The sequence below is a fragment of the Tinamus guttatus genome, unplaced genomic scaffold (assembly GCF_059628265.1).
Source record: "Tinamus guttatus ecotype Peru unplaced genomic scaffold, ASM5962826v1 Tinamus_guttatus_pri_ptg000371l, whole genome shotgun sequence".
NCBI lineage: Eukaryota > Metazoa > Chordata > Aves > Tinamiformes > Tinamidae > Tinamus > Tinamus guttatus.
Window position 1 is genome coordinate 363807 of NW_028288905.1, and position 51483 is coordinate 415289.

General features: G+C 39.3%; 1 protein-coding gene across 1 annotated transcript; it reads right to left on the bottom strand.

Annotated features, from left to right (window-relative positions):
- Positions 1 to 5720: 5720 nt before the first annotated feature.
- On the bottom strand, positions 5721 to 50321 carry LOC148593578 (potassium voltage-gated channel subfamily KQT member 5-like; the record flags this gene model as incomplete). The annotated part of the gene is made up of 11 exons (XM_088530402.1): positions 5721 to 6737; positions 7150 to 7276; positions 8487 to 8618; positions 15475 to 15583; positions 26767 to 26987; positions 34841 to 34867; positions 37096 to 37190; positions 40691 to 40786; positions 42457 to 42567; positions 49609 to 49734; positions 50146 to 50321. Coding segments are annotated over 11 exons (2162 nt in total), but the record flags the coding sequence as incomplete, so codon positions are not given.
- Positions 50322 to 51483: the final 1162 nt, after the last annotated feature.

Genomic DNA, 51483 nt, shown 5'->3' on the forward strand with positions numbered 1-51483 from the left:
GCCGTGATATTTTTTACATAAAAATTAATGTTTCAGTGCGTGTGTTGTTTGAGGGTAACTGGGAAGGTGTGAGGGAAACTGGGACGGCACGATGGAAAGCAGGAAGGGTTTTGAGGAAAGGCTGGCGTTTGCACCCACTTCTGGCACAGTATGGGAGTTTTAGGGAAACAAAAACAAAAATATAAAAAATCATGTGGAGTTTAAGGGCGAAGCAACGTGACCTGTGAACGGTGTCGAAATCAAAGTTCTTGAAGAGTAAGTGGCGCTTACCCGTCTGCAGGCAGCTGCGGGTGCCTTGTGGCAGGACAGGCTTGGAGTGGCCTTGAGCATCGTGCCAAAACCAATCCAACCTGTGCACAGGATCATCTTGCTCTGGTTTTGAAGCCTCCAAAGAGCCACTGAATTCATGAGAGAAGCAAGGTCTCTATATTAAATGCTTTGCAGTCAAATCCTAAAACTTCAGTGGGACTAGGACTCTACAAAGTGAACAAAGAATGCTGCTGTTTTGGTGCAGTAATATTGTGAGCCAGTGAGGAGGATGGTGCTGGCCTCTTTTCACTGGTGGCCGCCGACAGAACTAGAGGAAATGGCCACAAACTAAAACACCAAAAGTTCCACATGAACTTAAGGAAAAAATTCTTACCAGTGAGGGTGACAGAGCACTGGAACAGGCTGCCCAGAGAGGTTGTGGAGTCTCCTTCTCTGGAGATCTTCAAAACCCATTTGGACGCAGTCCTGTGCCACGTGCTCTAGGTGACCCTGCGTGTGCAGGGGGGTTGGACTAGATGACCTCTAGAGGTCCCTTCCAACCTTAAGCATTCTATGGTTCTATGAAAAGACTTCATCTAGAGCTCAGGTAATACTGAGGTGGTTGATTCTCTTAGGAGAAAAGAAGCAGTCTTTTAGAAGTAGCCTGAGTAGTGTCACATAGCCCCCTGATTTTCTATCCTGTATAAATTCCTGTTTATCAGGAATGCTAATAATATCTTCCAAAATAATCTTTGTAGAGGCAATGAAACCTCTGAAATTAAAGCACCTGAAGTTGAAGTAAACTCTGCTGTATAGAGTCATTAAAAACTCAAAAACCAAATCTATCAGACTGGTTTGTGTGCATTTTAATCTAATAAATTTCCTTTGTGATATTTTGGTCCAAGCAATAAAATATTTACAAAACGGCAAAAGAAGAAAATGAGCAAGCTTTAAACGCTTTTGCCTTGTATATGTTCACACCATGCAATTTTTAAACATAGAGAAAAAACAGTAAGCATAGTAGGTACTTTTCAAATCATTTTTATTAACAACAATATGGATCCAACTTGTCAAGAAGTTACAATTAACATTGTAATGTATAGGCTAATGCCATTGCAGTGTCAGTGGAAGCAGCCTTCATACTTTCTGAACCTGTTACGAAACTGGCTTTTTAACATTCAAAGCAGTCTAAAATGCTTCCAAGTAGCGGATGATATTGGATATGTCTGGAATTGTCCTATGTGTTGCTGAATGAATGGCCACATTTGCATCCAATTAATGAACAGGAAAATATTACATGCTTCCACTGACGCTGCAGTGGACAATTCTGATTTCAAAAAACATTTAACCTTTTTAGACAGTGACAGCACTTTGTGTGATGTTGTAATCCATTCAAATTGAGTCGATTAACACACTTGAAAAAAAATGTGAAGCAAAAATACCTGGGACAAATTCTCTTCTGACCTGTATCTCATTCAAACCTAATGAAACCAAAAGGATTGCATGACATATGAGTCAGGATAAAGTTGGCCCAGAGAGGCAAGTTCATTCCTAGTATAGGTGGGTTCAGTTCCTATATGGTTAATGGAGCTGAGCCTGATTACACAATGAAGGCTGAACTTCACCCAAATGTGGAGTCCATTCACTGAAGTCAGTGAAGTCATCCTACGAGGAAATTAGCCTCAGGTGTTTAAACATTTTTTTTTCCCCAATCCTTTGCTCTCACATTGGCTTTTCATGGTTATTCCTCTTTTCTGATTGTTCTTTTATTTTCTCTGTGCTTTTTTTAAAAAAGTCCCTTCTTCCCTTTTTACCTTAGTATTTTGTGCGTTATTTTTATACAGTCAATGTGACATGGGTAAATTCAGCTAAATATTAAGTTTCCTCAGGAAATAATTGGAATATTACCATTTTCACTTTAAACAGATGCCCAAGAAAATCAGGATTTGAATCTGAGCTCTCGATTCAAGCAATATTCTTACTGCAGTCGGTAGAATTTTTGTTTGAGTAAGGAGTGCAGGTTCCAATACAGAGATACTACTGTACACCAGGTGTTCTTTAGCAATTCAGTATGATTTGACTTATCACAGAAGAGCAGCTGAATTACTCATCACCATACTATCATGAGAGCAGTCATTTTGTAGGATTATTTCAAAAACATACATAACAAATGTGGGCACTGTGAATAAAAGTGTATGATCTTTGCAATCTTGAATCCTAGGCTAAAACACTATATTCATATTTAAATAAAAAGTATAGATCGTATAAGCCAGGAGCAAATACAAATTTTTCCACAAATAATGATCATCAAAACTATTCTTTTCAGTTCTCTCTTCGATCAGGTACAAGAAACATGCTGATCAGAAAACAGTTATTTGGGTAAGGCTTAATTCCTGAAGCTCTTACTTAAGTTGAATTTTCTCGTCAACAGTCCTTCTGTAGAGTGTAAATAACAGCAAAACGTTGTCTTCTGTCCCTACTCATCAAAATTCCTATTAGCTCTCATGAGCTTGAGTTTATTAAGCAGCTCCAGACAAGACTTGAAAAGCCAGACAGGTCCTTCTTTTGTGAAACCAATGAATGACTGACAGTCATGACACTGTAGTTAGGGAGCATGGAAAACAGGAAACTCTTGAGGAAATACGAGCAAAGCTCATAAAAAATCCAAACAATTCTTCCTCTCCAGAATTGAATATATTCACTATTCTTTCTATTTTCTATCAATAAAATGTTAACAGATTCCTATATAATAAGACTTGCAGCTACAAAAATAATAATGGTGAGCATAAAACAAAAAAAAATTAGGATCTTAAATCATAACACGAAGAGATACGATCTTCTGGATTTTGTAAAGACACTAACATTTTCATACATAATTTATAGAATTCTTTTTCTTTTGTGCACAAAATTGTATTAAATAAATTAACTTAAAATTAGAAGGACTCAAGCATGTCATTTAAGGCAAAAATACCAAGTTCAGTGAGATAAATCATCAGCAAAACCCAAAGCCCAGCTTCTGGTACAGTCAGAGCCAATACGAAGGTCTCCCATTGACTCCTTCCAGGCTCAATGGGGTGCAATGATCTGCTCGTGCACATGAGGGTTTGGAGTCCAATTCGTGATGCCTTTGTTTTTCTACCTAATGAGAGAGCGGAGGTGAGTTTCATTAATGACACATAGGTACCATGTGCCTCAACTCTTGCTCCTTAACTGAACCTACGTGCAACTTTGCATTTAGGCCAGCAAGAGGCTTCATACGAGAGGAAAGAAAGGCACCAAGAACTGTTGGGGAAAAGAAAGAGAAGACCTGAAGCTTTAAGTTTTCAAATTTTGTATAGTATTTTAAATGTACAGATTTGTCTGGATAAACCACAGGCATTCAGTATGTTACAGCTAAATCAACTGAGATGTGGAAGAAAACCAAAACCCCCTATTTACCCACACAAAATGACTGTTGCAATCAGCCTTTAGCATGACCAGCCCGCACATTATAAACAGCAAAGGCTGAATGTGGTAAATTATATGGCAAATTAGTGGTGAGGAAATTGTGCTTTAAGGTGTCTTTCGGAACTGAACGGGCGAGCTCTGCTCCGGCGTGAGCCACGGAGCGCGGCGCACCGTCCGTGGCCCCCCGCAACCACGTGCGAGACACTCGGCAGTTTGCATCTACTTCCACACAGTAAGGTTATCATGTAACATCCAGCAATACTTCAGTAAAAGAGACACGGGAGCAGAAATTACAGTGGTTTCTGAGCAAACAAAGTCCTTCATGTTACAATCTATAGCATTTAGCCATGATTAAGACTGGAGTGATGTTTTTGATGAACACCGTAGGTTCCCAGCGGGTGTGGGCCTCGAGGAAACGCTGCCCTGAGTGAGCTGGCACTGGCACCCCCGCACGCTCGGTGCTCCTGTCGCTACAGGGAAGCTGAGCCCAAGTCACGTTGCCTACAACAAGCCTGTGGCGCAGGTGGGCCGTGAATTTGGGGCAGAAACCAACAGAAACCTTGTGTAGTTGTGAAGAGCGAACGCCTCCCCTGGGCGCTCGGAGTGGCGAAGCCTTGCTGGGTTGGGGCAGGTAGGCAGGGACACGGCGCCCGCATCTCAGCACAGGGGAGAGGGAGGCAGCGCAAGAGAGAGGGCGCGTGAAGCAGCAACGCGCAGTCTGGCGCAGGCTTTGAATTTTAAAACTTTGGGTGTTCTGAGGAGGGAGTCTGTAGGTCCTTTCTCGGAAAGTTCGTAAGAAATGACTACAGTTGGTTTACAGTGTTGAGCTGTAAGAGTGTGAACACTTTTCTTTCCTCCTCCTCCTTTATTAAAAACAAAACAAAACACACAACTGCCTTCAGTTTGTTCACTTAAGATGCGTTTTTCTCTACCACTATTTCCTTTTCTGAATGCCTATATGACTCTTTTGGAATAGCACTTGGTATCTGTGACTGTCAGGCTGCAATTTAAAAGATCTTTTTCCATCTTTATCTCCTTTATTTTATTAATATTTTATTATTTATCATTTTCCTTCCTGCCTATCTAGATCCATTTTTTTTTCCTTCACTGATTGTGTTATTTTTCTCTCTTTTCTGTCCTATCCTCTTTCCCACCGCATTTCAGAGGAATTGCATTGAAGTTCCTCGTTTTCCCTCCTTTTCCCATACTTATGAAGTGCTGCCATGGAACCAGGTTGTGACAGTGAGGAAACTGCCAAAATTTCCACAGAAGGAAAGACTGCTTCTACAATAAAGGCAGTTCCTGCTCCTCACCCTGTCATGCTGTGGCCAAAATATTTCAGACACACACGGTAACTCCTCAACAGGACTGGAAGAGGAAGAGATTCTCACGAATTTCTAGTGCAGTTGCCTGAATGAACCACTTCTGAGGCCAACCCCAATCTTTAGAATATGAGCTTTTCATTGCAAAAGAATGATCTCATTTTAAAGCACAACCTGAAAGCAGTGTGTCGAGTACTTCTGCCACAACACTAAATCACCAAAAAGTAGACAAATACTAACATTCTGTTTTTTTAGAGTTAAAATAATAATGTGTATATCTTGCAACTGGCAGCCATTTCTAGTCCCATATTACTGGTTTCCTTGGTACCTTGCTAGCAGCTGTAGGTATTTTTTTTGTTGTAAACATAAACTATCATCTAAATCAGGACATATATATATATTTTTAATTAGTTCAGAAGCAAAGTGCTTTAAAACTTAGGATTTTTACTTCTGCCCTGTAGAAACGGCACTAGGTCTAAATGCTCAGAATTTTGCTTTTTGATACATCCTGCAGCATTAGCTTTGTTGCTAACTCGTTATTTAAACCTACTGTACCACAAGAAAGGTACTTCTGTACTGTAGGTATAAATTTGAATTGTAGCCATCACTTAAACATGCATTTTCATGCAACTAGAAGATATGGGCTCATTCGACTGCCTTTTGGATTCATCCTGATTTTTGTGACTTTCTCTTATTAAAAAGGCTTTCAAAATAGTTCATGCTGTGATATGTATGCCTAGAGGAATTACCCAGCCAATGAAGAAAGCCCACAAGCTGCTATTTGAGTTTGACATGGAGCAGACTGAGTGCCTCTGTACCATCCCCTGGCTTGCAAATGTTTTGAGATGATCTTGATATTCCAGTCCTTAGAGAGTCAGTAGAGAGAGTTGTTTCCACTAATGGGCGAGAGATGGCTTCAGTAGTCTCTGATCCTGCCTCTGTTTCCAACTCTTCATCAGTTATAAATAATTTTGACTCCCTCCATTTGGAGTATATGTCTTGGCTACCTCTCGAACTACTGGAGTCACTACCAGCAATCTGTACATTCAGTTCTTCTGAGGACTGTATAAGATTTTGTACAGATAAAGATTTTCCTAAATCCATTTGCGCCACAGGTTTAACTGAGAGCAAAGGTTCTCCTGCTGCATCAAAACTTTTTCTCCACGTGAGATCTTTTGCTGCGCTGGGCTGTGCAACTTGTCCATTGTCCTTTGATGCAACAAGGCAAGCGGTGACATCGGAAATATTTTCCTGCGTGGTTACAGGGATTATATGAACGGGCTCAGGCCTACTGATATGCTTCATTGATGAAAAAGGTGGTATCTGTAATGTTGTGGGAGTTGCTGGCTTAGATGCCTGGGTTATTTGGTTCGAGGAATTACTAACCGTTGCAGGTCCATCATTTGGCACTTGCGTCGCTTGACTATGCATAGCTGGACTAAAAGCATAGTAAGCCTGAGTGCTAAATTCATTTGGTGTCAGGATAAGCTGTAGGCCACGAGGCAGATTGGCACTGGCTGATCTGGATACACATCCACTAATTTGTGCAGAATTAGACAAATCCTTGCTGTCTGCTGGGCTTTGATAATCAGAAGTCTGCTCACAGTCAAAAGCTGGCATTTGAAGTGAAGCCAAAGTCAGTGCTGAAGCAGATCCTTTTCGTAAAACTTGTTGATAAATATCTAACAGGCAGTCCAGTTTTGATTCAATGGATTGAACCTATGGGTGGAGAGGAAAAGGTTAATGTTAGTGAAAAATGCTAATTCAAAATATTTGGAAAAAAAAAAAAGAAAACGTAAAAAGGCAAAGAGAAAATATAACTCCTGATGCAAAGTTAGATGAAGAATCTGATGAAGAATCTGATGATGCTTTTCCTACAGAGAGAAACTAATAACTTTTGAAAAATAATGCTTTGAAAATTTTGGAGCTGTAGATTTTTCATAAGCTAAAACTGGGAAAAATAATAACCTATGATTTTTCCTTTTTTCCTTTTTTTACATAAAACAGAGTAAAATAATTTGTATATGTTTTATTTCAACATGTAAATAGTGCAGAATATCATAAAACAATTACCCATTCAATATCAGAAACTGTCAATAAAATACAGCAGAACAAGACAAAAGTCAATTACCTGCTTCTCCACCTTGACTACACGCCCCAACATGCTAAGGTCATCAGTTATCTCATTCTCTGCAGTATTCTTTTCTCTGCTTCTTTTATCTGCTGTGATTTGCCCTTTTCCAAGAATTTGGTCGACGCTGTAAGAGAATTAGAGGCTGTTAAAATTCCTGAAAACTGATACTATGGAGGTGTTCACTAGGTATATACATTAAAAATTAGAATTGTAACATGTCAGAGGAGCACCCAAGAAGGAGTAAAACTTAATTTTATTAAAAATTAATTAGAAAATTAAAAAGAAAATAGGGAATTATTTTTGAGCATAAAATTAAAAAGAGAATGGGGAGTGATTTTTGAGCATTCAGAGATTATCAAGCAGGAAATGATGTGAAAATAAAGTTTTAAACAAATAAATGAGGTAATAAGTCCACATTTGGGTGGAATTTTTAAATCAAAAGCTAGTAAGTTTTAGTCTGAAAATACTTCTGGGTGTTCCGGTTACCATTCATTATAGCTCCAGTAGGCAATTGTGTTTAAAGGATTTATCTTGGATTCTCTGCTTCTAGATTTTAAAACATAGATATTAAAAAAAGGCATAAAAACAGTTTATTGAACAAGTCATGCTGAGACAGTACAAAGTTCCCCTGTGTTTGGGATCCTGTTTTATCCTATTTGGGGGTCCCTATTTTGTTCCCACTTGTGTCCGTCGGCAGCCACAGAGGTCTCCTGGGCCTGGTCACTGGACCAGGCATTGGGCATCCTGCAGGGACATTGGGCATCCCACATCTTGGAGCAGAGACTGGCTCTGCTGACGGGACATAAAGACCTGGCACGACTGAAGTTATATCAATATGGCCCATTTTAAATTAATGAAATGAAACAAGAAGTTTTTTTTTTTTTTTTTTTTTTTTTAAGAAAAAACTTTAAAGGAGGTAAAGCCAGGGCTAGATTTACTGAGGGCAGAGAGGTGGTGGCCTCAGTGTTATCTGATGCTGGGCAGCTATCAGACAGACAAGGAAGCTATCAATGTTGGCCTCAGCCTGTTGGCAACTTCCTGGCTTCCTTTTCTTCTTTATGGATGAATTTCATAGCTAAAGGATTACATTTTCTATAGGGTTATGTTTACACTTTCATTTTCTGGGGACAACTTAGATGCTGCTTTTTTTTTTTTTTCTTGATTTCACCCACAATTTAATTTCTGGATCAGTTAGGTTCATAGAAAGAGAGTCTTGATTGAAGAATGGATGGGAATTTAACACAGGAATGTTAAATGTTACCAATATTCATCATGCAGTGAATGATGCAGCAGGATGCTTGTGCAGAGCAGATCAAAGATGATTCTTTCCTTACCGTGACTGAAGGCTTTTTATTCTGCATAACATATCTAGATGACCTGCTGAGTACTGTTCAATGACATCTTTGACATCGTATGGACGAAGTGTTTCCTTAAACTTTCTCTTCGCAACATGAAATTTCATAATTCTGTAGGAAAAAAGCATTTCCCATATTAACCTTCCAAACAAGTGTGAAACAATGCAATAGATTTAAATGTCAACATATCAACAGCTGATTTCTTTTAACAGTGAGGATATTTTCCTCAGACCAGGAATGACTTATGCAAGCAAAATATTCCTTTTACAAAATTTGCTTTTGTAAGCACAAATGCATTGCTGTTATCCCTTCAGAGTCTTATGTAAGAGACATGATTTTGAAGAATGCAGAGCATCTTCAATTTATCACTGTACATCTACCTTGCTTTTTTATGCCCAGTGCCTGCTTTGGAAGGTATTGAGATGCAGAGTTAACTAAAGCCTGTGGTTAGCCCTGGTGACCTGAGTGAGACTATCCATATCCTTTAAGCTACAATTGTGTTTAAGCTACTTTCTAAGTCAAAGCATGGCCATCAGGTCCTTTCTCCTGTCATTTGCAAGCTTGGATTGAATGCTCCTTTTCTTTCTTGCTGATTTGCTTCCTTTGAAAGCTGTGTGTTTGGTTAGTAAATGCCCTTTGTATTTTCCCTATTTGGTTTCTTCATTCTGAATGAATATGAAAAAGCCTCACAAGTTGTTTACAGACCTTCCCATAAAGATAAATGTGTGCATATAAAAATGAAGATTTGTTATTTTAAGGAAAATTTGCATTGTATCTATTTAATAGTTTTGTGTGCAGTTTTTATCTCTTAATTCTGTTTTCAGCAATCAGAGTCATATCCATACGCTTTAAAAAGATAGGTAGATCCCTCTAGCAAATCAGTTACATGGACATAAATACCATTCTTTTTTCTGGTGTTCTTTTAAAACTCCTCACTTTCTATTCTGTATAGTTTTCGAATTTATGTACCTAATCCATTTTCATTTTTTTTTAAATTAATATTTAAGCTTATGTTTTCTTTTAAATTTATTTATTTTCCTGATTTAAGATTAAATTTTCAGTCTAGGAAGTTTTCTTGTGTATCCCATATTGGGTGTGTCTGTGGGAATGACTGTTTAGTGGAATTGCTGATTTTCTTTCTTGAATTTTACTGCAAAGTAGTAGGACTAATATAATAGTAAATGCACAAATATTAAGAATGCTTTTGTGTGAGACTTGTACACATTTTTAGCAATATGTGGAAATGTAAAGTTCATTGATAAACTTTTTTTTTTAGAATTTAAGCTTGCTATTAAATCAAGCTTGATACTAAATAAGTCAATTAAATTAAATTTGTGGTCACAAATCTTGAAGGCAAATGACAGTGATCTCATTTTCCAAGCCTGTAACACCTGTGACTCTTATTCATTTAAATGAAAATTGGAGGACATTTGACACCTTGAAAGAGCAAGTATGGAGGCCATTCTTGTTTCTGTTACAGAACTTGTGTCAGTAAATTGCTACCCTGCTCCACATCTGAAAGTTTATTAGGTTGTGTATTTATTGGCTGCAAGACAACGAATGACAGGGAAAACCCTCATCCATGTTTCTCACCCTATGATAAATGTAGTTCAGCAGTGTTTACTGAAATGTCAGGAAAGAAACACACTTTATATAGTTAGGACATTTTGATAATAGTTACGTAGAGTCAGCTTAATAATATATTCTGATCATCTACTGAATTCTGTATTATATAAGAATGTTCTTCCAAATAATATCGGTCTTTTGCCATAGTGTATAGGTTGTTAATCTTTCCCATTCTGATAACTTTCAGTGTAAAATACAAATGCTTATCACTGGTATAGAGCTTGAAATATGATTTTGATTACAGAAGTAAAAATGGAAAAGACCTGCTAGGAATATTCCATCGCCTTGACAGTTCAGGATCTATCTCCTTGAAGTTTTAAATATGCTAAATGATACATTTTCCCCTTTTCCTTTCTGAGGCGTTTCCATAGGCTAATAGCTTTGGTATCTTTTGTAATCTGAAGGTCTCTGAAGGTGTGATCTGGATTTTTTCCTTTTAGCTGTCAAATGCTGCCAAGATATTCTGTCCATAGTAGTCTAGTAGCACACAGAATCTCCTGGGAATCTCTTTCTTTATTCAGGTTATGAAGAATATGAAGAATAAAGGAATGTAGTTGACATACAAGAATGTATTGTTCTTTAATTATTATTTCATCTATTTTGGTGGTCACAATTTGTTTATTCCATGCTCTTGACAAAAATAGGAAGCTCAATTAGAAAAGTGGAGCCAGAGAATTAGTAGCGAATTAGTAGTGAATTTCCCAAAACCAGGTGCTTTTACAGTACATGGGACACTTATAAAACTAATAAAAAGCCGATAAAAACTATTTCTTATCAACAGCCACAGAAACTTCTTAATCAGTGTGCACAGAAATCCTGATTTTTGTTTGGCAGCTTTCTAATAATTTTTGTTTGGCAGCTTTCTAATAGGTTTTTGGTGTCAGGCAGTATGTTCATAGTGTTCAGAAGACTAATTCAGGGCTGAAAGGAGTCTGCCTTTATCAGCACGGTGCAAATCCACTTCTGCTTCAGGTGTTAGCTCGTATCATGCCATCTTAATGAACTGCAGCGGGGTTTGGAACAGGCTCTGGTCGCTTGCTTCCTTTTGCTTCAAATCTAAAGAGCTTTACATAAACTGTGCAATAATGAAGGGTTAAAGAAGACTGGCATTATAAAAGCCTGGAAGCTACTGAAAATATAAAATCTCAATTCTTGCAGCAATGGAACTCAGCACATGCTTGTAGATAATATGTTTTGTTTATTCTTCAGAGTTATTTGGTCTCAAAGGCTCAATCTTCTTTCTGTATCTTGAATTACCTGTGCAGCTGAGCTTAATAGGTCTCAACAACCATCATGAAAGATTATTAGCACTATATAGAGAATGCGTGAAAAATGAGCACGAAGTTATCCCTATCTCAAATACCTGAAACAGTAGTAGCGCTTAACACAACGAGTAAGTGCAGAGCCAGGCCCGTCTTTTCTAGTCACACCACTAGGGGGCAAGAAAGACCCATCACAAACTCAACGGAGCAGCTACTCAACTCGCTAAGACGAAGGCAAAGGAAGTTCTTTGCACCAAGGGTAGAGACGCTGGTCAACATTGTCTTCTCTCCCAGGCCTCTCCTGGGTTATGAGCCCAACTCATAGCCTAGGAGGCAAAGCCATACGGTTCTCCCAAGCACGGTGCTCTAGTAGCCAAAGACACATCTAACAGCCCCATCGAAACACTAAAGATGATCTCGACGGGGAAATGCCCAATATATTGTGATTTAAAACAAGTAGAGGGTTCTGAAACAGCACCATAAAACAAATTCATGCTGTCCGCTGAGAGGAAAAATGTGTTTTATAGCATAGCAAAAGCAGATTTCAAAGAAAGCAAAACCAGACATAAATAGTAAATTCTATTTTCCTTCTTTGGCTATGAAATATGTATGACTATCTTACTGTATAACTTATCAGCTCAGGAATTCTGAGGTGTCGTTATACTTAGCTACATTATTATTATTTCTTATTAACAACAAATGAAAATATATCTATGCAATAACTAGAGTTCAGGATGGGAAAGACTCCTCAGGTCAGCAAGTTCATCTTACTGCCACTGCAGTTATTCCCTATTGCATGTTTATTTACGCTTCTCAAATTTAATTTTATATTCTGTAAGTAATGAAATAATTCCATCCTTTTCATTGTGGGGAATATTACAAAATTCAGTGTCTCTTGCTATCAAAAATGATCACAGATAATATATGGAAACAAGGCACCATTCTTTTTAGTCTCTTTTATATACCTTCATAATTGCAAACAGAGATAGCTGAAAAAATGTGATATTTTTGTTGGGCTTCAGGAACTCTGACTGCAGGATATGAAGAGCTTTGTGTTCACAACAGGACTAGGGATTGCTGGCTAGTACTACAAAGGCTGCTGACACAAAGGCTCAATATACCACAAGCTTTTGGCATATTTGTCATGTTTTTTGCTCTTGCTATATTGCTAGCAAGGGTTTTGCAAAAAGCTTTTTGATACCAATCTAAGTTAGTACCAAATATTAACTGGACTCTTCTGCTGCAGGAGAGGTTGGGAACTCCACTCTTACAAAGTGCCAATGTTTTAAGAAAATTGCAACATTTGCAGGAAAGACTATTTTCTCCATTTCCTATTTTGATCACTTCAGAATGAAAGTGTTTTAAAGGCAGGTGTTTGTTTATAATCAAAAGGCTGTTCTAAACAATAAGTAGCCCTAGGAAAAAAATAAATAAGGTCAAAATTAAAGTGCCTCACTAAAATTATTGAAATGACACATTACAACTGACTCAATTTTTGTCTTGTGATATTTCAAGGCTGCCCGATCTGGGAGAAATGGGCATATCCTGAGCTTTTTTTTAGAGAAAAAGGAGTGCCTTCTCATTCCTAAATTGAGAGAGGCCTTGGCATGAATTAATTTTGCTAAGTTCATTTCCTCCCAAACAAAAGGAAAATCTGTATTATTACAGAACAGCTTGGACTCCATTCTGAGTAGGAAAAAATAATTAGTCTCCCTTAGTGCAGTTCCTGAGGTGATGGAACCAAAATGGATTCAACTGTGTGTGTTTTTCACATGTTTTGGTGACCTGTCGAGCTGTTCATGTACCTTCTGTCTCCTGTACACCCGCATGCAAAGACAAGCAGCCTCAACCCTCCCCCAATTCCTTTGCAATGCAAAGTCCTCGCTAAAAACAAACTTCAAAACGAGGAACATGGGACAAAGTTTCCATATAGACAGATGTTATCATCCTGAAATTCTACAGTTACTATATAGTGTCCCAGATCCTTCTTCAGATGCTTGCATAGATCTTAGTGTGGTCAGGTAACAGACACTCTGAATAACAAGAAAGAGGAGTATCATCTAACTCATGAACCAAATTATCTTTCCCTTAAATTTGAGAGATAAAGGTATAACTTTTAATAGGTTTTTTTGGAAATACTGCATATTACTGCTTTTCAGACCTTGAACAAAGACACTTTTCTGAAGCAGGATGTGTATGTGGCTCACAATCCAGTAAAGCACCCCATTACATTTGGAGGGAGAGGGAGACATTCACTGAAAATCGATAACAGGAGGTGATGCAAGACTCATACTCTCAACCTCAGTGATGAAAGGGATTGATCTTTGCTAAATCATGTGGATAGGGGGAAATTTGGAGATAATATAAAAAGTTTACTCTTATCAGTTAAATAGTGCATGTCCAGCACAAAGATTGTTGCAAAATTTGTCTTATTAGCACATTTCTATGCAGGACTCTGGGGAGGAAAATTAGCGATGAGAACCTTCCAATTCAGTGACTTATGCTCATAATTACCAAGAGCTCCAACAAGAGACTAAGGCAGCATCGTACTTCGAATGATCTAGTAGTGCCTTTGGAAAGAGGTCAGTGAATTTAGTTAGTATTTAAAAGTCAAGTAGGAGGCCTTAAAGAACTTGGACAGCATGAAGAATGAGATGACTATCGGTGTCACTTGCTAATATAGTGGCAAGGTGACCTTGGAGCCAAGAGTCAAGCAGTCTGTTTAAAATTGCAACATCACAGACAAGGATCTTTGGTATCAGAGCCAACTGATTAGGCTGATGTTCCTAATTTGCGCATTTTCCATTTGGAGGGAGAGGTCTACCTCGTGGATGGGTGTCCCATGTGTAGAAGGATTTCTTTCCGCTGTTGAAGCACCGTTAGCAAGTTCTCAGTGGTGACGTTTGAGTGGTCAGTGGCAATGGCTGCGCATACGGACCTAACATTTGACATGTCCTCCGGGTTCGTTTCCAGGCAGATTGGAAAGGTGGTTGGAATGGACAATGGTCTGTGAAGCTGTTCTGCCTGGTGCAAAACTTTAGAAACAGCCTTACTATCCGACTTCATTAGCAATCAGTGGAAAAAGGGGAAGGAAATACAAGTAGCCTGTAGTCATCACCATATGCAATTATTTGATAATGAGCTACAGTTCCTTCTTCCCAATGTGCTGAGAGAACTAACGCAGGAGCCTCCCTTCAGGAAAGCACCATCTTTCCCACGGATTTCTGCCCAAATCCCTCGTGGCAGCTGCCTGCCTACAAGGAGTGCTGGGTCACTGGTGCAACTGTGATACCAGTCCGGTGAGGTGACCCCAGTAGCAACATCAGGCTTTGCTGTCAGCAGGGAGGCAGTGACACAGCTCCCTTTGCTTCTTGATTTATACTTTTACTGTGGGACTTTTGCCTGTCAAGATTTGCACTTCAAAATATTCAGGAAGATTAGGAACCTTGGCAGTCTCTGGAGAGTGAATACTAAGTTTAACCTTTCGACAGAGGGTAATTTCGTAAGTTTCAATGCAGTTTGCTACTTTCTTGAAAGAGAAAGAAACTATAAGTTTTAAAATTTGGGGTTTATATTTAGCTTGACAGATAGTGGTAGGTAAGGCTTTACACAACTGGAAGAATAGAGCTATCCTGCAGAAAAAAGGTGCGTCATAACAAAAGTCACATGACACTTTCAGAAATATGGAAATGAACTAAAAAGGCAAACTTATTAACTAACAGGAAATAACTTTTCCAGGCAAGGCAGTACACCTTCACTAAAACTAATCCATCAAAATGGATTACAGTACTTTGCATTACAGGAAATATACTGGATGTCAGGATTCATTGTTTTCCTTCTCATTTGAGTCAAATTATACAGCATTTTTTAGACCTTGAAACATGATTAACAGGACTGTTAAAGTATTTCACTCTTAATAAAAACACTGAGGAAAAGGAAGGATAAACTACCTATACTACCAAACCTACTAGTGTTGTAACAAAGCCATATAAGAAGCTCACTATGTTATTAACTGGCATTAATTAATATGATAATTGCAGAAATCTCAGATGTTTATTCACTTAGCATTTTTCACTCACCTGATTGCTCGGATGACAGTTTTAAGAGCAGGGGTCAGATCTTCTACTGACACATCGCACTGGCACCCTTTATCATCATAAACATCATCTGTTCCCAGTGTCGTGTCAGCTGCAAAATACAAGAGCAGACCAAACAAGAAGCATTTAAAAAACTTTTCCTGGTATATTTTTTTCTAACTGAGCAGTGATTCTGGAAAAAAACACAAATCAAAGTAAGAGCTTGATGGTTTGTACGATGCATTTGTCTGTGTTTGCACTTGTGTCATGAAAGGCCTGGAGAGCAGAACCATGTGCCAAGCAGACTGATAAAAGGTAGAAGTGAGGAAAAGCCCTGTTATTCTCCAGCTTGACTGAACGGTGCAGTACCAGTGTGCGCCTGCATGGCCTTCAACTTTGTTTTCATCTCAATGACTGTTTTAAGAGAAAGAGCTCAGCTAATGTATATGGTGGCAGAATCAAAGGGCATTGACGTTGTTTTTTTTTTTTAATCACCATGAATGAACATGACATTTAAGACAAAGCAAAAATCCATTTCATTTACTGTGGAGGCAGTGGAATGATCCAACATTTTAATACAGGTAGAATAAATGAAATATCTTTTTGGCAGAGTCAATAGTGAATGACATTCATCATGGATCAACTGCCACCTCTTAAATTTCTGAGCCATGTAAATATTGCAGCTTGCCTTTGAAATAGGATCTTAAGCCAAGTCTCAGAATCTATTTGCCTGAAAGAAATTGATCCTCTTGCCTTTCCTAACTTTGCAGCGCTCCCATTTACAAATTTACTAGAGGTCCCAGCAGTGTCCTGGTCCCTCAACAAATGCAGCACACAGGGATGGGTGTACAACCTGAATGGCTCGCAAGCCTCCTCTGCCCCGGGGAACGCAGTGGGAGGATGACAACACTACATACCAGTAATACTATGACAACACTACATGCCATGTTCGTCTTGAAGGAGTGGGAAGTACAGCAAGGCTGTCTTCAGGGAAAAAGAAACTAAAGAAACTGCTTTTTTTTTCTTTCTCTAACCAGCCTCCCTTCTACTGCATAAAGCCCAGGTGCCCCGATGGAGTCACTCTGACTCGTAGGAGGTGTATTTCAACTTGTAAGTGCCTCAGGAAAAGCTTGTAAAACAAAAAAGCAACACATGAAACAGAGTAAAAAAGATGGGAATCTGTAACACACAGTAACAGGGGAGATTTCTTCCCAGTCTTGAGTTTCTCCCTACATTAATGCTATTATTTAAAACATAAGCCAGAAACACTGCAAGCAAACCATCTTAGGGGAGCTTTATTATATGTAAATGTGAGGCAAAATCACACAGAAATGTTTTGGGATACATTTTTTGTAAGTTTCATTTTCAAAAAGATTGTAAATGATGAAGAAAAACATTCTTTATCAGTTAAAATGGCCTCAAATTTCATATTTTTTAATCGAAAAAGACTTAGCTTAGAATAAACAAGATTGTACTACGGTACGTGCTCAGGAATAGGTATGGCTGTATCGCAATATTTGGCCATAACAATTTATTTTGATGAGATATGACTTGTAAAGTCATGGCCTCAAATGTTAGCAGTCTTTAAAATTTAAAGGTCATCAGTTTGCATACCATTTTTGGATGGGAACTGAAAAACAAAGTTGTGGCATTGTTTGTTTCCTTATAAGACCTCAATCACACATTGCAGAGGGCTCGCAGTTGGCACAGGTCTGACAGGAGAAGACAGCAAAGATCCTTTTATGCTTTCTGTGATCGATGAACTAAGGCTACCCCTGACACAGCTCGGCGAAAGGGCAGTTTTTACTACTGTACAGAAAACAAGAGAGGTGTCGACAGCAAGTGGCTTGGTTAAGCCTGGGTGGCAAAGGGGAGAGTGAACTGCCTCTGGTTTATACATAACCCTCTAGAAAACCTTTGCTTTTTTGACTGTTGCTGAACTGGTACATCCATGTGGAACATCTACTGTAGCTGTGAAGAGCCCAAGGTTTTACTTTTTATCTCTCTCCATCTGTCCTGCCTAACGAATGTTTGGACTGCTGCCCAAAAATGTTATTAGCTAAAATAAACTAGTGTTCTAAATTAAACTAATGTAATAAACTAATAAAAAACCCAAACTAAAATAAACTAACAATAAACTAGTGCTAAAATAAACAAAGTGTTTCACTAAACTAATTTCCCAGGCATTACCTTAGATTAACCTCTCCAGGAACCTCTTGCAGTGCTGAAACCTCCCAGCTCATTTCTAAATGCCAGACTAAAAATAGAGGTTTTTTTACACTAGCGGTAGTTTCAGCATCTCTCTTCGGTTTGATTCTACTGAGTCGTGCTGGGTTAAATTAGTCATAGGTTCTGCCAAGGTCACAAGAGCTACAACCATGTAAACCCAGTGAACCAGAAGACCCCAACCCAAAAGTTTAAAATAAACATGTTTCTAAACAATTCTCTCACTGATGCAGTTCCTGGGTCCTTTGCCAAGTACACTGCCATTAATAAAAGGGCTTCCTTAATGCTGTATATCATTGCAGAACCATTTGGAAGACAGAATGGTGCAATCTGTGTTGCCATGTTGCTTATGTGGTTAGAAAATCGGCAAAATTTTTAGACAGACATGGGAAAATTTAAGCCAGCATCAAATTGAGATACTGCCCCTAATAAATCACCTTTTTCTTTTCTTTCTAAGATTTCCACTGATATCGATTTCCCACATGAAATTCACCTCAGTGCTGAGCAGGTACTCAGAATCACGTCACATGTGCCATAAACCTCGTTTGACTCATATGGGAAACATTCGCATTGCTTTGCAGTACTGAGCCAGCTTGGGAAGAAAGTTTGGGAAACGCATAGTGAGAATTTGGGAAAAACTCCAGCCTAAACACTCCCGAAATCAAAGTTGGCGTGCTGATGAACTCCTGCAGCGGCAGTTCACTTGCGCCAAGTCCCGGGGGAGCCGTCGGCAGCAGCGGCTCTGCCCGAGCCCCCCAGCCTCCCCGGCCCCGGCTGTAGGGCCCGGAAGCCCTGGTGCTCCCGGAGCAGCTCCCGGCGCCCGCTGTGGGCAGCTCAGCTCCTCGTTCCCACAGCGAGCACCGTGTCTTGGGGAACGGTTCAGCACAGCGAGGGCTCCAGGCTCCCCTGCCGTTCCTTCCCAGCTGGCTGCTTGGCAGCTTGGGAATCCCATCTCGCGGACGGCCCGCGCGGATACTTCCCAGTTTGTCCCGGCGCGCACACATTCCTTCTGCAAACTCCACTCGCTTATGACTCTCTCCCAAATGGATCAGCTAAAAATTGCCCTGTTCTGAAACACTGTATGTCACTGACAAAAAATTTATGAGCAAAACTAAGGCACAAGGCTTGATTTATTATTTTTGAAAATATCGCAAGTCGTTTCTTAGAACTGTTTTCTGTTTAACAACATACTTTGGCTTCAGTAAAACTGTGACACTGTTCTGATCGTAGCCCCACACTTCCAGTGTTAGAAACATTGTTCAACAAATTAGAGAAGATTTTATATTCTTCTCTTTGTTTTCTGAGAACTGCCATATGCCAGCAACCATAATCTAGCACTGACTAAGTACACGTGCAGGCACCATGACCAGGCCCGCAGCAGTGCTCCTAACATAGTCAACAGTAAAATGATTCCTAATATAGACCCTTTGACTGTTTTCTTGGAAGTGCTTAGATCTTCCGCTGTCTGTATGGAAGGTAGTTTAAGCTGTGGGTCATCGTTTGGGCAATCAGAATCATTCTGCTGAGGCTAAGTACCCGTCTTTCAGACTCGGGAGACTGTCTGCCTGAAGTTGACTGTCTGCGAATAACTCTGGATTATTCATGCTACAGCACAGTACTGTTTCAGCTTGATTAAAAAAAGCACATCTGGCTGTCACCGTAATGCATGACTCAAGGTGAGGGATGAATGGGGGCCGGTTTTCACAGGTGCTGAGTTACGCCAAGCTGTAATTTATTACTACTATTCAAAATCCAGAGTTCAGAAATGAGAACTGACGTTCAAGCAATTCATAATGCAACTCGCCAGTCTGCTCCACAGTCTAATCTGAGCACAGAGCTGCTTTTGGCCATCAGAGATCACAGCGTAGGACACCCCAAGTACAGCCCGAGGGGGCAAACTCACTGCTGTGCTCACTGAGTGCATGAGTGGCCAGAAGGGAAAGAAGTGAAGGATTCAGCACAGATAACTTTTGGGCAAGTAAAAGCAGCCATGATTCAAAGATGTTGGAAGGCAGCTCATCCTAGCCTAAGCTAGAAGGCAAGCGTAAGCCTTTGAGGGAGCTTAAAAACAGGTTGGCTACAGGAGAGGTGCCAGACACCAGTGCAGCCCTAAACTCCAAACCGTCTCGCTGTAAACAGACAGACTGAGGTCTGAGGACATCTCCTGTTCAAGAAGGGATGCTGGAAGATTAATACTCCCCTTATTTTGTTATTTTAGTCCTCTTTGAAAGCAATTTACAGCACCTATTATGCTGCTCTAGGTAACGTCAGCTGTGCAGCCAGGCTAGGTGCAGGATTCCCTCAAGCTAGACATGTTTCATTTAGCTTTACACGGTGCCTGAAGTACCTTTCTTCACCCTGAGCGTTTTCAAGATTTAGGAATTTAGCCCATATTCTGGAAGAAAAGGAGATATCCTGAATGTACTTTATAGCATGCCCCCAAAATCATAATTACCAAATAATACACAAAATCTCAATTATTTATCTCCTTCAAAAATCGTTAGTATGAACATCTTCATGTTTTATGCTCATGTAATTTCCCTTTATGAAAATAAAATGTGTCCCTGCTTAGTAACTTACATTTATTACACAAAACTTCTCACCTGTTTACAAGCTTTTGCTATTTCCTGCTTGTTGAGCCATGAATCCAGGTTTCGCTAACTGCTCCTACCAACAGTTTCCTTTCACATTTTCCTCTGCTTTAAAGCAGCAACAAGCTGACTGTCTTTCAAGAAACAGTTCACATAAATCGTTTCAATCATGATTGTTCACTAAGCTTCACAGGAAAAATCCAGTGAAAAAAAGGAACCCTAATTGGGATGGAACTTAAACTCACACTTAACGATAAGGTTATCCAAAGCTCCCCCGAACAGAGAAATGCAGCAGCACATGTTTATGACGCGTCTCTGATAAGAAGTGCGAGGCTTTACTGCATGGACTCTTAAAACTCCCTCTACCTTTTACACGTCTATAAAGCATGTCAGCCTTCACCATACGTGCAGTATCTATAAAGTGTAGGACAGCACTTTATGCATGTCCTATTCCTTTTATCCTTTCCTTTCTCCTGAAAAAGGCGTATTTCCAGTTGAGGTAGAGAAAGGGATATCAGAACTAGGATATGTTACTATAGTACAGTATGGAACTTTACAAACAGAATATCATAAAGAATATCACCAACAACATTTTATATGTGAAATACAAAAACAGCTCAGATTCGGAAAAGATAGAGGATAGTCTCATTGGAAAGTTTTTTTTTATTAATTGCAACTATGTGAGTCTGTTTTTTCACATATGCAATTATTTTAAGGTCAGAAGCTTTATTTATATTAGTTATCAAATAATGCATGCAAGTTCCAATTATCTAAAATTTTAACATTCTTTGCTAATAAGTCTCAATTATCTTTAGTTACCTTTTAACTTTTTAAAAAAAATCAGTTCTGGCTTATTTTTCATTTTCATGGAACAGCTTTCATGGAACAGCTCCCACTGCTTAATTAAAAAGGAGTCCCTTTTATTCTGAGTGATGATATGGAGAACCAGGAGACTTTCTAAAAACAATTCATTATATGCACAATAATTCTGCAGTTAAAATTGCTGATCTTATTATAAATACATTAGCCAACAAGTTTAGCTGGCCATATGAGAAAAATAAGAAAAATGATGGGTTGCTCTAGCATGGTTTTTCAAGCATGCATGTATGCTTTTTGTGCATAGGTACATACACATCCCTGATACTTTACATACACTATATACAGTAAATTGCATCTGTAAAAGAAATTATGGATACATATGGCTACATATGATAAAATCTAAACTAGGGACTAATAGGTTAAATGTCATGCCTAATTGACTGTCTCTTTACCTGTCCTTACAACACATATCAGTTGATATGTTATCTGATATAAGGACTAACACAGGCCCTAAGCACTAGGAATTTTCCTGGTCCTGTTGTTTTAAGGGGCTTTTAGTAGTAGGCAGAGACATTTGGTCCCTGAAGGCCGGCTCTGCTCTTTTGTTCTCCCCTGCCAGTCCGTGGAGAAGGGGAAGGTTCCTGGGTGAGAGGGGAGGATGCCAGCATTAGCTTCGAGAGCTACACGATAGTCCTGCATTTTACAAAGCCCTGCAGGATTTCACCAACAGTTCATAAAAACGAGAGCCTTGCTAAAACATCTTGGTGCAAGTGAGTTACGTGGTGGTTGGGAAGTTTCATGAGTATCCTTTCAGAATGGCTTCAAAACTCGTGTTGTTCACTCACTACTGATGAGGGTACCTTAAACTCATGCAACTAATACCTCTGCGTGGCCCTCTGCTCTTCTCCTTCACTACAAAGGACTCCTGAGCAAGCACTCAGTTAAGTGAGCAAAGAACACACCAGGGCAGACCAGGGCAGATGGACACTAAACTACAGACTCACGTGGCCATGGAATTGGAATTGGAATTGGAATTGGAATAAACTGAAATAACTCCTCAAAACCAATGGTCTGCACTATTTACACAAAATGAAAAAATGTCTCAGAGCTTTGATCAGAATGCCAGATTATTTTTATAAGATCTTACTAATTAATTACAGTGACAACTGTAATAAATGAGAGCTGTACGATCAAGTCAAACAATCACAAGAACATAAATCTCCTGACTAGCACAAACTGATATATTGCAAATAACAGGTCTTTTTATCCCATCACAAATCTCATATCCCATACGAATCAAGCACCTTGATTTTGACATTATGCAGCTTCATTTTGAATCAGCAAATTTAAGCTAACCAGGATGTAAAAGCAATCAAACTAAGGACCTTTGCCACATCAAGTGGCCCTTGTAAGAGGTCATGATGTTTGTGCTACTGAAAGGAAAACCTGTCACTTTTGCAATACATAAATAACATGGAAGTAATTGAGGACACGGGGGCTGAAATACACAACTGCATTCTTTCCACAGTTTTTATAATATACTCTACCCTGAGGACTTTATGCAAGTACTCTGTAGGGAATGAGAGGTTAGAGTTCATGTGAGCGTACAATGTTCAGAGGCGGTGCAGAAATCAAGTATTTCCTTAGAGAGTTCTTTTTAATTAATCAAATGAAATATGTTTGTAATATCTCCCATGCTAAACACTTTTGACATTTTATTCAAAAAGCCACACAATGGCTCTAGGCTGCAATAAATGCGCAGTAACTCATGGAAAAGCTTGGAAGCAGAGGTTGGTAGAATACAAGTGTAATAGGGCGCTTTCAACCATACTGGGAACTGCATGTACAATATAACATCTATTCTTTATTTCAACTGTGACACTACAAGACTGGAACAGGATTTAAGCAGGAAAGAAAGCTGTATTCCCTAGAAAAAGAAACAAGCATAAAAATAGAAGCCCTGGACTGTAGGTGTCCACAAATGAGAGAGTTTGTGAGGTAAGTCTATGCAGCTGGATCGACAGTAGCAAATACACGAAGGCACAGACACAGGGCCTTAGGCAGCAGTGAGAGCAACACCTGTGCTGTGTGACTGTGTGCACAGCCTCCAGCGCAGGTTTGGCCTGGGCCAGCTCTGCCTCTCCCGGATGGTCCCAGCCACAGTTCATGGGATGTGCTGGGGACCAAACCCCACAGCGCACACACGATCCTATTAACAACACAGTTCCTTATCTCTCATCATTCAACAAAACCTTTGTATATGATTCTTCTATCTGATGCACACACTGTGACACGTAACAATTTACCACCCCTAAGGTCTTGGCAGATCTCGTGGTGAAGAATTCCAGTTTATCTGTTTAGCACTGATAATTCCCTTTAAAATAACAGGGCTTGGAAATTCAGCATCCTGGCATCATTGCCATTGGCTTTTGCAGGGCCTCATGTCCAACAAGAATTCTGGCAGTTGCAATCCACAGTTGAGCTGAGAGTGGACATATATTTAAAATCAGATTGCGTAAGCCTCAGTTTTCTATTTAGCTCCCCTGCAGCATTGTTAAAGCTCTCGAGAGCATCTGCAGCCGTGCCATCAAAGCTCTCTGCAGCCATCAAAGCTTTCTCAGGTTTGGATTCAATTTGCAAATGCACATATGTAGTTGAAATAATTGCTGCAGTTGCCAGGCCCATTTTGGCAATAACAATAAATGGTTTATAGGCAGTTTCAGAGCCCTGTCGCTTCCCATAAATGAAGGCATTTACGCAACAGTTTTGGTCATGCTGCTCTAAGATAACAATGCCAATATCCTTTTGGGAGATACTTGTGTGTTTTAGTCACTGCCAAGGTACCTCCTTTAATGATCTTCATCTGCAGCAGGGGAGTGTTAGGAAGCTTTTCTTAATGCCTAGCCTGAGTAACACTTTTCCACCTATTATCTGCTTTCCATAAGCTCCTGTCTGGATGGGAGAGCTCCCTTTACATGACTAACTGCTAATGTTGAGGTTTTGTAGCAGTCTCTTTCTGATTGTTTTGGTCCAGATTCCAACCATGTCCTATATCAGAACTTAGTCAAGGCTAGAAAATTGCTGCAGTGGCTCTTCTGTTGTAGATCATTCTTAGATAATTTAATCATTTTGCTTTCCTTCTGAACCCTCCGCTCACAATGTACATTTGTTACTTTGTTTTATTTTATATAGAGTGCTGTGAATCTCACCTGCACAGCAAGTAGCTAATCCTCCACCTCAGCTACCTGAAAATCACTCAGAACCCTAAATTTAATGTAATTGACTGAAAACAAAGCAAGCATATGTCTTCTCTTGTGGAAGGCAAAGCTCAGGGAGAAAGGCTTTTCATTTTTCATGAGATAACTAACAATCTCTTGGCACTTCAGATTCTTTTCTGCTAATGTGCAGAGTGAAGTATTCTTTGTGCATCTTTGAATCATTGAGAGCATTTCCAGAGTTTTACTCTGGTGGGACATCTGATGGCAGATGGCAGAACCTTCCAGGTTTCACTATTTTGCTTCCCCTCAGCCCTGTGTGCTAGGCAGGGCATCTGGACAGCTCTAAGTTCTGCCCACTCAAACTTACCCAACATAAGCCTCAAGTAACAAGGGTTCACTGCAAATTTTTTTTCCCCCCTCAAACACACTACAAAGAGATAAGAATCACCAGAAGAAGAAGCGGTTCAAGGGCACTGTTTTGAGTCCAGACCTTCATCTAGGAAAGAGTGGCTTCTACTTTGGCTGGAATATCAGTGTGCCAAAATGATTAATCCTTCAGCCTGAGAATTCCTCACGGAGGAAGACTAGAGGACCTCACAACTGAGAGATACGAATAACGTGCTGCTAATGCTTTATTTTCACCCACTGAAAAATGCATGATGTTCTAAGCTAAAGATGTATTCTCCAGGTCCTTTCCATTATGCTGTCAGTTGCAGAAGGCAAAAAATGTGAAACTGGCAACAAACATGGGAAAAAAAAAAGACTTCATCCAGGTTGATAGTGCCTGTCTTTTGCTGCAAATGTGTTGTGTGAAGTAGCAGGGAGTTTCCTCTCGGCAGTGAGCATCCTGCACATCCATTTGATGATACCACTCCTAGAAGTAGCTGGACTGGGTCCCAGAGTGGAAACTTGGCATTCGCCTACATGTTGAGGACAATGGAATCTGTTCCTCCTGCCACCGATGAGAAATTGGTCATATCTGTTGGCCCTTTTTCATAAGGGTGGACACGTGGCTGGAAACTGCTGACGTGGAAACAGTTCGCATTTGCTCTGCAAGATCTTTAGGGCTTTATGCACAGCAACGAGCTCCTTGCTGTTGTTATTACCTTTTATCTACAGAAATGCCTGAGATGCCATTTATGCCACCAAGGAGAGACTCTAGCAGGGAACATGATCTTCTCATGCAGATGGTTCCTAAAAATGACAATATGTTCAAGACGAAATCTAGGGCAACACTTACGAAATGTTACTATGACAAATGGGCTGATGAAAAAGTAAATGGACTCCTGAGAGAGGTATAGGCTGAGGGACTGGAACACATGTGAGCTGCTGAGACACTGGCAGTGTACTCAACAAATTGCTTTGCTGTTAGTTCACTTCCAGAGGCTGTGCAAGTTACAGGGGTTTAACCTATGAAGTCATTTCTGGCTTGTCTTTTGGGGAGATAGGCATTCTATCTAACTGATTACATAGGAAGCCTACATTTAGACAGCATCGCCTCAGTTACATTCACTCTGACACTCTGGTAGCTCCAGGGTCTCTGACTTCCCCTTTCCGGGCACCTGGGGTGTCCTACGCTGGTGTGAGGCAGGCACCACATACCCTGTACACTGCGATTTCCCTGGAAGACCACCCAGGCCATTTGCTCCAGAAAGGTGCAAGGGATGGTAAACCACCTGGCCCTCAGGACCTCACGAGATGCATGGCATGGTAGACCCCAGCGGCTTGCTTTAATACACACAAACTCAGGATTTGTATCTCTGAGGCTCTCCACAGGGGCTGACCTTAGCAACACTAAGGTTTGTCTTGTTGGCCCTTCAGGAAATGTTTATTCACACAGGCTTTTCCTGAAGGTGTTGTGTAAGGTTTTCTTAGATGAGGGATAGGGCATTTCAGTTCTATGGGTGTTTTGCCAACCTACATGTTGGTGACAACATATGCTATAAAAAGGAAGCAGATACCAAAATTACACTCTTGTCTGAATGTTTTTACTGACAATTGCTAGAAGTAGCATGTATGACGGCTCTCACAGAAAGGGTTTAAAGTCCCACTTCTTTATTTTGATCACCTGATTCACCCTGTAATTTGCACACACAGTCAGGGTCACTCCCTCCTTTCCTAGACTGTTCCCCCTGTTTTTTGTCAGTGGGTACCATAGGAAACAATAAAACATTCCTAAGTGGGGAAAAAGAGCGACTACAGAAATCCAAATCCCTGGGGAAATGTGGGGCAGAAGTAACATCCCAAACATCTGACACCACCTCAGCACCCTGTTCGAAGCTTTCTAACATCTCTTCCCTCTTTCATGTCCCTTTTCCACGATGTGAGATTCGTGTACGTACACGCGTACTGAATGGTTCTCATTCAAAGCCCTGGTGTTCAAGGGCATGACAACCCTGGGAACAGCTTGCAGCGTAAAATTAGGCATTAAAAATTCCTACCATCAACCACTGGTTTTGGCTGGGAACTCTTCAGCCTCAGTGAGGGCCTGAAACGGGTCCGGTCATTGAAGCTCCAGCTCTTCTGAACCTTGGTGGGGCTCCCTTCCGTAGCAATGTCAGTGCTTGGTGACCGGCGATCCCCGACCGAAGACTGCCTGTTCTTAATGCTTTGACCTCGTGGGCTGGCCATCCGGACCCGCTCTTTGAAACTTAACTTTTGACTGTGAAGAAGAGAAATATATTTTATTCCACAGTCCTGCACTCCATCTTCTTCTATCATATATTATGCAAATAATTTCTAAAAATTCTAAGCAGTATGAATCAGTTAGTTCTGCACTTTTATTTTCATGGAATTTATTTCACCTGGAAAGGAAACTGATTTGATATAATTGTTGTTTGATAGTAGTATTATCAATCACTGTCTGTCTTACAGGACAGAATAATGTTGTACTGGAAATTAAAATCAACAAATAGAAACAAATCTAAGCAAATGATTACAGAAAAATCTCTATTTTTTATGCTTTGAACTTTTATCTGGCTTATTTCCATGTTAGTTTGTCCAGCTCAGTGCATTTCTGACCATCTCTACAAATAAACAAGGAAAAAAAAGTATTTATTATTACTGCATGCCATGTAGTTTTTTTTTAAGCAGGCAGGAATATTGCTGTTTGTTAGTACTCATGCTTTTTCAAGATGTGGCACTTTCCAACATTTCATATGCAGTTAGCGAACACTCTTATTCAGAATCCCTTGTTACGGCACTTGGACATGACAAAACCAAGAGTAACAAGACATCCAAGACAGGATTGTGATCAGTATGATGACTGATTAATGGAAATGTAATGTTACACTGTGTGCTCAATAAAGTCATTACCTGAGATTAAGCTGGGAACTTGTCACCTGCAGCAGGCACTTCTTTAGAGAGTTACCACAGCCCAGCCAAGCTAATGATTGTGACTCCTTGATCAAAGGTGGCCTGTGAGCTTACAGTTGGCCAACAGTAAACTGATCATTTTCCTTCCTGTGCTCATGACCTTCCCACTTCAGCCAGCTGAATGTTGCATATGTAGAGTTTCTACTTTTTTGGTGCTTAAATTACGTTTCTTCACATCTGAAAATATATGTAGGAGTTGTTGTGGTCACCCCAACTATCCGCATATATCTGTCATTATCTAGCACTTCTTTTTTGGTTCTTGTTTTCTTCTGGCTCTTTTTGAAGCAGAAGACACAAAGGGAAAAGAAAAACTTGCTTTGGAAACAAACACACGTTTTATCTATGAGGTTAAGTTCAACTGCTTGTACAAGGGGAAGGGTTTTCCTGATCAAAGGTCGACCCTATTCTTGCAAGGGAAGAGATGGAACAGGTGATGCTTTAGGCTTACCACATGGAGTAGGATTTGGGGGGTTCTTTTAGACCACCTTTGGCAAAGACAGTCTGCCTGAAAATTATATGTCAGTCTGAAGTTAAAGCACTTTCTAGTTTCCCCACAGTCTTTGCATTTAACTTGGGAAGGTCACTCAGAGATGTTTTTCAACAGAATCAATTTTTGCAGATAATTAGCTAACGCTAAAATGCATTATTCCTTTCTTAAATGTTTAACCAACTGTGCTCTGAAAAGAGCGTGTTAATATGTAATTATATGAAATGGAATGTAATTATAAATTTCTGTGGCTGTGAAATGTTGAGATAATCAGATATCTTTTCCAGGCATAGCAGAGCAGAGCACAGCATTTCAATCTGAATACAGACATCACTGAGACTTGAAAGGATGCAGTTTGTTGCAGGCAAAGAACATGCTGCGACACTTATAATGAGCTAAGTTTCAAGAATGCTATAAAATAAGCATGACAACAGAAAGATTATTAGATAAATGTGTTTCTATATGGCATGTTGAATCACTTGAAGGAATACCTTTAGTATAATTTCTCAATCTAGCCCCCTTCCTCCCTTGCCCAGAGTAGGCAATTGTTGAAACAAACACATGATGGTGCTGGAAATGTCATCTCTTTCCATTGCAAATTGTTACCCACACCTGCAGGACTAAACCTTGTTTTGTTTTCAATGCAAAAGATCCTCAGAACCAACTGTTCGAAACAAAAGCAAGTTCTAAAATGTATCTCTCAATGAAAATTACATTTATGACTTAATTGCATTTCAGTTCTGGAATCTTTTGAATTGTTGGATTTAACGAAAATATAATCTAGGAAGTATTTATTAGCCACATTATTGCATGTTATACAGCATGAGCAACACAATCAAAATGAACTTCTTACAGGTATTATTTCTAGGCATGTGTCCTACATGCTGTATTTACTCATCTTAGGGCTGAAATTTCAGGAACAGTAATTCAAGCATGAAATCAAATTATTAACTTATTGACAAATCTTACAAGTAAAAAAAAATCTGGACAGCTCTCTTCCTCTTGGACTAATTAGCATGAAAGGAAAATCAATAAGCTAGTCATAATTCAGATTAGTATGAGTCATAATTTTTCTTTTATTATCGCAGTAACTCCAAACTAAAAATGAAAACAGAAAAATGAAAAAAGCACACGTTCTTATGTCAATTAACTTGGACTGATGTAAACAGTGTCTGCCTTTAAATGACTTGGGCACATAGTATAGGCTCATTTCATTTACAAAAACTGAGTAATACACAATGGCTACTTAACCTGAGTATCTTTAGTTCTCCAACTCAAAGCAATGAGCCAATGGTGAAAGAAACAGTAGACACTTCATCTGTACTAGAGACATTTGCAGAATTGCGATGTCGAGAATGAAAATATTAATTCAAAATGCTGACTTCACACCTGAAACCTGCTGTTTGCAGTAATGGCAGTGTAATTGCATGCCAAGGACCCATGCTGAGAGTGCTGAACCATAATGGGATGGAGGGTTTGGAAACTCTGGTTTGGCCTTTGAGTTTCTCCAAAGACACCAACTGTAGCAGTTCCCCACTCTTGGATTGCTGTTCCTACCCTGAGACCGGTGGGAAATGCTCAGGAGTGGCCTGTTTCCAAAGGCCCTGGGTCCTGCTCGACTCCCTGGCACAGGCAAAACTTGCACTGCTGGCAATGTGGGGAATTCAGGCCCAGGCCCAGGAGAAGAAAACTACTGTCCTCGGAAGCACCAGGTCACAAGACTCTTCTATACGTCCTACAGGCAGGTAACCTATCAGAAGGAATCACTGAAGCTATGCATTTTTCAGGCATCTTGACCATTTTTTTCTCGCAGTGAAAGTATAGTTCCTGGCTTCTGGTGGCCTGTTGCAATAGAAGTGGAGACCATAGACCACTTTTATGACATTTCAAATGTCTTTGGACCTTCTTTTTCACACTTGAATTATCGGCCACTGAAACTTTTGGGCCTTTTACTCTGAATTTAGTGTTGGTTGGATCAGCACTGTTCCCACTAACAATCCTTCACCTCCTGCAGGACTTAGCCAATTACATTTTTTCTCTTCCTCTCTTCTCCTTTCTTTAAAATATTTGAAGGGAATGCCTTGAGTTAATGTGAGTCTGTTAATACCCATGGGAAATTCACAAATTCCTGAAAATCACCAAACTGAACTTGAACACTGGTCCAGAAGGCAGAACCACAGAATCTGAAAAATGGATGTCTAATGCTTTCTGCAACACAGGGACTTCCAAGTCAAGCCTAATAAGACAAGAATTTGAGAGAATCACAATTGTCCCTGCTCCTCTATATATTATTTTAGATTTGTGTCTTTCTATTATAGATCTTTTCTGATTGGCATTTTTTTCTAGCTAGTTTCTATACACAGTTACTTTCAATCGCAATCTTCCTTAGTAGTGGCGCTCTCTTTGGCCCAAGTGATAAACTTCTCTTGAAGGCGGCAGGCTTGGGAATATTTTCACAACGATAATGCTGGAGCTTTGAAGCCCGTTTCAGTGGAGATCAGTTACAGCTGGAACCTCGGAGGAGGATGCTAGTGATTTCTCTCTAATCTTCTGTCTCATGAAAGATGAGCTGTAGGACCTGACCACTCGTTCTTCCTGATCAGGACATGCACCAACCATTCACTTCCCTCTGACAGCAAAGGACTTCGTATGATTTCCCCCCCTCCAAGTTTTGTCTTTTCCGTCAGTGACTGGTGAAAGAATTGTGTTTACCGACACTAGAGGTCAGTGTAGCTTCACTGCAGGAGCACTGAACGCTACTCTGTGATGGATCAAATGACTAGACTTGATTTTATTTTAATTGATAAGTGCTGATGAACATTTGTTTTTCCTGCTTGTACTTATAGCTCTGTCTATCTTGCATGGCCCGCCTTACTATAATTTTTGGTTAGCTGTGCATCTCTTTGGTTCTCCATCCCACTCCTCTGTTTCCCTATCTTCCATTACATTTGTCATCACATTCATTCTGTGCCCTGCTTCAATCTCAGACTTGCAGCACCTTCTCACCAGTTGCAATTTATGATCTGTTTTTCAGCTTTTCAATATCGGCAATCAAAAATAAATATTAATTTCCAGGAATCAATTTTCAGTAAATATGAATGTCCAAGTCAATATATGACTTCACTGAAATTAAGCTAAATAGGACTGTAAAGTCTAACGCCTGAAGTTCAAATGTTTTAAGTCTTCTCCACCAGTCTCACGCTAGAAGCATGAATCCAAGAAACATGGTGTTATATCTCATACCTTCAATGAGTAATGACATGAATTTCAAGACATAATGTTTTAATTTTCAAATAGAAAAAAAGTTATATTTTTGTGCATTTTTTATTTTTCAAAACAGTTTCTGATCTATAGAAACTATTTTGCTTCATTTTTATCATCAGTTTGTACTTTCATTGATTTTATTTTTTAATATGGAAAATTTGTAATAAACGTTAGTTGTAAATCAAGAGATTTCTCCCTTAAGATCCCTTTAAGATCTCCTTAAGATCTAGGAATTACCATTTTTGGTAAGAGAGACAATGTTTCAACAGAATTCAACTGAAGCAGATGTTGTTTTCACATGCATTTCTCTACCTTGTAAACATAGGATGCAGGCACAACTTCTAAAGCTGTGTCCAAGGGGATTCTTCTCAATAGCAACTATATGTTTTAAAAGTTGATATGGCCTAGCATGTTATATCTTAATATTCCTTGCCAATTATTAGTCATGTGACAGAGAACCCAACTACTATGGCTATAAAAATCCTCTTGGACTTGGGGAAATTGCGCTATCCAAATATTCAACCACTGTTGCAGGTCTTGTCAGGAAAGCACATTCCAAAAGTTCAAGTCTCAGGCAGAGGTGGAAGATGGGGCTGAGCAAACCATGGCGTGCTGCAATTGTGCAACTGGGTGAACTTCAGAGAACAGTAGTATTGCCATTGTATTAATGTCATTGCAGGCAACAAGCAAGGAGGGGAATTACAAGCATTGAGGGAAAAAAATAAAAAAAGAACATGAGGAGTCCTTTGAAGAAGAAAGGAACTTGAAAGCACTGAGAAGGGGAAGTCAATGAATCATGCACCTGATGTTAGTTGGCATTCTCAAACATCAAGTGAATAGGCAGGATGCTGAATACCTATGTTTCCGAGGGGTGTACATCCTGAAGAGCTTCTGTTTATTACTACAAAGCTTACTGGGAGTGAGGGGAAATAGAGGACCACGTTACTAAGCAATCTGCTACCAGGTAGGGGTTAGGTTTTCCAAATCAAGTTAGATTCTTGATCGCAGGTTGTTTCTTTTTTCATGTGGTGCATGCAAAGATAATAATTTACATTAAATCTACGTTTAGAAACAGAGATGATACAGAAGTATGTGGACAGAATTCCAGAGTATAATGTACTTGAGTGTCTCAGAGGGATGATGATACCCCTTTTTCCCCAAGTTCCTATTCTAGCAAAACTCAACCAGATTCCACCAGAGAAAGTTGCCTGAGTAGCTGATCCTTACTCAGGCCCACTATTTATTTAAAATGATAAAAGAAGCCTGCACTAGATGGCTGAAATAAGTTCTCTGCAGAAAACCAATGTGTAGAATACACAGAGCTTAAAAACGCTTGTGTTCTCAATGTGTTGTAAGATTCATCAGTCTCGAGCCGGTTCCCTGCACAGAAAGAACTTCAGCCACCATGTGTAACTGAGCAGAAATAAACAGATATAGATATAGTGAAATACAGATCAATATCTATAGATTTATAGATACAGTTAATTTAAAATATAGGATTATAAACTGCTTGCAGAGCTCTGACAGAGTCAGAGTCCAGAGCCAGCCCCGTTGCAGCAAGGAAAACACCAGAAAGGCTGCCATTAATTAGTGTGATAAATGATTAAGTAGAACACATGTGATCTTTTGAGAAACAAAAAATAGAATGTGTTGAACATATTTGTATTAAAACGAGCATGAAGCTGCAGCCTCAGCAGCACAGTGCTCTTTCTTAAATACCCAGCAACCTAATTTAGCTACCTAAAGAAAAACTGCAGGTCTCTATAAATGCTGAAGCACAAAAATTCCTGTTTGTAAACACAGAATTCATTTTAATAGGTAATAAAAATGATCTTTTACCTAAAGCAAGAAATGTCTTTTTGCACTATTACTAAAATGGAGTAAAGAGCAAAAAGCGTGTTCAGAAAGCAATCCAATGCACTGCTGGTATCAACACATCTTAATCTGGAGTGAAACAAGCAGCAGCTTAGTTAACACAGCATCCCATGCAAGTCACTCAGCATTGCAGTAAGAAAGAAGTTAAACAGTCGAGGACAGTTACCTCTAAGTACGTTGCAGAAGTTTTTGCATTTACACTTTTACCACAAAAGACCACATACACGACATGGATTTTAAATGACACAAACATACTGCAATATATCAGCATAAGAATTATAAACAGCCATAGACAAAAACACACCTTTTTAAAAAGCACTGAGTGGCCTGTAGGTCGTTTACTGTAGACCAGAATCTCAGAAAAATGTTAAAATTGTGGATTTTCTAGGAAAATGCACACTGCTGTTTCTTTTACAAAAGCATAGGTTCATCTTGACTTTATAAATGCAATTTTTAATAGGCTATTTGGTAGAAGTCACTGGAAAACAAGTCTTTAATATTGTGCTAACAGGATATTGTGTTAACAAGTTCGTTTTTATACCTACCCTAATACACGCTAATACACGGCAGTTACAGCACACAATAAATAAGATTTTCTGAAGAGTGAAATATAAATTGAAAAAAAATTACTAAATCATTGACTTATTTTAAAATCACAATCGTTATCACTAACAGGGAGCCTCCAATGTAATTTTCATAATTGGCTGGGTGTTTCTCACATCTAGCTCCTACTTCTCATAAGTACATTTGTCTCTGCAAGTGCTCACTGGTGAAGCTGGGAACACACGGCCCTTTCTCAAAGCTCTGCTCTGGAGGTGGTAACGTCAGGAGATGCACAACCACTTGCTGCCAGCTTGGGTCTCACCTTTCAAAAGGCAAAGGTGCCTTGTTACTGTTGGAGGAGTGCGGACAGCAGGTTTGACGGAGCCGTCATGCTTATACGAGGTGGGTCTTGGCTGGCAGGCTGTGGGGGTGATGTCTACGAGCTCCCACGGGACGGGCGCTGCGGACGAGCAGGTAAGCTGCTTGCCAAGCAGAGCAAAGCCCATCATCCCGAGGGACTGCTGTCCTGGGAAGAGCCAGGATGCGCCAAGGGAAAGGGGCCCTCGGTGCCTGCAAGGCCGCACGCCCCCAGGGCAGGCCGCACGCCTCCAGGGCAGGCCGCACGCCTCCAGGGCTGTCCTCACCCTGGAGCATCCCTCGTGATGCTGCATCGTTCTTCCCCAGAGCCGGAGCCTGGGCAGACTGTGCTGCTCCTCATCTGCCGTGCTGCACCGAGAGCTACGTTAACACATACAGCTAAAAAGATAAAACCTGGTTTTCCCACGAGAAAACTGAGACAAAGAAGCAAATCCCTGCAGCGCTATCCTAACAGTGTAAGCTAAATACAAGTGAGATCTGTCTTTATTATCAGTAAAGCACTACAATTCATTGAGCCTATTGTGCAGAACCATTAAAAACTCCTTAAGGAGAAAAAGATTTAGAAAATATAAGAAATAAAAGAAGCTACAAACCTGCTAGAAGCTTCCCCTTGTTCTTTTCTTCAGGTCAGGGAGTGGGAGGGAAAAACATATTTGTTATGCAGATAGTAATCACATTACTTAGTTACAGATGATGTTAGATATATGCTAAACTGTAAATGGATATGTTAAATAAAGTAGCGTACAACACACACATTACAGGGCAACCACAAAAACATTCAAGCAAGACTTGTAACTACAATGCTTTTGAAAAATAAACTTTTCAGTTGTTTTAACACATGCATAACATGCTTTGTACATACCACTGCAGACTGAGTTGGCAAAGCACTTAGGCAAAACGCATTGCTGACACATACATAACAGAAGGCTGTAGACTCTTATTAGACAAGACTCTTATTAGATTTTATTTCTAGTAAATAAAATGGTTTAATTTTAGGATATTGCAGAAATAGGCTTATTTAAATTAACAGTTAGATGCACTTTTCGAGGGACATGTTTTAGAATTTTTTAGGTGGGATACAGCTTCATTGCTTATGTAATTATTTATATAATTTCATATCAATTTATTTATACAAATGTTGCCTTCAACCTGTTTGTATATGGCAAAAGAATTGCTCACTTATTAAAATCAATATTCCATGTAACTTTTAATCTAAAAGCTCCTTTTAGTTTGAAGCATTTTGGAATTATACTTGTGGTAATGGATTACTTAAGGCTCTGTTCTTGTCAACTCTTTGAAATTCAAAGATCAGCTTTGGGTACCCAGCCAAACCTTTATTTGGCTGAGCTTTTTGGCACACGATTACCTTTTTACTGTCATGTGGATGTTCATCACCCAGTTTTGGGAGAAACCACTAATTCTCTTGAACTGTCTGCAATAACAACAGTTAGGACGCTTATCACAGCTTTCCTATAAGACTCTCATTGCATTTCTTTTTGATCTTTATCTAATACCTTTTATTCTCTGACTTGTGCCCTGTATAGGATCAATCAATTTACTACCTTCTGCTAAATCTTATTCTAGTGAATAGTAAACTAGTGAATTGTCTTGGACTACCAGTGCTCTGTGAATTTTCAACCAAACAAATACATAAATAAAAAAATACATCTATGTACTTTTCTTGTTTGTCAAACTGGGGCATCAAGTCTTTTAGGCTACCTTCCACTGGCTGTGTGTATAATGGGGGGGGTGATTCCCCCTAGGGAGATACCGAATGCCATGATCTCCTCCCTAGACTTATACATAGCTACAGTCCTCAGAATATAAAATACTAATAGAATATAAAGAAGAAGACTATAAAAATACTAATGAACTTAAGGAATGAGCTCTGTATTAATATTATAACTTTTTTTTTGGTGAGAATTTGGTACTGGGCTAACAAATATATTGATTTGAGTTGATAAAGGAGAAATCTCACGCAAATGTCTATTTGCTCAGAAGATTGTGGATCCTAACAAGTGACTAAGTGACTAGACGAAGAGATGTGCATGCCGTGGCACAAATGACTGGGGACGGAGCCTCCGAGCAAGTCCGCTTTTGGGCACGCAGGACAATTTCAGGGCAAGAGGAAGGGGCACTTTCCATTGCCCACCCCAGCCCAGATGCCCATCCAGAACATTTAGCAGGAGAGCAGCTGGTGCTGAGCCCCGGGAAGCAGGGACTGGGGAGAGGCGAGATGGGGACGTGCAGCGGGTGCGTTCGGGGCACTCTCTGGCAGGGAGTTGGGCTCCCTGAGATCAGGGACCTTCACCCCTGACCTTCAATGGGCACAAACTGGTGTTTATACAGAGTGACATGGATTTATACCAGAATTTGGCTCAGGATCAAGATTGAAGGGAGTCCGTTTTGCCCAGCAATAAGCAGTACTCCCCAGGAGATGTGTTCTTCTATAAGTCTGTTATAAATAATAATACATCTTGACTGAGAGCATGCAGGAGGAATTAGTGCAACTTCAAAATGGAGACTGTGATTATTAGTGGGTTCTGATTGCTGCTAAAGAGCTGCTGCTGTGGAACATGGATAGTAGGAAAATGTTAACCTTGACATAGGAATTTTTGTAGCAGAGAATATTTCTAATGCCTGTGTTCAGTGATATATCTCAAGATAAATGGAAATGGGTGTTTGACCCATTGTACCAGGCTCCTAGATAATACTGCCCTGATTTGTTAGTTGAAATTTTTAATGAGAGGACTTGAGAAGACAAAACAAGACAAAACAGACAAATACTAATTCTCTAAAAGCTTGAACAGACATCAAGAACAGCACCAGCTGCCATAGTTGTACCTACTTTGTAGGGCTGCAGGTATGCAAGGCCTTCAAATGAGGCTTCCAGGTAGCAATGGAAACCGATTTCTCATCAGCCGCATAACTACGCCATACACACTACGTGCAGGATATATGACAAAAAAGAAAAACAAGGCAAGAGGGAGCAGGGGATGAAACAAAAAATTGAAAAGCAGATTAGTAACCAATACAAGTTATGGCTTTCTTTTATCATTCATAGCACTGATACATGCCTGAGGGGAGGAAGAATACTTTCATAATATCGCCAGGTGGCTGTCAGGTTTGTTCGGCTGGCATCAGTAGAATAAAACCGCCAAGTAGCCTGGTATGGGGAAACAATAGAAAAGCACAAAGGAACCAAGAACATGAAGTGCCAATGCCACCACATTGAGTATGGAGAGAGCTGAGTTCGCTCAGACTGGGATGTGAGCTATCACATCGACACAGAAAATATTGCTACCAGTCGAAACCTAGCCACACTTTGGTGCATCGTAACATGGTAAAGTGAGAGGTACTGGCCATGTGAAGTGCTAAAAGATACTCAGCCCATAAAGGAGCTCAGTAAGCAATGCAGTGATTTAGGTGTGAAAATCCCATAGGGGAAACCCACACACGCGTGCAGTCTGAGGTAAAGAAAGTGTCATAATACGTTTTGTAAACAATACTGAAAATCAGACATAAAGTAGTTAGAAGAAAAGTGAAGTATTCTCTGTGGTTTGAAACTTGCTGAATGTTTGAGACTGAACTAAATGATCTCAAAGGTGAGACCAAAGCAGAACACTGAATTTAGATTTTACCATTTAGATTTATAACTGCATGTGGATAGTAAGACATATCCTCATTTCAAAAACTGGTATGGTTTCCCTGATGTCAGCATAATATATTAATATGTACTAGCTGAGCATCTGTGCTGACACCTTTTAAAGTTTCCTAGATATCTTTCCTTTCTTCATTCCTTCCTTCCCATAACACACTCTCCTCCTACAGTGAGGCTATGTAGGCATAGACATAGGCATACAGGCATAGGTATAGGCATGTATCAACCAAAACCCAACAGGTGTCAGGTGGTGATCCTGGTTAACTATTATCTCCAGGTCCTTGGCTCTGATATTTGTGGCATCAGCCTGGATGAGAGAATGGAATTCTTAGATTCGGTTCTTCTTCCTTTTTTTTTTTTTTTAACTCTAGCTGGTGATTTATATTTGTATGAAGAGAAACATAGAGTCCAGTTCCCATTTAGCATCAAATAGATGTTAAAAATGCAAAAATTACAGCAGCATGGAAAAGCCAGAGTAGTCTTAGTATTATCCCCATTCTACACTAATCCTAAACCAAATACATTTAAAAAATGTAGACTCCTCGAACTAGCATTTGCTTTAAAACTATTCAGCTGCAAACAGGCACTTCCTGTTGCTGCCATTGAACTTGCAATAAAATGAAAAAATATTACATGTATTGCCATGTTATGCTGGATGTTTCAGGGTAGAATTAAGAGTTAAGTTAATGAGTTTGGCTTCCTATATACTTAAAACCATTGCATGTCACACAGACATCCAGCTTTGAGCTTGACACCATAGGTATATCTGTAAAAATACATCTAGTCTTCAGCAGCAGATGAAGGAAGTGCCACTTACTTTATGAGCTGTTCCACTGGTTAATCATTCTCACTGTGCATTATTTTTAATATGAAACTGTTTGGTTTCGGCTTATAGCCAGAGATATTTTTTATGCTTCCATCTGCTACATTAAGTAGCCCTGCAGTTTCCAGCATTTTCTCTACAGACTTCTACGTTCAAATAATATTCACACTAAATATTTCTTACGAGCTAAACAAAACAGGAGAAGTATGTCTGTATTATACAGTTCAGTTTTAACCAGTGATTCAACAGTGTACAGTGGTAACATCAGCAGCCTCCTACTTACTGCCCTTCTGTTTCTTTAGCTAAGGGCTGTAGCAAGACTCGTCAGAGCAACATGTGAAGCTTTTCATCCTTCCCCTCTGCTTCTCCTTCTCCTCTGCTCTTCTCACCTGCGGTCAGATCCTTTCCAGAGGCACCATTACTTGGATATGTGCCTGTACTGATAGCCTGATTTCACTGTTCCTTGATGTAGTTTTGTATTTAGTATGCTAAGGATTTGGTTGGAATCCTTCCAGCCTGATCCATCCAGGCCACTCTTGGGCTCCCAAATCCCAAACTCATCTTTAACACTCTGCCAGGCCTTCTGCCATCAGCAAGTATTTCCAGCAACAACTTCACATTAATTTCAAGATCACTAATGAATATGTTGAACAACCTTTAGCCTTCACACCCTTGGGATCCCACCATGAGTGTCTTCCATTCATGATGATTCTTCCCACTAGTCACTTTTGGAGACTAGTTGGTCAGCTGCTATTAATCTATTTAGCAGGTTGTTTTATAAATATTTTGGTTGCACTGTCATATGATAATAAAATGAGCTACCTATCGAAGTGTAAATCTATTATACCTGATTTCTCTTTCCACTTAACTTTAATTTCAAGGAAGAATCAGTGTCTGAAAAGATCTGTTTTGTTAATTCTACAGTGTGCTAGATACAAAATGAATTGATTTGTATTTATTAATTATTCCAATAAATGTTAAATATTAATATTTAACAATATTAACAATTTAACCATCACTGAACAAAAATAATGGAAACATTAATTTGAGGAGTGCTTCAAAGACAGATTTGCATCTGTCCTGAACTTATAATGGAACTCTAGTATGTTTATGCTCAGCTATTTTATTTCGATTTATTTTTTCATTTTTATCAGAATGAAAAAATAGCATATGGGACACATACAAAGCACTCACTATTCCAAGAAAATAAATCAAGATGTTAGAAGACTATTTTCCTTATAAATTACATATTAACTAGCTATTGCCTATTAGGCTAACTATTAACTCTAAATTCAATTATCTAAATTCCCTTCTAATTTAACTATAACTGTAAGTTAAAGAAAATAAATGCTTCAAAGCAGCTGTTAAAACTAGCAGATATCATGCTGCTTTTACTTTTTTCTATTTGCTTTTATTTTTTTTTCTAAAATGTCGATCTGTACCATTCTGTTACTATTGCAGCTGAAACCATTTCAGACAGTCTCAGACATTTCACAATTGCTTCATTTCTACCTTCTAATTTGAATGTCATTGAAAGCAATTTTCTGTACAGGACACTTTTCATTCTCACCAAGTATATCACTCTTGGAGCACTCTCAACACTTTAGTAGTGAAAAGTAATGTAATATAGGTAAGTCAGTATGCTGTCAGTCCAGTTGTCTAGGGATGAATTCTGTATTTCCAAGTAATTCACTAACTGCAATGAGCAAGAAGGCATGTAGTTGACATCCTCTACTTGGTCCCTTGGTCATGGATAGGACTTATGAATGTCACTCAATAATGCTGTATACAGAATTAGAACCACATGGCAGTTACAAGAGAAAGAACAAAGTTATTTCATGGAACCATTCAATCCATCAAACATTATTTCCACAAAACTCTCCAACCTGAAATGATAAAACTGGCTTCAAACATGTATTTAAATCCCCACAATTATCTTTTAATTGATTTCATATTTACCTGAATTAAACTAGCAGCTGGATTCCTTCTTTTCTCAAAGTGTTTCTGACGATGCTGTTCCTGCACTTTTAATGCAAATCCTGAGCCAAGGATGCCCTGCAATACAATACACCACTTTATCATTACATAGGTATCTTTTTTGGTGTTTTTTTCAATGCATGCCCATGATCAATTGCAAAGGCTTTGTGAGGCTTTGTTTGATATGATTACTTCAGAAAACACATTTATTACATTACTTGGCGTAATGGGAGGGCTAGTACAGAGCAATACAGGAGACTCCCTACTGAAATAAGCCCATCTGTGGCTCTACCACTGGCAGCTCATCCTAACCATCACTCGGGCTTGTGCTACACAATGTGGGTGATCAGTCTTTTGCTTTTAAAAAAGTTAGAATATGCCTTGCTTAACAGATTAACATTGTTTCCTCTCACTCCCATCTACATAATCTTCCCTGTTCCTTCAACAGGGTATGAAAAAAGGCTGATGCTAGAATCTTTCCCCTTTTGGTTATTTTTTTTAAATTGAATATGTCAGATGAATTGGACTCCTGCTGAACAGAACTGAAGGCTGAGAACATTTCCCTCCTTTGGCTGCATGGAGTGTAATACTTCTACTGGATATGTCTGCATTGCAAGCAAGAATACTTTCACTTGATTCTTAGTCAGGATAAAGTATATTAGGAAAAAAAGTTCTGACTTCTCTAATACACAAAATTGTTTTTCACACATTATTCCCTGGCAGTCTTGCTAAAACTACCTTTTCTGGGCGTGGTGACTAGGTAACAAAGAAAATTAATTACAGTAGCTGCCATTAAATGTCAAGATTCACAAACAGGTAATGTATTATAATTATAATACACTGTGATATGTCAGAGATACTAAAATACTCTCTATTCTTAAGGTAAGAAAAGCATGTAGTATTCTAGATGATTCAGTACTACCAGTAAATGCTGATTTTTAAGGTTGGCTTGTCTACATGGTTAAAATCAAACGCATTATTTTACCACACATTTTATAATGGTCTATAGATAATGAATCTCAGTATTAAAACACTGATTTTCCACATGTATTATGCTGGATGTAACACAACAAAATAGAAATGTCACTTCTGATTTCATGCTTATTCAATACTCACTTAAAAAAGAAAGAAATTTAGTCTTTCACAGTTGGATACCACACTCAAAAATGAAATGTTATTTCTGGAACTTATTCATTAGATGATTCCCATTTGCATTAAAGTCTTTTTAATATTAATAAAAGTACTAAAAATAAACTGACATGGCTATTTATTAACATTCACAGAAAACAATAATTGCATTTTTGCACTCAACTATGCTAAAATTTGCTTGATTTAATGCCTTCTGCTGCTGTAAACTGATAGTCTGAACATAGTCATACCAGAAAATTTGTTAGAAATATTCCACTTTTTTCAGGACACATTCAGAAAAAGGTATCTGCTGAATTATTTCAAAATTCCAAAAGGAAAGAAGTATAATTCCACAACTGAGATGCAACTCACAAGGAAAGAAAAGAATTTCATCCTTATAAATTCAGGATTATTTACCAGTTTCGTTCTTGCAAGACTCACGATGACAGCAATGACAACAATAGCTACAGTCCTTTCATTTGGACTTCCCCGATGTTGTCACAGATAAAAAAGGCATTAAACAGTTGCTCTTCATGCAGGCAGTATTTTGTATTGTAACAACAGCAGTAGGAGCTACTAGGGTTTCTGTTAGATTTTACAAACTCTGTAAGGATACTCACAGCAGGTAGTGCAAAGAAAGAAATGCCAAGGAGAGCAAATCCTGCAGAAAGCAACCTTCCAAGCCAAGTAAGGGGCGTTTTGTCTCCATAGCCAATGGTTGTCAAGGTGATCTAAAAACAAATGAATGAACATCATGGATTACTGAAGTCTGTCAAAGATTAGCTGGAGATAAAATACATTGCATGAAATATCATTTCCACTAAGTAATTATTCACCACAACATGTGAAATTGTTTCTAAAATAAAAAATCCATAAATATATTGATATGAATTCCTTTTTTTCTGTAACGACTCAACACTATCCATGACTGAATAACACTGAGATAAATAATAGCTATGAGACAAATACCCAAATATGCAATAAATGCAATAAATAAACGTTAAGAATACCAGAGCAGAAGGTTTGCGATCTCAAAATCTAGGCAAATGAATGGAAATGAATCAGGCAGAAAAATTGTCATTTTTGGTACATATAAAAGTGTTCTAAGTATTTTCAGCAAAAACATATAATAAACTGTAGGTATTTGCACAACTATACAAGTATAATTATGCAAAGATCATACTACAAAAATATAATATGGTTGAAAGGAAGCTGAAGTTCACAGTCAAGAGAAAGTCAATGGAAGTGCCAGAAGAAGCTGCATTTTCTATGAACGTATCGTAACATTTTGAAATTGATAATTTTCTGAAACACAAAAAGACCCTAACTGAAAGCTGGAAGGAACCTTAAGAAGTTCTTGATTGCTTCCCCTTCCTTATGACAACTACGGCACTGCTGTCATGAAGACCCAAATACTCCACAGCACATAGGGCTTCTCAGGCTGTTGGACAATACTAGCTCAGATGTCTGGGTGCGTGGGTGGGTGAAAAAGAAACAGGAGGGCACTTGGATCCCTCCATCATTCCTTCTCAGGTGGAGAGTGTTAGCATACCACACATGGATTTTACAGAAACAGTGAAGCAACAACATGGATTATGGCAGAATTTGGAGGGTGCTCCAGAAAAGAAACTTGTTATGATCAACAGTTCATGGAATTGGCCACACATATGTGCTCCATAAGCATGTACTCCTAATGCTACTGGGATCATATTGCTGGTTGTGGTTATTGAGCATATCTCAAAGACACAACAAACCAAATGGCTTCAGGTTTGTTCTGACTTCCTGTCTGCATGTGGTTGGGGGTCTTCACCAACCAAGGGAATGTCCACCAAACAAGTCCTGTGCGGCCTGGCCTAAAAAGTGTGGCAGTCTCAAACTCTGCGACTGTTCCAGCAGGAGAAATTCACTTCTGTGAATTCACTTCACTTCCTTCTTGGGGAGTTCAGATCCTCATGCCTCATGCAAGCGGCATGAGCACAGACACCGAGCTGTGGGCTTCTGCAGTTCAGCTGGAAAGCCGAATGGCTCTGGGCCAGGTGCAGGCACACAATGTTAAAGATAGACAACAACGGATCAAATGCCAAGGATTCCAGGGCCTTTTATTCGTGGAGAGCTTGGTGAAAGATAATTATTTTACATAATGTACCAAATGTGGGCAAGTTCAGGCTCAGCAAATATTCTAGCAGAAGTGAATTCTTCAGAAAAATGCCTTCTTGAGACAATACTTTGCTTCCAGCTTCCTCAAAGTTCATTCCTAGGAAAGATGTCCAAAGCAATTCTATTTAAATAGGGTCAACACAGGACAAAAGAAGCAAAGTGTTTTGGAGGTAATTAGATTTCAACTATTTAGGGCTTTGTAGATAGTAAACAGTGCCTTTAATTGCTCACATTGTTGGGAACAAACTGCGGGTGGAATTTATCCACTAAAAGAGAATCGGTTGCATTAAAGCTGTAGCTGCAATTTCAAGCAGTTCATGAGTCTCAAGTTTCATGTGCTAGCCTGGAGACATCACAGCTCTTACCTGTAATAAAGGCCACCTTAGGTGGCTCCAAGGCACCTGAACCAACTAGCCTCCTTCTGCCACATCACCTGTCACACTCTCCTTGCTCTCTGCTCCCCTGCCCTATCTCTTTTTCCTGGCTTTTGCAGGACTCTTCAGAGAATCAGTGCAACCCAGTAAAGTGGTGAGAATTACCCAGGTTTTTATGCGGTTTGTTTCTGGTATTTTTGTGAATTGAACGTGCTCAGGGAGGGGTCTAACAAGCATGGGTGCCTGCACAAGGCAGTCAGATGAAATGCATTGCTGAGACTGGGCAATAAATAAGGGAGATGGGAATGCATCCCCCTTTTTTTTTTTGGCAGAAGTGAGCTCATGCAACCACACTCTTGGCATGGCAAAAAGGTTTGGTTTGGTTTTCTCTTGTTTTCAGAACAGGGTATTCTCAGCTCTTCTCATTATAGGGCAAGTGCAGAACAGTTTGAAGCTATTAAGACCCAGAGAGTAATGAAGCATTGGAATAAATGAATCCCTGAATAAAAGTTCCTCAAAACTCATTTCCAGGCCAATCATTGTGAAGCAGTTTGAAGCTCTGGAACAAACCCAATTCCTTGGCTTCCATCCAGCTCCCTATCTCTGCCAGACGCTGCAAAGTGCAAGATATCTCCTGCTTGGGTTGACAAGAAGGAAACAGAACTAAGTGTTGTCCATATATTAATGAAATTACCACCTACCAATCTTACAAAGAAATCATAGATAAAGAAATCATAGATAAATTTGAGTCTTTGGGACTTGACATCTGAAAGCAATTCAGAAACAAAAGCCGTGCAGGCCATATCTTTGGATTTTCTCCAAAAAATAACAAGTCCATGTTAAAGTCTTTCTTTTTTCCCCATTCTTTTTAGGTCCGGAAGACTTATTAGTATCAGTCTATGATTAAGACTATTAGTGGGTCCCTTCTCACCTTGAGCTATTTTATCTGAGTAGACCAAGATAGTCTTCATGTGGTCACACAGCTATCAGCACTGTGCGATATTATCTTACTCAACACTACACAGATTGATTTTTCCTTTATATTTGGTGAAGAGAGAAATGGCCAAAGCTCAAAGATAGTTGGAGGGGAATATTGGGGACCTATAGCACAACTACAGTCTTGCAAGACCAACAGCACCTAGGCATCTGCATCAGAAACACCATGTAAGGCCAATATTAAATCTGGGCATGGATGTAGAAGTGGGATAAACAGGGAAGAAATAATTAGGGGCAGGTCGTTTACCTGGAGGGAAACTGGGGTGGGAAAAGGAGGATCAAGAAACAGGAAAAGGGATAGTAAAGTGTACAAATCATCTCCTTCTGGGGGATAGCTGCTGGACAGTCATGTTTGTAATCGATACAGCCTAAATCAGGACAAAAAAACAAACCCGTTGTTCTGACCGCACGACACTCAAAACTGATTTCTAGTGCCATCTGAGATGCCCTTGGACATCTGAAAAGGGACCAGTGGCAGGAGAGACACAGCTTCCCAGTTGGTTGAAAGTCCAACTGATCTTACATGGTGATCTATGTCTGTGTTTAGGCAACTGAAGCACACTCTTATGTAGCTAAATGGATTAGAAAACTCCTGTCTTCCACATCAGATAGAAAATGCTCCATTTGGATTGTTTCTGTAAATGAGTTGTCTGGACAAATCAGCCATGAAAAGCAGTGTCCCCTAGCTAGACTCAAACATCACAAAGACAGAACTGTCCTTCTATTATAACTCCATGCAAGAACCAATAAATAAGCGAATAAGGAGATAATATAATAACGACTGAGATTATGCAACCTCCAATCAGATGAGAATCACGGGATACTCAATGTTTTTTCTTATGTAGCTGTATGTTCTGTTAAAAGCACTTAGCTTTTGAATCTTTAACTGACATTAACTAACTGAAAATATTAAGTTTGTTCCTACTATCATATTAGATGGAAAATGCATCATTAGTATTAACTCATTTGAGCTAGTAATTGTAGCAATTATTGTTGTATTATTCAGTGTAAGTTGTTTTTTTTTCATCTACAGATCAACATGGAATGCCACAGGCATTCTTTACCCAATTGTAACTACTGAATACTACTAGAAAATGGTGCAATATTAAGAAAAATCTTATCTAATATGTCAGATAGACAGGAAGGCAAACCACATTTTCAGGTAAAACTAATTAGCATGCAAACTAAATGTTCCTATAAGCACATTCAGTCCTAGCCAATCTAACAAGTCTCTGAAAATCAGGCATAGCTTGCTTATAAAATGCTTATGTCTTTGAATGGACATAAGCATACATTCTCATTTGAAAATAGTTTGCTCGCCTTATTCTGTTAAATAATTCTAGCTTCCACAGCTACATAAATTCTGCACTTGAACTCTTCATATAACACACACGTTGAGCTGTGTTGAGCAGCACTGGGGAACTCCAGCCATTAGTGTATACCCAGTAGTAACATTAACAAGATGTTGAAACTGCAAGTTGCGCGGTACAATGTGGAATCGCAAATACAGCGCAATATTCTTAGGCAAATTAGTATACTAATTCTTATACTAATTAGTATACTAATACCCCGCCTTTAGTTTCAGTCTAAAACTAGAGGCTTCAAAAACAAGAGTCAGTGAAATGACCATAGCAAGATATGGCTCTCAGATAATCTGAATTAACTGGTGAGTTACATACTGCATGTTGGGTCTGGTCTTATAAGAGCGGCATAAGTGTTTGCAAAAGCATGAAATTTAAGATGGCTATTTGTGACTGACTTCAATGCATTATTTTTTCCATAGAAATTTCACACAAATTAATCTGCATTTTGATAGATACTTTGTGATTTAAGTTAGAGCAACTTTTGCAAATAAACAAATCAATGAAACTAAGCATTGATTTCCCTTAGAATGCCATACAATCTGACCTTTTCAAAATCAGTATGTGGGTTACTCTGGCAGTGAAAACAACCATGACTAAGAAGCACGTTAAGAATTTCCCACATACTGTTTTACATATTATACAAAAATTACTATTATTAAAATGGCAAAGATAGCAGGTAAGGAAGAAAACTGATTTTCAGTGACTTTGTGCACTTAAGCACATTAAAAATATAAATGAATTCTTGTCACACACTGGGGAAAAGAAGAAGCAATATAAAAATGTACAATATACATTATTTTCAGGTTTTTGATTACAATTTGTTGTTTTTTCCTGTTGATGTCAAGAAAAGATTCCTATTTTCTCAGTTTGCACAACTTATCTGACCTATGAGTCACACATTTTCACTTCAAAGTATACAAAATACTTTAAGCACCATTTTATACAGTGATTATTTCTTCGCAGGGTTTTTCCTTAAAAAACAGCAGTCAGCAGGGAGTGGAGAAGAAAATTATCAAACAAAGATCTTGTTTCTACAGCTAGATCCGCCAAGGGAGAGGGACTTGGCTTGATGTGAGCCTGAACTGAGGTCTGAATTTCCCAAGACTTGGCCATCTCTCACTCGGACGTGTTCCCTCACTGGCAGCGGGGCCCAAACCTGCACTTAGTCAAGCTCCCCATCTTTGCAGTGCTCTCTGGGGAGGATACGGTGTTTCCTGAGACATAAAGAGGCTGAAAATGCTTGTCCTCGGGCTGCCCGTGCTGGTGCTCCCATCATCCCAAGCCACCCACTGCCCAACAGCAGCCATGCAGACCCATCGAAGTCAAACCCAGACCTCTGCTCTTTTCAGGAAAGTGAAACTCCTCTTGGATGAGTCAAAATCAACTGCCCGTTAGGATAGAGAAACCACAAAACCAATTGCAGTGGTCTAACTGAGGGCAAAACCTGCTCTGACAGCTCAAGTCAATATGGATCTCACATGCAGAGACTGTGCATGTTGGACTGTGGGATAAGAGCGTGTATTTTATTGGAGATCTGCCTTGACGGTCTAAAGAAAAAAGCTTCAGGAAAGATATTTCTGTATTTTTCTAGATGTGTAAATAAGAGATACTTGGTCTATTTTTTCTAAGCTCCCACTGAAAGCTCAAAAACTACAGTCTCATGGGAAGTCAAGTCACAAATTATTAACCCTTAGGTGAACCAATTTCAAATAAACAAACAAGTTCTAATAGTAGCAAATGACCTTGACATTTGGCAAAAATATAAACAAAACAAGGATTAAGGATTCAATTGTGAAATGTTTTTTCTGTAGTCTCTCATTCCACGGTCTGAATGTGCAAATGCTGCTCAATCCAGATGAAGTTGTCAGCAGAGGTCTGGGCAAACTTCATTTTTACATCCCCTGAAAAGGAGGGGTGGCAAAAGCTGGTTCAGCTCTCACACTTTTCCCAGGAAAACCAATGAGTGCTCTAGGTCATGTCAACATTCATGATCTCATGGGCACCATTTCACTCCCCAGACTCTGCTGGAGCTCATGGCAGTTGTTCTGCTGCGCCAGATCGGGGAAGAAAAAGCAGTTTTACATGACCTGGTAGTTGCTCCGCAACAGATTTTGTAGGGGTAGATTTCCCAAGATGCCTGAGTGACCGCCACACAGTGCAGCATGGGACAAGGGGCTAGCTCAGTACAGGGCATTTTTATTTCCATGAAAACAAAAAACTTATATATTATGACAAAAAAAAAAGGAAAGAAAATTCAAAAACTCGCACCTCGTTCTTCATTGCTCATTTAAAGCCTAGTTTATTTCAACTGACCTGCAAAAGTCGTCAGAAAACACTGCTGAATGTGAATGGGAATATTCTTGTTTTTTTATGTCCAAGGTACAGGGAGAACCAACATCACTCAGAGAGTGTATTTTGATTGCACATTTTCTTCCATTGCAAAACTGATTTAAGAATTTTCCATCATTCTTTCTTTCCTGATGCTTGCTCCTCCTGTATTGCAGCTTACAGCTATCTCACTTGGATCAAGGCAGCTTATCACATTATAAACTGTATTATTACAATATTATTAAAGATGTTACAGTTTATGATATGGGTCAAATTATTGGTCCAAATAGAGGGTCAAAACCAACATGTTTTTTCTCATGGAGGTTCAGTGATCTGGTCTGCAGCAAAAACTGGTAAACAATAACTCTGCATGATGGATAAAACTGAAATATGGATGTGCAAATAAAGAGCTGGAGGAGGGAACTTCTCAGATCAGTCTTCTTTCAGATAAAACAATTTGCTGAAAAGCACCCTAAGTTAAACAGACAATGAGTGAAATGCAAAAGATTGTAGCATATTGGCTAACAAATGCATATTGTTTTTCTGTACTTACTGTGCCCCACCAGAGAGCATCTGCATATGTAGAGAACTGGTTATTTGCATCTTTTTCCACCAGATAAACCAGGAAAGATGAAAAGATGAGTACTAAAAATCCTATGTACCAGGCTGTGATTAATTCCTAGATAAAAGAAATCAGAGATCAATATCCATTTAAAAGACAAAACAGAATGCCATTTCAAGGTAGACACTTAAAAGACCTATATACTCTGAGCAGTTAAAAGTCTAATGCTTTCCAACTGATGCCAGTTTTCTCTAAAAGTAGACCAAATCCTGTAGCTTGACCCTCTAGCAACTCCATCAATGTACATATAATCACAGCAGCACATCAAGTCCAATATTTGCAGCATATTCTAGAAACTGTTAGCCATTTAGCATGGCCTGACATACCTGTGTTAATGCCTACTAATGGATGTTACTTCAGGAAATTTGATGTATTCTACACAAAGCTACTTAATATTTGTTTCTTTGGATTCTTATTGAATCTTGTGAAGAAGTCAGCCAAACAAACCCAGCAGCTAGGATTACATACCTTGCTATGTGCATAAACTACTGAACCTAATAATTTCCAAGTGCCTCCTCTTCGGTCCATGCGCACCATACGAAGGATCTGTAGGAAACGAAGACTTCTCAGTGCTGATGTTGCAAAAATGTTACCCTGAGTTTTTGCAGAAACAACTGCTATTGAAGCGATGAGAACAATGATGTCTGAAAGAAATATATTACAGAAAACATTAATGTCCATGTATCAATCAGTAACACTTATATGTACTTGAGCTGAAGGAGGGGACAAAGAAGAGAGCCCTCCTGCAATGGGCAGGAATCCTAGGCACTGGGAATCCTGGTTGAGTTAGGAGTCAGGATTGGGAGCCTAGAAAGTGGGAACCAAGCGCAGTAATTTTAAAAAGATATGTATAAGAGGAGCAATATTGAAGGATGGTCTGCCTAGGAACTTTGAAGTCTTATGTATCAAACTCTGTAAACCAGTAGATGGACTAGAATGTTTAGCCTTCACATCTTTCCCCATAGTACCTTTCCTAGGAAAAAGGAAAACAGAAGAAAAAAAGAAAGATAAGAAAAAGCAAAGCTGCCTCAGTGACGAGAGTCCAGTAGAAGCATTAGGACTTGCAAATACACATACTTATCTCCTACAAGAACAAACACTATGTGATTTAGGCATATACTAATAAGTTTCTGGACACAACTCCTCTTAGGTACCATTTCCTGGAAAGGAAAAATATAGTGCTGGATACTGAGAAGTATTCTTCCTGCTGGCAACCTGGAAAGTTTTCTGCAGTCCAGCAACTGTTTGGATTTATTTCTTCAGGCCATAGCTTCAAACTGTGAGCTTGAGTGTTTTGCATGAATTAATCAGCTAACTGCCTTGTAAGCCAGAACAGTATTTAAGGAGAGACGAGTAGAAGAAGCAGAGTGACAGTCCATGAACACTGTGAGAAGGCATAATAATCTTTTATGGAACATTTATAAGAAATATGTGGTTTAATTCTTATGATTTTGTCTTTTTTTTTCTCTTTTTAATCTGCAAGTATATTCCAAGCCCACATTTGCTGGTGGAGAACTTCCTGAAAACAAGTTCATGCTGATTTAAGTTTTGCTACTTTTGTGATGGGTATGAATGCTCATTCTGCACCGAGAGAAGTTTCTAAAAATGAGGACTGCCCATACGGTATTCACTAATAGGCCCACACAAGTGAGCAGTGAGGGAGACCTGTTGTACCTACAAGCAGGACACAGTTTCCCTAGTATATTCCAATATAGCAGGAGATAGCCTTGTTTCATTCTGCTTTGCCATCGAAGTAAGTTGAGGTCCAAACATCCTTGCTTGCAAATATCATGGCTTCCTCTGGAC